We start from the raw sequence: 72,089 nt of genomic DNA on the forward strand, positions 1-72,089 counted from the left end.
TCCATGTTTCACTTCCATACATAGCTACACTCCATACAAATCCTTTCAGAAACGACTTCCTGACACTTAAATCTATACTCGATGTTAACAAATTTCTCTTCTTCAGAAACGATTTCCTTGCCATTGCCAGTCTACATTTTATATCCTCTCTACTTCGACCATCATCAGTTATTTTACTCCATAAATAGCAAAACTACTTTACTACTTTAAGTGTCTCATTACCTGATCTAATCCCCTCAGCATCACCCGATTTAATTTGACTACATTCCATTATCCTCGTTTTGCTTTTGTTGATGTTCATCTTATATCCTACTTTCAAGACACTGTCCATTCCGTTCAACTGCTCTTCCAAGTCCTTTGCTGTCTCTGACAGAATTACAATGTCATCGGCGAACCTCAAAGTTTTTACTTCTTCTCCATGAATTTTAATACCTACTCCGAATTTTTCTTTTGTTTCCTTTACTGCTTGCTCAACATACAGATTGAATAACATCAAGGAGAGGCTACAACCCTGTCTCACTCCTTTCCCAACCACTGCTTCCCTTTCATGCCCCTCGACTCTTATAACTGCCATCTGGTTTCTGTACAAATTGTAAATAGCCTTTCGCTCCTTGTATTTTACCCCTGCCACCTTCAGAATTTGAAAGAGAGTATTCCAGTTAACATTGTCAAAAGCTTTCTCTAAGTCTACCAATGCTAGAAACGTAGGTTTGCCTTTTCTTAATCTTTCTTCTAAGATAAGTCGTAAGGTTAGTATTTCCTCACGTGTTCCAACATTTCTACGGAATCCAAACTGATCTTCCCCGAGGTCCGCTTCTACCAGTTTTTTCATTCGTCTGTAAAGAATTCGCGTTAGTATTTTGCAGCTGTGACTTATTAAACTGATAGTTCGGTAATTTTCACATCTGTCAACACCTGCTTTCTTTGGGATTGGAATTATTATATTCTTCTTGAAGTCTATGGGTATTTCGCCTGTCTCATACATCTTGCTCACCAGATGGTAGAGTTTTGTCATGACTGGTTCTCCCAAGGCCATCAGTAGTTCTAATGAAATGTTGTCTACTCCCGGGGCCTTGTTTCGACTCAGGTCTTTCAGTGCTCTGTCAAACTCATCACGCAGTATCTTATCTCTCATTTCATCTTCATCTACATCCTCTTCCATTTCCATAATATTGTCCTCAAGTACATCGCCCTTGTATAAACCCTCTCTATACTCCTTCCACCTTTCTGCCTTCCCTTCTTTGCTAAGAACTGGGTTGCCATCTGTGCTCTTGATACTCATACAAGTGGTTCTCTTTTCTCCAAAGGTCTCTTTAATTTTCCTGTAGGCAGTATCTATCTTACCCCTAGTGAGACAAGCCTCTACATCCTTACATTGGTCCTCTAGCCATCCCTGCTTAACCATTTTGCACTTCCTGTCGATCTCATTTTTGAGATGTTTGTATTCCTTTTTGCCTGCTTTATTTACTGCATTTTTATATTTTCTCCTTTCATCAATTAAATTCAATATTTGTTCTGTTACCCAAGGATTTCTATTAGCCCTCGTCTTTTTACCTACTTGATCCTCTGCTGCTTTCACTACATCATCCCTCAGAGCTACCCATTCTTCTTCTACTGCATTTCTTTCCCCCATTCCTGTCAATTGTTCCCTTATGCTCTCCCTGAAACTCTCTACAACCTCTGGTTCTGTCAGTTTATCCAGGTCTCATCTCCTTAAATTCCCACCTTTTTGCAGTTTCTTCAGTTTCAATCTGCAGTTCATAACCAATAGATTGTGGTCAGAATCCACATCTGCCCCTGGAAATGTCTTACAGTTTAAAACCTGGTTCCTAAATCTCTGTCTTACCATTATATAATCTATCTGATACCTTTTAGTATCTCCAGGATTCTTCCAGGTATACAACCTACTTTTATGATTCTTGAATCAAGTGTTAGCTATGATTAAGTTATGCTCTGTGCAAAATTCTACAAGGCTTCTTCCTCTTTCATTTCTTCCCCCCAATCCATATTCACCTACTATGTTTCCTTCTCTCCCTTTTCCTACTGACGAATTCCAGTCACCCATGACTATTAAATTTTCGTCTCCCTTCACTACCTGAATAATTTCTTTTATGTCGTCATACATTTAATCAATTTCTTCATCATCTGCAGAGTTAGTTGGCATATAAACTTGTACTACTGTAGTAGGCATGGGCTTTGTGTCTATCTTGGCCACAATAATGCGTTCACTATGCTGTTTGTAGTAGCTAACCCGAACTCCTATTTTTTTATTCATTATTAAACCTACTCCTGCATTACCCCTATTTGATTTTGTATTTATAAACCTGTAATCACCTGACCAGAAGTCTTGTTCCTCCTTCCAGCAAACTTCACTAATTCCCACTATATCTAACTTTAACCTATCCGTTTCCCTTTTTAAATTTTCTAACCTACCAGCCCGATTAAGGGATCTGACATTCCACGCTCCGATCCGTAGAACGCCAGTTTTCTTTCTCCTGATAACGACGTCCTCCTGAGTAGTCCCCGCCCGGAGATCCGAATGGGGGACTATTTTACCTCCGGAATATTTTACCCAAGAGGACGCCATCATCATTTAATCATACAGTAAAACTGCATGTCCTCGGGAAAAATTACAGCTGTAATTTCCCCTTGCTTTCAGCCATTCGCAGTACCAGCACAGCAAGGCCGTTTTGGTTAATGTTACAAGGCCAGATCAGTCAATCATCCAGACTGTTGCCCCTGCAACTACTGAAAAGGCTGCTGCCCCTCTTCAGGAACCACATGTTTGTCTGGCCTCTCAACAGATACCCCACCGTTGTGGTTGCACCTACGGTACGGCCATCTGTATCGCTGAGGCACGCAAGCCTCCCCACCAACGGCAAGGTCCATGGTTCATACTATACTCCATGGTTCATACTATACTCCTCAAAAATTCCAAAGACATCAGGGATAAAACACAGATAACGACCGTCTGCAATGTTACTGTATGTGTACATTGAGCAAGCAGTAAAAGAAACCGAAAGGAAGTTTAGAGAGGAAGTTAGAGGAGCAGGGAGAAGAAATTGAAACGTCCCCTTTAAACAATTTCTGAATGACTGTGCTTAAACTGACACACAATATTTTTAGCGCAACGCAATCTATCAAAGATCCCTGCAAAAGAATGGCCCTGAGTAACATTAAACTATACCTTTCACAAATCACTTACCTCACAAAAATCTTCATTACTCGAACTACTGCAATACAGCGAGCGCCACTACTGCCAGCTAAATAAAAGATTCAAACTACGGAAGGCACTAACTACTGATAGGGATAGTTAGCAAATGAAAGATATTAATAGAGAACAAACAATGTATTTACCTTAATAGTCATAATATATATAGCAGTTCATGACAAATTACCAACGCTACGCGCTGTTCACATCCAGCTGCCTCTGCCCAACACTACAATGGCAGACAACAATGCAAACTAGACACAGACTGCACACAGCACAGCCAGTGATTTTTATACAGAGGTGGCGTTACCAATAAAAAAACTAAACAGCCTACTTACATAGCCCCCATGCTCCCCACAAAAAATTTTACAAATTGTTTTGGGCAGTGGCCAATAATGATTTGATAAAATTTTTTATAATTACAATAACAAAGATATCAAATGCACACACTTATTGATATATTGTTGGTCAAAAGCTAAACTTTCTCACAGTCCATAAAGACAGTCCTAATCGTTCATCACAGTAAAATAGCAGTGTTTTTCTCAAAGTCTCGGCAGTAAAAGAAAATGCACACGGAAGTAGTGGATTTCCATGCAGTCTTGAAGAAGTAGTGTTGTCCTTCCAACGAAAAGACAGTGCTGACTCTTGACATGCAGACAGGTAATGGTCCACAACAGAGCAAACCCACAGCAGAGTCAGTCGAAATTTTGAACAGTATTGGTAGGTAGGTCAGCACAGAGCAGACCCACTGTAGTCTTGGTAGAGAGTATGGTATTGGTGAGTCATCAAATGTGCAGACCCACTGTAGTCCTTTTAGAAATAATGGTATCGGTGAGTCATCAAAGGTGTAGACCCACTGTAGTCCTTGTAGAAATAATGGTATTGGTGGGTCATCAAAGATGCAGACCCACTGTAGTCCTTGTAGAGATTACGGTATTGGTGGGCCACCAGAGGTGCAGACCCACTGCAGTCCTTGTAGAAATGGCCAGCAGCCATCTGTTGTGACTGTGCAGGTGCACAATCACCATTGAAGAGTCTTGCGGATAATATAGCAAGTCCATAACCACCACTTGTGCACTCACAAAGTTTTTGGAATTGTCCTTAGAACCAGCAATGCTGTTATCCAGTCCCTTGCTGAATTATTAACACACGTGCAAACACTGTCAGTCCCTACTTCTCACATATTGTCCAAATACTATGACCAACAGAAACGTGTGCAGTGAAATGTAACTTACAAGTTACTTAATTTGATGAACTGGTGTCAATTACAATATTATAACATAAGAATACAATTACAAAGGTACAAAATACATCATTAAAGAACATAACGATACAGATAACATTTGTGGTACAGGCTTTACAAAAGAATCGAACTAACATATACATCAGTGTTACAGGAATTATGACATAAGTACATACATAAAAGATCAGAATAACTTTCGAAACATCAACTTCACACATGAGCATTAAAACAAAACAGAATAAATAATGTCTAAACATCTATACGAAGTAAATAACATTATTAATGCAAATTATATTTGAGGATAACAGTATTCCTCATCATAGTGAATGTAGCTTAGTACTAGAAAAATTCTGCAACATAAATCTTATTAACTAAACACATAAAGACAGGAAGAACACAAATACACAAGGGTACACAAACACATAGGGGGATAACACAAAAGGAAAGGACAGGGTTTGTTGTACTGCAGTATTTTGCAAACAAAACTTTCTTTACTTCTCGGAGATCTCCCTTCGTTCTTCATTATTTCCAAAAGGTCATATCTATACCTGCTTTCTGTACTTTTCTCGTATAACCTCTCAGTGCATTTCTTCAAATTCATCGCAACTCATTCTCTTACAGGCTACCCCCTCTTAAGCTAACTTAAATCTACTGAGCTCAGATGCTAAACTAAAGGACGAGGCAATGCAGCAGCACAAAACAATTAACACAAGCAGCAATGATCAAAAATACAAATGGCGAAGCAAGCAGCATAAATTACAACTAATATAAGGCAATGAGCAGCAAACAAGAAAAATAAATCAGTAGTAAACTGGCTTAGCAGAGTAACACAAAATCAAATTCAGTAACACTATGCCTGGCAAACAGCAGCAGCAATGCAAAAACTTATATCTAAACATGACATAGCTCAAGGAGAAAAAATATTACACTAAAAATGGCCATGTCTAATACCTATGTCACATCTTAACACTAGAGTGATGCATCACAAGAACTTACACTAGCAGATAAGTTACCAAATCGTAAAGAAATTATTTATGCAATTCCTGTGAAGGGAAATGTCTATTTATGTGCCCTCGTTTTCTTGGAAGTAGATCATAAATTTCTTATTGACTGGATCTGTAGGCATAAAATAACTATATTAGTACATATATTAAATTTTATTTTAACGAATGCTGCAGTGCAGCTAGAAACTAGATATTAAAGAAAATGAGCAAATATGTACCAAGGACGGCATGAAACATCATTCATTAGCCATATGGCATTTCATAAGGTAGTACAGAAAATCTCTCAACTAGAAAGACAGTAGTCATAATCAGGTGTACAGACAAAATATTTCTCGTCATTTCATTAGACTTTTCAGTAAATATAATAAATTAAGAGCGCCACAGTGTTATCATATGTTTTCAGGTTTGAGCATGTCGTATTTGCGATGCTTTCGACAAAGAAATGTCAATAGCGAGGATAATGGCCTCTTTTTTTTTTTTTTGCCCCTAATGGCTTTCTTTTGTCAGACGACTACCTCTCAGCTGGGCATCCAAAACACATTACGTCAAGGTCACTTACCTTTCTTACTGAAATATTTACGACAGCAGTTTGCACTACAGTGACAGTCTCATATAAAAATTCCACAGTTCGAGAATTTGCGTTGCAAATCTGTAGAAACAAAATCCTATAAATATAAGTGTCCAAAGAAATATTCGTCAGCATTGTGATACAGTCACGCATTTACACACATTTCATAACTCTTAAAGTACGATTCTTGGTTTCCAACATACTTCTTCACAAGTCAGAGTCCCTAACCACTACTCATTATTCCTTACCTTATTACACATATACATATTCGTCGACACTTCTTCAATCTTTCATCATAATAAATACGTAGCATAATCAAATTCCTCATATACAGTAGCATCATCATATTGATCATAAACATACCTCAACAGCATAATACACATCGTCGTCGTAAAAATAATATCATAACACCTCAGTCAAATCTCAAAAACGTCGTAGCTTCCTCCAACAATTTCAAACCGTAAAAAATATTCTCTGCTCATTTCAATAGTGTCATCTACCTCAAACGTACTTTAAAAATCATGATCCCATACCAAATACATCATTCAAAGCTCTCATAGTATCACAATGGTTCCGCAAAAATATGAACGGTTTACAAAGTACAGACAAAATACAATTTCGTAAGTGTGAAGTAATACAACGGTGTAATTACGTAAACATCTGTCACTGATGTAGTAAAAAAAATGTTTCGTCTCTTAGTGAAATGATCAGATAGCTGTGTAATTTATGTATTAGGGAAATATGGTACCGATGTGTAAAGTTGTATAAGCAAATACCATATTAGCTAGGGCTCCTTGTGCTTGCCAAACACATGATACACAAAGTAGGCGTGTACCCCCCTGAGGATTAATGTAATTATACCCTCAGTTGTTACAGATTATTGCAATGGAATAAAATGTATCACGGAAAACTTTCTTTGTAATTCAAAAACCTTTAAAAATAAATGTTTTAAGTATAAAATTAATCACTCAAATACATGTACTGTAGCGCTAAACTGTGCGTCTTGTTGTAAGATAATCTCTGTGGAAGTGTCATAGTTGTCGTCCTCCGAAAGCTAAGTTCTGCAGAAGTCAATGTAATTACCTCATGATAAACAAAAGTGAAATGCTTTGCGTATAGATATCGTAGTTATTACGCTTATTGCCATGATGAAGAAAGTACTGTGCTGTAACGTATTGTTGTGCTACGGAAAAGGCAGTCTCATTGTAGCTATACCACAAAAGTTACTACTAAAACATGTTTTACTTTCCAGAAGACTTCAGAAAAACTGTGCAGATATAAAGCAGATACAGCACAAAAGCAACAATGTAAATTGTGTCACACATTAGTAGCGTCGTGATATAATTGTGTAGCTGTCAAAGAAACCAAGTGCTAAGTCATCTTTAATCCCACAGAAAGTACTTCAAATAAAGAATGTCTTTTCAAGTAAACCAAAATGTTGCATGAAAATCTCATTAGCAGTGCCAGTATATGTTCTAAGTATGTGAGCCTGATAGTTGTTACGTAATCGTGCAACTAATAAGCAAGAATGTACAAATACAACAATGTGTCGTCTGTTCACTATAACAATGCAATCGTAATTTCTGTTTCAAAATGTTCCCTAGGTTCTAGACTGGATATTTAACTTCAAACATTGTTGCATGTTAACAGTTTCTTAAGTCTGACAAAGCATACTAGAAATGTGAAGTGAAAAGTTTTATGGCAAAGACAAAGTTAAAAAGCAGATTATCTCTCAATAAATGGTTTTACATGTGAAGTGTGGTGCAATCCTTTACTCTTCATAGTACTCAGAGTTTGAACTTGAATGCAATTACCATGCGGTATACGTCGGTAAAGAATACTGGAATTTTTCTCCAGGTTAGCGTCTATGTTATTTTTCTCTGAGCCAGCGGGCGCAAGCGGCTGCCTGCGGTGCGAGTCATTGTCTGTCTCTTTGTTGGCGTGCGTCGTTATTGGGATTAGGAGACCTAACTTCTACAAATTCGCCTTGCCGAGAGGGCCCAGCTCTGTCTGAATCCCGCCAGATCTGATGAAATTCAGGTCTGTCATTATGTCGGTAGTTTACATAGTTTCTTTTCTGTCTGTCATGTGGTGGAGAATTTCTCCTGGAATCGTAACTGCGCGGTGGACCGTTGCGTCTGAAGTTATTCTGTCTCCCTTGATAATAATTGTTTTGGTACCCATATTGTCTGTTTCTATGGTTATCTCTGTCATATTCATTACTACGGAAATGCGAGCTTTCTCTGTAACTGTTATTACTCTGCCAGTGGTTGTCATATGGGTTGTGTCTGTTTTGGTCACGATTTGCGTTGTAAGAATAGCCTTGTCGTGTCCAGTTATTATTTCTTTCATCGCGGAATTGTGACAGATGTGACCTGTAATTGTTGTGTTCCTGTTTTCGCGTTCCGCGATTGTCAGTGTCAATTTCTAATTCTTGTAAGAGTCCCTGAAAAGCTTCAATGTCGTCTGTGGAACGTCCTGCCAAAATAATATGTCGTAAATGTTCAGGTAATTTGATTAAGCAAATGCGGATGAGTTCTGAGGGGCTGTATGGGTTTGACAGGTACTGATTCTTGTGCAACATGTCTTCAAAATATTTCACAAGACTGGAGAATTCAGATTGTTCGAAATGTTTCGTCATTATGATGCTATGTTTTACTCGGTCTTGTGTAGCTTGAGACCAATACGCTGAGAGGAAGGCATGATAAAATTCTCCTTCACTGTGACAATCGTGAATGACCGATCGCATTCTTACAGCTGGTTCATTCTCTAAGTAGCCACACATAAATTCTAATCTGTGTTCTAACGACCAGTTGGGAGGAAAACAATGAGAGAATTGATGGAGCCACGCTTGTGGATGAATTTCGTTGCCAGAATTCTTAAATGTTTTGAATTTACGTGTAGTAATGAACAGCTTATAGTCAAAATCATCGTGTCGGCGAGTAGCATATCGGTCATTGTTACGTCGTGTCGGCGGTTCCATTTCAAAATTCGGTGCACCTTGCCAATTTCTTTCATAATTTCCGAAATGCGCTGTGTTATTATTTTGTGGCTGTTCCGTATTTCTATGTCCCTCTTCCCGTATTGGAGCGCGAGTGTCCTCTGAAATACGTAATTCTTGTATTACCTGTGTCAGCTGATCTTGTACTTCCCGGATTTCTCTTTGGTGTTGCGTATTAATTTGATTCAGATTTTGTTTCAGTTTCCTAATTTGTTCGCACTATTCTGTGTCATTAAAGACTACCGGTTTTGTGTCATTCAGATTATCATCTACCTTCGTAGATAAATTAGTGAACTGATCCGAAAGTTCGGCTACTTTCTCCGATAGTGTACTTATTTCCACAGTGTGTTTTTCTGAACCAAGTTTCAGAGTATCTACTGTGTCCTTTAAGTTTTCCTGAGTTTTTGCAAGTTGCGTAACCGAATCGGTAGGTGCAACTGAGTCAAATTTAGCTTGCAAGGTCTCATGATTTTCATAAACAATAATTTGCAGTTCTTTTATGGCTGCTTCGTGATTCTGTAATGCATTTTCATGCCTCGAAAAAATAGGTTGAAAATGCTCACAAATTTGTGTTTTTACGTCATTACAGACTTTTTGACATTTCGATTCAATGTTATGTAACTCAGTAGTTAAATCTTCACGTGTTTGTTCAAGCGTATGTTCCACTGAGTCTAACTTTTGAAGCTTTTCTTCCATTGCGTCTAACTGTTGCTGTGTTTGTCTCTGGTGTTGTTCCATTGCGTCTAACTTTTGAAGCTTTTGTCCCATTTGTCTCTGATTTTGTTCCATTTGTTGCATTAATTGCAATAATAATGTATTAGTGTCTGGAATCTGTTTCTCTATGCTTTTTGGCAGTGCATTTTCACCGGCAACATTCACATTTTGACAAGCTGAAAATGTGTCTTGACTCATTTGAGAAAACGGTGAGGACCCAAAACCTAAGTCTACAGTATTTGCAATATTGTGTTCTGTCATTTCGGATTCCTGAGGCGAGCTGTTGCCGACCGATCGATCGATAATGCTTCCCTGTTCACTAATTGTTTCACTGTCTACACCATTGTTTGCAGCCCGCTCCATTTCCCTATGCACAATTACCAAATTACTACTTTGAACATCAGTTAATTCATTACTCGGTGGCGCTAACACACTGCTTTCGTTTTCACTGTCATTTCTCAGTTTACTTTGGAGCCTAGTATTACGTTTTTCACACGCCATTATTGTCACAATATTTCACACGATAACACAGAAAAGCACAATTTGAAGAGCAAAATAAGAGAACACATTAACATAAGATTGAAAATAATATCTAGTTAATTGCAGCTGCGAAATACTTGGTGCAAATCTACATGCAAGCCACAACTGTTTTACTGTACAACAATGAAAGACTGCAACTACAAAGGAGATTTTCTCTACAATTACGCGCTAGCAATAAACAAAAGCTATACTACTTACACAAACTACAAGAAAAAATCAGATGATTCCAGTGAGGTATCCTAGGCTAAGGGTCGACATATGAAACGTCCCCTTTAAACAATTTCTGAATGACTGTGCTTAAACTGACACACAATATTTTTAGCGCAACGCAATCTGACTATCAAAGATCCCTGCAAAAGAATGGCCCTGAGTAACATTAAACTATACCTTTCACAAATCACTTACCTCACAAAAATCTTCATTACTCGAACTACTGCAATACAGCGAGCGCCACTACTGCCAGCTAAATAAAAGATTCAAACTACGGAAGGCACTAACTACTGATAGGGATAGTTAGCAAATGAAAGATATTAATAGAGAACAAACAATGTATTTACCTTAATAGTCATAATATATATAGCAGTTCATGACAAATTACAAAACTCCGCCATCTCTCTCCCCACATCCACCACTGCTGGCGGCTCACCTCCAACTGCCCAACACTACGCGCTGTTCACATCCAGCTGCCGCTGCCCAACACTTCAATGGCAGACAACAATGCAAACTAGACACAGACTGCACACAGCACAGCCAGTGATTTTTATACAGAGGTGGCGTTACCAATAAAAAAACCTAAACAGCCTACTTACAAAATATACAGTTCGAATTTTGACGATAGCACTGTAACTGTGTTAGAGACCGGACTTGGAACACCAGCTGAACAGGGTGGATAGCGTCTTGCAAAAGATATGATAAGGTAATGTTACGGCGTAAAGTCAAGCGCCGGCATGACAGTCGCGACCGATAGAGCTGATAAGGCTGTGAGAAGACGTCAGCCAATCACACGCTGACTGACCCCTCTCCAGGACGACAACGCGAAAGCAGCGGTCCCTACGCGAAGAGGACACAGGCGCCGCACCCGACTGGTCGCGGCCCAGTTCAAGGATAGCAACCTCGACAGAAGCGTTAGCTCTAAACACTTGCTTGCACTTTCTGTCTAACACGAACATGGAAACTGTATGTACTGAAGAGATTTCTTATTTTGTGTGTCGCCCTTTGCTTGCGACACATCTGTGTAAATCACAAAGTTAGATATTGTAATCTTTTACTTTCGTAATAAAACTCATTAACACGATTTGTTTGAATGTTGTCTAGCCGTCCGACAAAGCATGTTTCATAGACACCGCACATTCGACGACTAGGTTGGATTTAGCAAAGAAAAGTAAAACAAGAGTAAAGCAATTAGTTGAATTAACTGAGGCGATGCTTAGAGATTTATTAGGTTGCTGCATAAGTTCGTAGCGTTTTTGTTGTACGTGTTGGTATTCCGGTTGCTATGGGTTCATTTATCAATTTACGTTCTTTATTTGCAGTTCACTGTTGTTATTTAAGTTTATATATTGTCGTTTTGTCATTTTGAAGTAGTCAGTGGAGCTATGTAGGCTACCGGTAGCTGAATGGTACGATGAACTTCGACCAGTGTCATAGGACGTCCACCACGAACAAATACAACGATCAGTTGCGTACAATAATGAAAAAAAAGTGGTCAGCGTGATAGAATGTCAGTCCTAAGAGCCCGGGTTCGATTCGCGGCTGGGTCGGAGATTTTCTCCGCTCATGGACTGGGTGTTGTGTTGTCCTAATCATCATGATTTCATCCCCAACGACGCGCAGGTTGCCGAAGTGACATGAAATAGAAAGACTTGCACCCGGCGAACAGTCTACCCGACGGGAGGCCCTAGTCACACGACATTTACATTTCTTAGTGCAGCTATGGACGCTAGAAATTGGAGAGCCATGTGGAGAAATCGGTATGTGTCCGACCTATTCTTCTTTTTGAGTTAAAGTGATGAGTGGCAACAGGGAAAGCAGCCAGGAACATTTGCACCTTGTTCAAATGGCTCTAAGCGCTATGGGACTCAACATCTGAGGTCATCAGTCCCCTATACTTAGAAACTACTTAAACCTAACTAACCAAAGGACATCACACACATCCATGTCCGAGGCAGGATTCGAACCTGCGACCGTAGTAGACGCGCGGTTCCGGACTGAACCGCATAGAACCACTCGGCCATATCAGCCGGCTTGCACCGTGTATAGGGATAATCCCACTGGGCAGAGCATGGCAAGAGAATGGCTTTCTCACTTTAAAGAGGGTCGTTTTGATATAAGTGACTCTCCACGTTCAGGAAAGCCTCTGGGGTTTGATGAAGAGCTTTTAATTGCCTTGCATAGTCGCGAGTGCAGGAGAGGCCACCCAGGAAATGTCGTGCAAAGCCACTCGTACCAGTAGTCTGCTGTCATAGCCCACGAATGCCAAATTTCGCCGCACTTTCCTCACTGATGTGTTCGTCGTAGGTCCCATATTGATTTCTGGAGTTATTTCACGCATTGTTGCTTGTCTCTAAACAATGCGAACTCTACTCAAACGGCGACCGGGGTGGCCGAGCGGTTCTAGGCACTACAGTCTGGAACCGCGCGACCGCTACGGTCGCAGGTTCGAATCGTGGCTCGGGCATGGATGTGTGTGATGTCCTTAGCTTGGTAAGGTTTAAGTAGTTCAAAGTTCGAGGGGACTGATGACCTTAGAATTTAAGTCTCATAGTGCTCAGGGCGATTTGAAGCATTTTCTACTCAAATACCGCTGCTTTCGGTCGCTAAGTGAAAGCCATCGGCCTCTGCGATGTCCATGGTGAGAGCTGATGCCTTAAATTTGTTCTCAGTACATTCTTGACTTTGTAGATCTCGGAATATTGATTTCCCTGATCATTTCCGAAATGGAACGTCCCACGCGTCTAGCTGCAACTATTATTCTGTGTTCGAAGAGTATTAATTCCCGTGGTGTGGCCAGAATCGTGTCGGAACCCATTTCACATGAATTACCTGAACACAAATGACACATCCGTTAATGTACTGCCCTTTTACACCTTGTATACACGATACTAGCGACACCATCCTTTGGGTATATCACTACCCCATGCCTTTTGTTGCCTCAATGTTAATTTAAGGGCTGAGATGTCCTTTTTCGAAAGCTTTTGGGTGGGGAGTAGCCTTCTACGGATATGAAATACACTGCTAACTAGGAAGGAGGTACTGTATCGAATAGGGCAGAAAAGACGTTTACGGCGCAACTTGAGAAGAAAATGGGATCGGATGCTAGGACATGTAAGGAATTAAGTAACAGCGAGTTTCGTTATAGAAGGTTGGGTGGGGGATAAAAATTGTAGAAGGCTACGTAAGCGTGAAGCAGTAAGCAGGTTGAAATGGATGTAAGTTTCAGTACGTACGAGGAGACAAAGAAGCTTGGAAAAGCTAGGACCAGCGTGGTATGTCGGTCCACCACAACAATTACAGTAGCATGTAAAAGTGTTTGACTACCTGCCAGGGAAGCCGAACGCGCTAACGCGATTTACACTAGACGCAGACAGTTTGGGTACATTGATTCCGTCCTGGGGCGGGGGGTATGAGGTGGCGGCAGGAAGGGTATCCGGCCATCTCTAACACTAACACTGCCAAATCCGTTGTAACCACGCCGACCCTGCCATCGCTGCGGCACTATGGCGTAAGCGAAAGAAACAAAGGAGGTAAAATTGTTTGGCTCTCCCTCGTACATGCAGCCTCAGATGGTGACGTGGTGTCTTGACCACGGTGCTACACTGAGTTTCAGTGTAGGCGCCGGGTGACCAGATTCTGGAGTTGGTCTGGCGCGCACTGTCTGAGGAGGGGCGGCCTCCATTAGCCGGGCAGCTGGCTGTTGTTCTCCCACATGCATAATGCAGGGCCTGCAGCAGGTCGGGGCCGGCGGTTTTGGCGCAGCGCGCAGGTGGGCCGCCGCCGAGGCCCGGCGCAGCCGCGGCCGCCTGCGAGGCGAGGCACGGAGCGGGCAGGTGAGTTCCCACGCCGCGGAGCAGTCGCGGGCAGCTGCGAGCGCCGCGCTGTGGGAACAGAGGCAGGCGTGCTGCCAGGTTACACGCGAGTCCGTTCGACGGTCTCCGATCTGCAACAAAGCAAAGTGGAGGCGTCCTGTTTTTCAAATATTATTGTATCCATGCTGGATCTTGTGAACTCCGCGGCCGTTGATGGAAGTTGATGAATGACGCAACCATCCACAAATACTTACTGAATGTTTTATTTTACTGCCTTAACCGGTTTCGGGCTACCATACCCATCATCACAGTTACATAGAAGTTTCGCTTAACAGTATGTCGCCTGTTTCACACTGCACAAGAATATCTAAGTATTTAGTGCCACTTTATCAGTTGTCACCTTACAGATATTACATACCACTAACAAGGGCGAGAAAATGGACCTTCTAGAGCGACTATAAATACATAATCACACCTTCCGCCCACTCCAGTACATTCTAAATAAACAGCCGGAGCTAGACAATAAGCATTTTGTAAATAATTTCCTTGGTCTGTTTGTAACCTCCCCCTCACTTATCGACCTTAATGTGTGAAAAATCAAACCGCGTGTACCTAATGGAAATTTGGGAAAAGCAGTCGTCACCGAAGTTGATCTGTCGGTAAAGAGGAAGGAAAGGGTTACATCTAAACGAAAGGAAAAATGCAAATGAAACTGGTGGAAATTAATTTTGGAAAAGGGTAAAGTTAATGAAGAAAGTAAATGTGTGGTCGTTACGTTAAGAATTAACTGTCGTTTATTAGATATTTGAGAGTTGGGGAAAATTACGGTCTCCAGTCCTATGGACAAATACTACAATAACTGAAAAAGAAAGGTTATTACACATATAATTAGCACTAAAAGCGTGGCAACTGAAGGTTGAGACATGTTGTGTGAAAACTGAAAGTTTGTCAGAAGTAATAAATATCGCTACACTCTGACTTAATTTAGCAAAAGAATTAATATAACCGGAAAATTGAAAGTTAATTTAGTGTTTCAAATTAATAGTGAACTTTGCTTCTGAAGCACTACGAAATAAAATAAAATAAGGTTAGTCTTGGGCTACCTCAACAATCATCTCAAAAGCAACTTCAATCTACACAATTTAGAAATAAGAGATTTAAGTTTGAACTTGAATTAAATGATTTTGAACAATTAACAATAGTAAAATTTAGTACATACCAAGCATATATATATATATATATATATATATATATATATATATATATATATATATATATTGTAAAACAATTACAATATATAAAGACACAGAAATGTCGTATCTTCAGGTAACAAAATAACGAAAAAATTTGTAGTGCAATAGATGGAAATAGGAGGATATGCATTTCCGGCGTTACATGTTCACAGAAATCAAATACAAATTGCATCCCTAACAATCACACCACTGTTATCTGAGATACCAGTATGTTATGGTATAAAACTACCATGATGTAGAAATGTGTCCCTCTCATCCCACTCTCCAACATTTTAATTTTGTTTTCTTGCAATTAACTTATGAACTGTAGTGATATCCAAATATCTGCATTTGCAATTTTATGTACTATATGTGTGCTCTATGATAAGCAGTCGGTTGGCTTTGAAGTATTTCTTTAATAATTACCACTGACAGTACAAAAAATCTAGTGAAAACAATTCATCTCACTGTCTTTCAGTAATAAATTTATGCTTAAGGTACAAATATTTTTCTGTAATTAACGTGTTACTTTTGACAACCCCACACATCATCTTTGGTATGTTAACATCCTTGGTCGATATTTAATGAATGACAACTTTGTATCTTTGCATTGTAAAGAAAAACATCAAGTGTATAACATATCTGCGATGCTCAAGATGCATTTTAAGAATATTGTGAAGTGTGCGATAGTAACTTATTTACAATATGTGTGTCGCAGTGGAATTCAACAACATATACATCGAGCTACAAAACCACATAGACCACAATGAAACGAACCACCATCTGTTGGTACATACGTAATTGAACACTATTTTACATCTCACACACACGTACACACACACACACACACACACACACACACACACACTTTAGGGTATATTTATTAATGAAACAACTGCCGAAGTTGTGGTACTCGAAACCGGTTATGGCTGTAAAATAAAACATTCAAAAAGTATTTGTGGCTGGTTGCGTCATTCACCAAACATTATTTCTTTTCTTTTCTCTGGTCTCTGTATACTTTGTGAGTATTAATGAAACTGGCAAGTAGCAATGTCTCACATTAATAAAACTGACAAGTAGCAATGTCTCACAAAAAGGAGCAGATAACAGCAGGTATTAGAATATCATCCCAAACCCAAAAGAAAGCTAAAACCATGAAAAAGAGTTGCAATGAGCCAGAGTTCTTAAATTTCTCTAATAAGTACAAATGGATTTACAGAAGGGTTCTGATTTCTGCAAAAGTAATTTCATGACATAATAATATACAATACAGAGACTAAAAGCAAAGCAATCTGGGTATCATAAGTTAGGAAAAAGGGTGAGACATACAAAGGTATAACAACATTCTAAGATCAGAGAAGGATAACTTAATAAATGATCCATACCACCTAGAAAACTTTGTGAATGGGCGTTTTTCAAATACTGCAGAGAAACAGCAACAATAATTCCCCCAAACAAATAAAACACCTGTAAATAATTATGTATTAAACACAATGGTAGTTCCTAACCATGTTACTAAAACAATACAAAGCCTGAAAAATAAAAAGTCCATATACTTAGATGAAGTACCAACATGTATGCTGCAGCAATGCACACAGACAGTAAATGCTCTGTTGTAAACATAACAAAAGAATCACTCGCATGAGGGAAATTTCAAGAGACTTCAAAACGATCAAGAGTTGCACCTCTGCTAAAGGAAGGTAACACAGAGGACATGGAAAACTTATGGTCGACTTCACGTAGAAGCTCCTATTTACTCAAGTAATTCATTAATCTGTCTTTCAGAACTGATTCCATTGTTATTGAGAAACACATGTTAGTAAATTACTTGAATAAGTAAAGCCTTCTAAGTGAATCACAGTTTCATATGCGAGGTGGTAGAAGTACAGGATAAGGCGTAGTGGAATTCAGAAATGTGGTACTTGAAGTTCTTGACAAAGATGATTGTATCACAGGTATATTTTTAGATCTCTCTAACTCCTTTGGGCATAAGAGTCTACTAAACAAGCTAGAAGCATTAGGAGTAAGAAGAGTGGTTCCGAACACAGCAGATAGAGTAAAAAGAGTAGTGAGAGCACATACTTCAATAAGTCTCAAATTTCAGAAAAACTTTAGCAGAATATGTTAACGTAGGTGTTCTGTAGGGTAGCATATTAGGACTAATATCGTTCCTGATACATATCAAAGATTTCTCACTGGTGTTAGTCATGGTGAAAAAATTCTCTTTGGTGGTGGCAGAAATGTTACAGTCGCTGAAAAAGGAAATAAAATCCTCAAGGAAGTGCGCAACTGATCAATATTCAATAAAGTTCAGAAAGGGCTTCGGTTTCAAAGGATGCAGGACGGACACAGGTAGGGAGAAGTCATAGCAATAATCAATGTTGTAGTTGTAAACCGTCGTAGCTGTGTTGGAAAAGAGCCATAGTTCCAAGCACTGATAGAAAGCACTGGAACTCAAATCGTTAGAGGCACAGAAAGCGGATTAAAGCAGGGGATAAACTTTTCAGAAATTTTTCCAAAGGGTCTAACAGTGTTTAGAGAGGACAGATTGAATGCAGTGGGGTGACGTCTATATTGCTGTTAGAAGTAATTTATCTTGTAGTGAAATTGAAGCAGATAGTTTCTGTGAGTCAGTATAGGTTGAGGCTGTACCTGACAACCGGTTGGTTGGTTGATTAGTGGGAGGGGACTAAACAGCTTCATCGCAGGTCCCATCGGATTAGGGAGAGATGGGGAAGGAAGTCGGCCGAGCCCTTTCAAAGGGACTATCCCGGCATTTGCCTGAAGCGATTTAGGGGAACTACGGAAAACCTAAATCAGGATGGCCGGAAGCGAGATTGAACCGTCGTCCTCCCGAATGCGAATCCTGTGCGCTAACCTAACCACTGCACTACCTCGTTCGGTGCCGACAACCGAAATAAATTAATGACAGGTTCCTTTTACCGACCTCAGATGATGCAGTTGCTGAACAGTCCAAAGAAAACTTGAGTCTCATAACGATTATAGTTGGTGGTGACTTCACTCTAACCTCGATTTGTTGACCAAAGTACGTATTCAAAGCTGGTGGTAGGCATAAAGCATAGTTACAAATTGTAGTACATGGCTTCTCCGAAAATTATTATGAGCAATTAGCTGAGGAGCCCACTCGAATTGTAAGTGGTTACCAAAATATACCTGACCTCTTAGCAACAAATAATCCGGAGCAAACTGGGAGCATCATGGCGAACACAGGGTTTAGTGACCACAAGATCGTTGTAGCGAGACTGATTCCTGCAACATTCAAATTCACCAAAAGTAAATGCAAGGTCTATATATTTAAAAAAGCAAATGAAAACCCGCTCGACGCCTTCCCAAAAAACAGTCTCCACTCCTTCCCAACGAACTATGTAAGTGTAGACAATATGTGGCTTGGATTCAAAGAATCCCAGGCCCGGGTTCGATTCCCGGCGGAGTCAGGGATTTTCTCTGCCTCGTGATGACTGGGTGTTAGGTTTAAGTAGTTCTAAGTTCTAGGGGACTGATGACCATAGCTGTTAAGTCCCATAGTGCTCAGAGCCATTTGATTCAAAGAAATAGTATCGGACGCAGTTGAGAGATTTGTAGCAAATACATTAACAAAATATTTTTCCGATCCCCCATGGTACACAAAATAGGCGAGAACGCTGTTGTAGAAGCTACGAAAAAAGTCTGCCAAAATTAAAGGAACACAAAAGCTCCAAGAGTGTCGATGTTTTACTACAGCTCGAATCTTTGCGCATACTTCTATACGAGACCCTTTTAACAGCTTTGACTATGAAACTCTGTCTCGAAATCTGCAGAAAATCCAAAGAGGTTTGATCGTATGTAAACTACACCAGCGGCAAGACACAATCGCCTTCACTGAACGATACCACTGGTAGTTCTAACGATGACAGCGCCACTAAAGCGGAGCCACTAAACACAGTTTTCAGAAACTCCTCCTCCAAAGAAGATAAACTAAATGTTCCGGCGTATCGACAAGCGTCGGCACGAAGGTGAAGAACACAAGAGCAGAGAAGGCTATGAGTCGACATCCGCCGTTGGTCTGTCCTCATCGCTTGCGACACGTTCTTGTCATACGAGTACAAAGTTAAGTATTGTCTACCTTCTTTATTGTAATAAAAACTATTAACGTGATTTGCTTGAATTGTTGTATAGCACTCAGAGAACGCAGCATCCTCTAGGTACCCTATACGAAACAGGTGGGCAGGACACCTCACTAAATATTCCGGAATTCGAATCGAGAACAACTACCAACACGAGTAATTTAGAAGTAGATATCCTCGTTCTATTGAACCAGAATAAAACACTTAATAAAGACAAGTTTTCTGGTCCAGGTAGCTCTCCAGTAAGGTTCCTTACAGAGTATGCTGATGCAATAGTCCCATACTTAGGAATCAGGCACAGCCACAGGTCACACCAACACTCAAGAAAGGCAATAGGAGTAATCTGCTTAATTACATTCCCATATTGCTAACGTCGATTTGCAGTAGGATTTTCGAACATTTACTGTGTTCCAACACTTCCAGTTACCTAGAAGGTAGCAGTCCATTGACACACTCACCACAGATTCAGAAAATATCTCTCTTCCGAAACACAACTAGCTCTTTATTCGCACGAAGTAATGTGTGATATCGACAGGGGATCTCAAATTGATTCTACGTTTCTAGATACCTGGGAAGATTTCGACCCTTTGCTCACAGGAGACTTGTAATCAAACCACGTGCCTATGGAGTACTGCTTCAGTTGCGCTACTGAATCTATAATTTCCTCTCAGAAAGGTTACAGTACATAGTATCGACTGAGAATCATCGAGTAAAATAGAAGTGATATCCGGCGTTCCTCGAGGAAGTGTTACAGGCCCTCTGCTGTAACGAAGTTGTGACATGTACTAACCTATGGGTCATGTCTGCTAGCTGTAGATACTATTCTTCTCAGTCCTTTATTCATGAGAGACAGAGTTGAAACTGAAGCCTTTATTGGTCTGATGTAACTCTGCGGAAATACAATGCTCACTAGGATAAATTTAGAAGAACTCTGGGACGGAGATGGTACAAGATTAAAAATATTCTGCTTTACAATGACTCTACAGAGGTTCAAGTTTCTGGTATAGTGTCTAAAATCTGATGATAAATCAACTAGTTGCGACGGATGAATACTGGATAAATTCGCTCCTGTAAAAATATATTTATTTGTTTACAAAAAAAACTGCATAGGGCACTGTTTTGGAGAGTATGTGACTGTAGATGGAAAGTTTGTAATATTTGTAGGACGCTGTAGTTTCCATATGTACATTCCTTCCAAAACTGGAAAATATGGAAAAAGCCGGTTCAGTCTGGATTTTGCAAGAACAGCTTACATCTCAATTTTGGAAGTTCATTGAGGGGAGCAAACAAATTGACGTTAAAAGCAGAGTGACCGTGCAACTGACGTTGTGCAACATTTGTATAGTCATATTTCCAAAACATCAACAAACATAACCATAATAATAATGAGCGTATGGCATTGGTGGCCGGGAGACCCCTCGCGGGGCTGTTCGGCCGCCGCTCCACAAGATCTTTAACGCCACTACGGCGACGTGCGAGTGAATAAGGATCAAATGATGATGAAAGACACACAACACCCAGTCATCTCGAGGCAGAGAAAATCCCTGACAGCGCCGCGAATCGATCCCGGGACCCCGCGCGCGGGAAGCGAGAACGCTACCGCAACACCACGCACCGCGGATAACAGAATTATAGATAGCTTGTTTATGAGCTACGAACTGGCACTGTAACTGCTGAAAGACCACGAACCAAGTAGCGAAACAAACAAAAATGTATTCACATCCAATGCAAAAGATGTTTGCTTCCTTTATATACACAACTCAATCAGTGTATTTTGTATTAAAAAATGGAAATGAAGTCCCATGCTTCTTTACAGAGCGTAGGGGAACGATGCGGAAAACCCGCACCGCTTTACCAGGCAAGGTCCTAGTGGAGGTGGTTTGCCATTGCCTTCCTCCGACCGTAATGGGGATGAATGATGACGATGAAGACGACACAACAACACCCAGTCGTCTCGAGGCAGGAAAAAATCCCCAACCCCGACGGGAATCGAACCCGGGACCCCGTGCTCTAGAAGCGAGAACGCTACAGCGAGACCACAAGTATTACCAATCATTAAACATACAGGGCGTTTCAAAAATGACCGGTATATTTGAAACGGCAATAAAAACTAAACGAGCAGCGATAGAAATACACCGTTTGTTGCAATATGCTTGGGACAACAGTACATTTTCAGGCGGACAAACTTTCGAAATTACAGTAGTTACAATTTTCAACAACAGATGGCGCTGCAAGTGATGTGAAAGATATAGAAGACAACGCAGTCTGTGGGTGCGCCATTCTGTACGTCGTCTTTCTGCTGTAAGCGTGTGCTGTTCACAACGTGCAAGTGTGCTGTAGACAACATGGTTTAGTCCTTAGAACAGAGGATTTTTCTGCTGTTGGAATTCCACCGCCTAGAACACAGTGTTGTTGCAACAAGACGAAGTTTTCAACGGGGGTTTAATGTAACCAAAGGACCGAAAAGCGATACAATAAAGGATCTGTTTGAAAAATTTCAACGGACTGGCAACGTGACGGATGAACGTGCTGGAAAGATAGGGCGACCGCGTACGGCAACCACAGAGGGCAACGCGCAGCTAGTGCAGCAGGTGATCCAACAGCGGCCTCGGGTTTCCGTTCGCCGTGTTGCAGCTGCGGTCCAAATGACGCCAACGTCCACGTATCGTCTCATGCGCCAGAGTTTACACCTCTATCCATACAAAATTCAAATGCGGCAACCCCTCAGCGCCGCTACCATTGCTGCACGAGAGACATTCGCTAACGATATAGTGCACATGATTGATGAGGGCGATATTCATGTGGGCAGCATTTGGTTTACTGACGAAGCTTATTTTTACCTGGACGGCTTCGTCAATAAACAGAACTGGCGCATATGGGGAACCGAAAAGCCCCATGTTGCAGTCCCATCGTCCCTGCATCCTCAAAAAGTACTGGTCTGGGCCGCCATTTCTTCCAAAGGAATTTTCAGATCCGAAACGATTACTGCATCACGCTATCTGGACATTCTTCGTGAATTTGTGGCGGTACAAACTGCCTTAGACGACACTGCGAACACCTCGTGGTTTATGCAAGATGGTGCCCGGCCACATCGCACGGCCGATGTCTTTAATTTCCTGAATGAATATTTCGATGATCGTGTGATTGCTTTGGGCTATCCGAAACATACAGGAGGCGGCGTGGATTGGCGTCCCTATTCGCCAGACATGAACCCCTGTGACTTCTTTCTGTGGGCACACTTGAAAGACCAGGTGTACCGCCAGAATCCAGAAACAATTGAACAGCTGAAGCAGTACATCTCATTTGCATGTGAAGCCATTCCGCCAGACACGTTGTCAAAGGTTTCGGGTAATTTCATTCAGAGACTACGCCATATTATTGCTACGCATGGTGGATATGTGGAAAATATCGTACTATAGAGTTTCCCAGACCGCAGCGCCATCTGTTGTTGAAAATTGTAACTACTGTAATTTCGCAAGTTTGTCTGCCTGAAAATGTACTGTTGTCCCAAGCATATTGCAACAAACGGTGTATTTCTATCGCTGCTCGTTTAGTTTTTATTGCCGTTTGAAATATACCGGTCATTTTTGAAACACCCTGTAGGAGAGTAAAGAGAATTGGGTCTAAGAGACCAATCGTAGCAAAGGTGATACAAAGGAACGCAGTAGTAGTGCAAGGTTAAATAGCCTCTTGGCAGAACACGAATAAACGAAGATTAGAACAGGCAACATTCTGATGAGAAGGCACGTTTTCACTTACTAGGCAGTTTGTCTACAACAGGAGACCAATGGCTACTGACCGAGCGGATGTGTGGCGCTGACGGGTGTCTGGCGCTCCAGTCCAGAAGACTCGCAGATTGGCGAACCGGCCGATCGTGGCGGGGCCCGGCATGCCCGCATAATGCATGTGGGAACTGCGTGTGCGTGCGGACGCCAGATACGGCGGGCGGCGCGCAGCACGCAGCACGCAGCGGCGGCCCGGGATTTAATATTCAGCAGCCCAGATGCTTGCCAGGTGATAGCGCTCTTTGCGCCGGCGCCTACACCTCCCGTTTCCCACGCGCCGTGCCTGCAGCTGCCAACAGCTCGGTACGTTGCCAATTGGGGTTCGTCAATACTATTCCCTCCAGAAGGTGAACTTACATACGGCCAGCCGCACAGTACGAAGTGAGAATTCAACCTATGGGATACGGATTTGGATTCCAGTGACTCCAATCCGGAAGCATGCATAGAGCTTCAGGAGGAACAGCAAACACAGGGTTACTTACAATGATCTAGGCACTTTCAAGTTACTTTACAAATACACTCCTGGAAATGGAAAAAAGAACACATTGACACCGGTGTGTCAGACCCACCATACTTGCTCCGGGCACTGCGAGAGGGCTGTACAAGCAATGATCACACGCACGGCACAGCGGACACACCAGGAACCGCGGTGTTGGCCGACGAATGGCGCTAGCTGCGCAGCATTTGTGCACCGCCGCCGTCAGTGTCAGCCAGTTTGCCGTGGCATACGGAGCTCCATCGCAGTCTTTAACACTGGTAGCATGCCGCGACAGCGTGGACGTGAACCGTATGTGCAGTTGACGGACTTTGAGCGAGGGCGTATAGTGGGCATGCGGGAGGCCGGGTGGACGTACCGCCGAATTGCTCAACACGTGGGGCGTGAGGTCTCCACAGTACATCGATGTTGTCGCCAGTGGTCGGCGGAAGGTGCACGTGCCCGTCGACCTGGGACCGGACCGCAGCGACGCACGGATGCACGCCAAGACCGTAGGATCCTACGCAGTGCCGTAGGGGACCGCACCGCCACTTCCCAGCAAATTAGGGACACTGTTGCTCCTGGGGTATCGGCGAGGACCATTCGCAACCGTCTCCGTGAAGCTGGGCTACGGTCCCGCACACCGTTAGGCCGTCTTCCGCTCACGCCCCAACATCGTGCAGCCCGCCTCCAGTGGTGTCGCGACAGGCGTGAATGGAGGGACGAATGGAGACGTGTCGTCTTTAGCGATGAGAGTCGCTTCTGCGTTGGTGCCAATGATGGTCGTATGCGTGTTTGGCGCCGTGCAGGTGAGCGCCACAATCAGGACAGCATACAACCAAGGCACACAGGGCCAACACCCGGCATCATGGTGTGGGGAGCGATCTCCTACACTGGCCGTACACCACTGGTGATCGTCGAGGGGATACTGAATAGTGCACGGTACATCCAAACCGTCATCGAACCCATCGTTCTACCATTCCTAGACCGGCAAGGGAACTTGCTGTTCCAACAGGACAATGCACGTCCGCATGTATCCCGTGCCACCCAACGTGCTCTAGAAGGTGTAAGTCAACTACCCTGGCCAGCAAGATCTCCGGATCTGTCCCCCATTGAGCATGTTTGGGACTGGATGAAGCGTCGTCTCACGCGGTCTGCACGTCCAGCACGAACGCTGGTCCAACTGAGGCGCCAGGTGGAAATGGCATGGCAAGTCGTTCCACAGGACTACATCCAGCATCTCTACGATCGTCTCCATGGGAGAATAGCAGCCTGCATTGCTGCGAAAGGTGGATATACACTGTACTAGTGCCGACATTGTGCATGCTCTGTTGCCTGTGTCTATGTGCCTGTGGTTCTGTCAGTGTGATCATGTGATGTATCTGACCCCAGGAATGTGTCAATAAAGTTTCCCCTTCCTGGGACAAAGAATTCACGGTGTTCTTATTCAATTTCCAGGAGTGTATTTGTATTGAGGTAACATGTTATTATATGTATAGCAACAGGAATTCAGGAAGATACTTGTATCATGATCACTTATGTTCTTTGTATTCACCGATAATCACGCAGCACATTTCCAATCTATAGTTCAGTTCGAAATGTATCCCTGATCTGTTCAACTTTTCCTCAGATGATGAAGGCCGCCCACTGTTGTTGCCTTTAAGGTTCCTTCACGCTGAAAACCAACTCCAACAAACTCGGCTTACAGCTACCTTCAACTCGAAGTCTGTCTTAGTTTCCATCTGTTGTCAACAGTTGTTTGAAATCGCGAGTCTGGAAAAGGAGTTCACGGTTTTTTTGTCTACAGTTTGTAGTTTATGATCAATGAACGAACGCACGGCACAGGTCGCTGACTGCCGCATGGGCATTCCCGTGTTGTCTGCTTTGTTTCTTTCTTGTATTTAAACAGTGACGACTCCCGAGTGGTCCACAGAAGTAAATATTCAGTTTTGTAAAATCCTTGAGTACATTCTCAAAACCCAGCACTTTTTAGGCATAGTTTCACTAATATTGGCCAATGGTATTCGATGAGAGTACATTCTCTTTTCTTTTCTTTTCTTTGGGCCTTGTCCCACGTCAACGCGGAGTCAGCCTTAGTATTACGGATTTGGTTGTGATAGTTGCTGAGGATGGCCAGATGCCTTTCCTGCCGCCACCCCAGTCCCCTCAGGACGTAAGTAGCGTACCCCAGCTGTCTGCATCTGGTGTAAGCCATGAAATAGTTCGAATGTGATCAGATGCCTGAGGGCACCAGCCCAGTATTCACCCAATGTGATGTGGAAAGCCGCCCAAAATCCACATCCAGGCCGGCCGGTATATCGGCCCTCGTCGTTAATCCACTGGGCTGATTCGCACCGAGGCCCGCGCGCCTACCCGAGTCCAGGAAGCAGCGTATTAGACCTGTTCATTGAGAGTACATTAAACTTATATAATTGTCAGCTGTTGCCAAATCTCGAAGGGTTGCAAGAAACTGTTCTGCTGGTGATACTGCCATTAGCCTCAACCGTTATTCTGGTTGCCCACATGTCATTCTGACATCATTCTCGAAACCTTGCCTGTCTTCAGTACAGAGTTTTTCCAACACAGAATTATAAGCTCCATGGGTTTCTCTACGTAAGAAAAGTCTCTTTGTTTGAGTTGATTTTCGTTACAAACAATTACACCAAGAATTATAGCACAAAGTGCTAATGCGTCTTCACAATTAGAATCCATTTTATTTTCTGAAAAAAAAAGGAAATGCCGAATGTGTGTGTTTACAAGGCACTGAAACTGTTGACAACAGTTGTAAATTTGCATAACTCAAAACAGTTTTGTGTTTCTGTGTGTTGCAGTTGGTTTTTAGTGTGAAAGTACCCTTACAAATGCATCCTGTTGCTTTAATGTTCTTTACCCTTTTGTAAAAGGACTCGCTTGTAGATGGAACCTTTTTAAATGTCATCCTGAATTTCCGTTGCACTGTAGCTGGGGACTCCGACTTCCAGAACTCCATTACGCAAAATGCCTTCCCCATTGCACTGGCAACCATATAGCTAGAGATCACTGTAGGAAAAACAATTTCCTGATTAGCAGTATTTCTACACCTAATCATATGCTGTAACTTTACATCTATTCGTGTAATGTCTTACCTTAACACAAACATTTCTTACAATCGTTACAATGTGTCTACATCATTTCGATTAACCTTGTAGATTATTGAGCAAAACCCAAGGAGGAAAGTAGCCGTTACACTGCAGGAAGTACTGCAACCTGGCACAGGTTTTCTTGAAACGATTTTACTGTTCTGTTACTAGTTTCAGACGTGAGCCCATTACCAGTTTGTATTTCCTACAGTGTAAGTTACGAAAACAGCTGCAGTATTCCCCAACCAAAATGTATTAAGTACTAAAGCAACTATTGCGTGATGTGTCACTTTCAAGATACGTAGTTCGATGAAATTTGGACCATACGGAGAAAGAACCGCTATCGTATTGTAGACAAGGTATATTAAACAAAGACGCAATGAAACGAACAGAAATGACATTTATATTCAAAGACAACTATTTTACAGAAGTCACAGCTATTTGCGATAGTGTCCTGTACGTAACAAACAAAGAGACACGGCTCTTAATAGGGTGTATGATCACCACTGATGGCAGGGCATGCTCTGCGAAGTTCTCCCATGCTAGCCATAAACTCGGTAAGAAGTTCCTGCCTTAGAGCGTCCCATTCCTCCACCAGGTTACTGACAACTGCTGATACCTGCAGTACGTCTTCCCAACGCATCCCATCCGTTTTCGAACGGATTTCAGTCGGGGAACGAGCAGGCCAGTCCATTCACCGGAAATCGTGTCGTTCCATGAGTTCTACCACGTGCGCTGTTCGATGTGATAACCCATTGTCATCCATAAAAATCAAGCCTGAGCCGAATGTAGCCCTGAAGAGATGAGCGTGCCCTCCCCAGCGTCACAGCAATGTTTACTGTTGGGTGAGCCGCGTTCACAGATCTGGAGATCAGTACGCGAACGCAACGTTATGCCTCTCCTCTCCATAAAACCTGGACCACTAAAGTTGTCATGTTCGACAATGCTGGATGTACCATCATATGATGGCAACACGTAATGCTCTCAGAAACACGTACTAGAAGACAACTGTGCCATAATTTTGCTTTCACCATCGCGTATCTCGCTCCGGGATTCTGCGAATAAGGTCAGTCGCGCACAGAGGCATATACAGGGCTATTACAAATGATTGAAGCGATTTCATAAATTCACTGTAGCTCCATTCATTGACATATGGTCACGACACACTACAGATACGTAGAAAAACTCATAAAGTTTTGTTCGGCTGAAGCCGCACTTCAGGTTTCTGCCGCCAGAGCGCTCGAGAGCGCAAGTGAGACAAAATGGCGACAGGAGCCGAGAAAGCGTATGTCGTGCTTGAAATGCACTCACATCAGTCAGTCATAACAGTGCAACGACACTTCAGGACGAAGTTCAACAGAGATCCACCAACTGCCAACTCCATTCGGCGATGGTATGCGCAGTTTAAAGCTTCTGGATGCCTCACGGTTTAAAGTTTACGGCCCCTTTTTCTTCTGCGAAAAAAACGTTACAGGACACGTGTATCTGGACATGCTGGAAAATTGGCTCATGCCACAACTGGAGACCGACAGCGCCGACTTCATCTTTCAACAGGATGGTGCTCCACCGCACTTCCATCACGATGTTCGGCATTTCTTAAACAGGAGATTGGAAAACCGATGGATCGGTCATGGCGGAGATCATGATCAGCAATTCATGTCATGGCCTCCACGCTCTCCCGACTTAACCCCATGCGATTTCTTTCTGTGGGGTTGTGTGAAAGATTCAGTGTTTAAACCTCCTCTACCAAGAAACGTGTCAGAACTGCGAGCTCGCATCAACGATGCTTTCGAACTCATTGATGGGGACATGCTGCACTGAGTGTGGGAGGAACTTGATTATCGGCTTGATGTCTGCCGAATCACTAAAGGGGCACATATCGAACATTTGTGAATGCCTAAAAAAACTTTTTGAGTTTTTGTATGTGTGTGCAAAGCATTGTGAAAATATCTCAAATAATAAAGTTATTGTAGAGCTGTGAAATCGCTTCAATCATTTTTAATAACCCTGTAGATAATAATACCTCCATTGCTCAGTACTCGAATGGAAACTGCAACTATTCGTACGCGGTACTATATATAATAACAAAAATAGTCTAGTGCTCAATCAGCTATCAGGTCACCGCAGTTTATGTCCGCTCTGTGGATAGTTTGAAACGTAAATACGGTGAAAATGGTTTTATTAGCAACCGCTATACTGAGCAAAATCAGATGTAAAATGCGACAGCGCTTCTACGATTGCGTTCACTCGCTATGACCACTACCAGCGTAAGAAGATCGAATAACATCTGTTGTTATCATCTGCCTTCGTTCGCCAATGCAAATGAGTTGGCACCAGAGGTATAGCTGCTCAAGTGAGCGCCAAATCGACATGAAAGGAAACGTGAACGAAAAACTGATGCGCCTCCCTTGATAGAGCGACGATTACGGTACTTACGACATTCGATTCGTCAAGCACACCTTAACAGGTACCTAACATAAACCAACATTGTACTGAAATCGACGGTACATGCGTTAGATAAACATCAAAATAAAATATAAACTACAGGTGTAAGATGCACTACTGTCCATTAAAATTGCTACACCAAGTAGAAATGCAGATGATAAACGGGTGCCATTGGACAAATATATTATATTAGAATTGACATGTGATAACATTTTCACGAAATTTCCATGCATAGATCCTGCGAAATCAGTACCCAGAACAATCACCTCTGGCCGTAACAACGGCCTTGATACGCCTGGGCATTGAGTCAAACAGAGCTTCGATAGCTTGTACAGGTACAGCTGCTCATGCAGCTTCAACACGATACCACAGTTCATCAAGAGTAGTGACTGGCGTATTGTGAGGAGCCAGTTGCCTGGCCACCATTGACCAGACATTTTCAGTTGGCGAGAGATCTGGAGCATGTGCTGGCCAGGGCAGCAGTCGAACATTTTCTGTATCCAGAAAGGCCCAAACAGGACGTGCAACATGCGTTCGTGCATTATCCTGCTGAAATGTGGGGCTTCGCAAGGATCGAATGAAGGGTAGAGCCACGGGTCGTAACACATCTGAAATGTAACGTCCTATGTTCAAAGTGCCGTCAGTGCGAACAAGAGGTGACCGAGACGTGTAACCAATGGCACATGGCACCCCATACCATCACGCCGAGTGATACGCCAGTATGGCGATGACAAATACACGCTTCCAATGTGCGTTCACCGCGATGTCGCCAAACACGGATGCGACCATCATGATGCTGGAAACAGAACTTGGATTCATCAGAAAAAATGACATTTTACCATTCGTGCACCCAGGTTCGTCGATGAGTACACCATCGCAGGGCACTGTAATGCAGCGTCAAGGGTAACCGCAGCCATGGTCTCCGATCTGATAGCCGGCCGAAGTGGCCGTGCGGTTAAAGGCGCTGCAGTCTGGAACCGCAAGACCGCTACGGTCGCAGGTTCGAATCCTGCCTCGGGCGTGGATGTTTGTGATGTCCTTAGGTTAGTTAGGTTTAACTAGTTCTAAGTTCTAGGGGACTAATGACCTCAGAAGTTGAGTCCCATAGTGCTCAGAGCCATTTGAACCATTTGAACCGATCTGATAGTCCATGTCGCTGCAAACGTAGTCGAACTGTTCGTGTAGATGGTTGTTGTCTTGCAGACGTCCCCATCTGTTGACTCAGGGATCGAGACGCGAGTGCAGGATCCGTTACAGCCATGCGGAAAAGATGCCTGTCATCTCGACTGCTAGTGATACGAGGCCGTTGGGATCCAGAAGGCGATCCGTATTACCCTCCTCAACCCACCGATTCCATATTCTACTAACATTGTATCTCGACCAACGCGAGCAGCAATGTCGCGATACGATGAACCACAATCGCGATAGGCTACAGTCCAACCTTTATCAAAGTCGGTAACGTGATGGTACGCATTTCTCCTCCTTACACGAGGCATCACAACAACGTTTCACCAGGCAACGCCGGTCGCCTGCTGTTTGTGTATGAGAAATCGGTTGGAAACTTTCCTCACGTCAGCACGTTCTAGGTGTCGCCACCGGCGCCAACCTTGTGTGAATGCTCTGAAAAGCTAATGATTTGCATATCACAGCATCTTCTCCCTGTCGGTTAAATTTCGCGTCTGCAGCACGTCATCTTCGTGGTGTAGCAATTTTAATGGCCAGTAGTGTAATTGACTTTGATTGGAATAAACTTTCTAAGTAGACTCTCACGAAAAATTGTTGTCCGTCTTCAACGGTCTGCCAGTTGAGGTTTTTTCCACATCGCGTGAGATGTCTGATGGCTGCGGACTTAAACCAACGAATGCAACTGAGCGTGATACTCCTTTATTGTACGTAACACAGTACCACACTACTGACGATTCTGAAATAAAATCACGTTGATGACATGATGAAGATAAAGGTAACGATGAGCACTGTATTGAAAGAGAAAATTCTCATTCTGGAAAGAGAGAGAGGAAAAATGGCTCGGGTCGCGTGAAAGTTGTAAAATTTGGTTCAGCATTGGGCGTTGTGGAATGGGAGTTTTATGGAGGAAGTTATCTCAAGAATTTTCTCGCAGGAAGAATGTGTCGATTTTGAAGGAGTGTCACAAGACGGAAGCTGGGCCATGGTTATGAAGGGGAGGGGAGTAGCCTCTGGTAAGAGGAAGGGCTGAAGGAAGGGAGGAGGAAGTTGGCTGGATCCGCTAGGCAATATGCGACTAGATACGACTCACTGTGTCATCTGTGTTTGGAAGAACATTCAGATTCTATTGGGAACGAATATGGAGAGGCGCCGGTGCGATTCACCAGTTCATTACGTTCCAAAACGGGTTCTTGGCACACATACGGTGCAGATGTAGCGACACCTCGGCGCAAGTAACCCGGTGCTATATCGGATGACGAGTCAGCTCCATTGGAGAGCGGCAACGAGTACGTCGGGTGGCCGCCAAGCTGATGGCAGGCGTTGCTATGTTACAACGAAAGCCGCAAGCTCTAAGCTTGGAGACTTGTCGCAAGCGAAATCTAGGAAACATCGAAACGATGGCCGTCGTTTCGCATAGTTGAGCTGCATGCTGGGAATATTTCCACATGTTTTTTATTTGTTACACAGCACACCTCGATTCATCCTCAGAAGACAACAGCAACCAGCCAGTGTTAATAATGCTATTTATTTACACAAACAGCAACGGCGCTACTTGTGTAAATAGGTAGCATTATTAACACTGGCCGACTTCTGTTTTCTTATGTACAAGAATCAGTTCGTGTTTGTGCAGAGTCACGGTCTCAAATAACCAGTTTTCGAAAAAATTGCATTATCATGCCAGCCTACGATGAAAAAAAAAACATTCTTAATGGAAGTGGTGTATTTTTGTAGCTTTTAGTATGCTGAATACCAATACGATGGCCGAATACCAATACGATGGCCGAATACCAACATAATCTTTTTACGAAAAACATGATATTTCTAAAAATTCATTTTCAGCTGTTAACGTGTATGTAAAGTAGACTCTCGAGTATCCAGCCTAATGTGGCGAAAGGTCAACTGGATAACTAAAAAGCCGCACCGAAACCAACCGCAACATTCAAAACATTCTTTTTTATTGCAAACCCAGTTTTTATTAAAATTTTCTAACTATTTACGTAATACTTGCTGGTTATAAGGGTCGGTTATGTACAAAGTGCACCTTTCGAAAATTATTACGGGAAGCATAAAACAATCTACACTGTAAAGAATGAATGTATGATTACATACATGAGAAAAGGCAAGCGCAGCAAAAAAGACAAAATTAACAGGTTTGAAGTTTTAAAGGTCTGTGATAGATGACTCTTTGCCTCTTAGCCCTCTTCAGTGCTGCAATACCCTTCCACTTACGTAAACTGATGCTATCAGCTGGTGTTGTGGAGCGAGATTTCTCGCTTCATCTAGGTTTGCGTCCTCTTCTTGTGCTTCCTCCCCCTGCGTCACCATTTCCACAACATCGTTGTTAGTTAGTTCATATACTTCATCATTTTCATCCATGCTGTAACGTCCGCTGCATCGACATCCTCACAACACGGTACATTTTTCAGCAACGAAACGATATAATCGTTTCCATCTTTGACTTCGGTTTCACACATTGATTTAAAGTTAAAATGTCCACTTTCATGGTTCGAAAGAATTTTCCATTATCTTACAGGCTGTCTGTTCGGAATCTCTTCCCACGCTTTGACAAACCACCCTATGGCATCTGAAGTCAATCATCTGTAATGAGAAGCAGTAAAAATCCCGCGTTCTTGAACCTCATTCCGTTCTATAGCAGTAGTTGTCATGGGTAGACGTCAGAGATCATTGAAACACATGTACATCCTATGTGATCATGTCCCAATGTCCAGATGCAGCGACTCAGGCCACAGAGTCATGCAGCGCGAGTTGCCACAGTGTACACATGTCTCAGCAATCATGTCATGTCTACAGCCACATTTGGCCGGCCGGAGAACACCGTCCAGCCATGGATAGTGCACGGGGATGTATGGCATGTTAGACTGAGGTCGTAAGAAATGTACAAATACCTATGCCCAATACACTGGTTGGTTCAAATGGCTCTGAGCACTATGGGACTCAACTGCTGTGGTCATAAGTCCCCTAGAACTTAGAACTACTGAAACCTAACTAACCTAAGGACAGCACACAACACCCAGCCATCACGAGGCAGAGAAAATCTCTGATCCCGCCGGGAATCGAACCCGGGAACCCGGGCGTGGGCCAATACACTGGTTTTTCATGTCTATAGTCTTAGGCTATCTGGTGGAAATGCTGTCTATGATTCGCAATCATGTCTGTCCATTCAACCAAATACTTGCATTGGATCCTATTTGATGTCTTTTAATGACTACAGCCACTTGTGAAGCATATTTGTGGTACTCTCATACCTCGAAGTAAGTCACCTTTACGAACGTATCAGCTAAGGACCTCATACAGTAATCCTTCAATGTGGTTAGTAACTGTTCTCCAGTCTTTGCCGCACCCTAGCCGCAGCTTCTTCCATGTGATCGTCACAATTTAAGTCAGAACTAGTGGAAGACAGAGAGTGCTATATCTACCACCTTATGTAGCCCATGGAGAAAATGGGTGACCTGAGGTAATGCGACAGGACAGAGTTTTGACACCTCGGGGGAAATGGAAAAATGTTGTCATAGCTCCAGTAAACCGTGTTCAGTGTGTAAGGCCATTCCCAAACGAAGCTTTCTCCTACAGCATGAGGTAGTAGAAAAAGTACAAACAGTTATGGTGGTGTGTTTTATTGGGAAAGTTTGGAAGTCTCCATATGATATGGGAACTGGAAGAAGGAAAACGATTTTGCTACTGCATTGCAATGTGTTACCAGACTACGTACAGGTACTGTTGTCTGAAGGAGGTGCATTCATGTCTGTTACTGAAACATTATCTCTGTCCTCGTTATTTTGTACCTTCCAACAGAGAGGAACTATAAATTATCAACACTCTGCTAACCTCACACAGTAGGGAACTCAATATGATACTAATGCGTCAGTCTCTTCTGATATATCGAAAAGAAATTGCATCCATCTGCAGACATCGAGCGTATGTGGCGCTACTATTAAATATTCATGTACTGGACCACTGGAGCATGTCGCCAATGATCGAAGTTTCTCGCACACATCAGTGTAAAGTTTCATTTTTGGTACTGTTGGAGGACCATATCCCACAGTCTATCAATCACAAGAGACTGTCCCTGTGTTGTTCTTTCATAAGCATTTTGATACATTATTTTTCTCCTGTAATACATAGAAGAAGAGTATGACAACAGCTTTCTAAACTGCCATATATTTTGTTTTCTCTTCATGAAATTGAGGTTTGCATCAGGTGCTGAACTGACTTTAACACGTTTCAATCCATTGGTTCTCACAGAACCTGTGGTGCTCCCGCAACACACGGGATGGTTGAAACAAAAGACAGATGTGGTGTTTCTTATTGACAAAAATGTGGAAGACATCACAGCATATGGAAACTGGAAGAGTTTGCAGTTTTGTGGAGCATTTCCAAACAGTTGCCCAAAAGTGATGACCACTGTATTTAATCTCAGCTTTCACAGGGATGGGGTAGGAGATGTCGAAGTGCTTCATTTCAAAGAGACCAAGAGCATTGATTCCTTATATTACATCCATGTATGTGATCACTGTCTCTTTGCTGGCCACCCCCAGAAGGATTTGTTCTCACCAAGACTCTCTCCATCTCAAACAGGGGTATCAGTCATCCATTATATGATAATCAACAGTGCACCAGTGGATGGATGGAGTTGAGAAGACACCATTTATATGGGTCAGTGTACTGTAATAAGCAACACATTTGATACTGTGATCAATATTTGCAATTTTACCAGTTTTTCAATAGATTCAATGTCGACCAATGACACAGCGGCATGCATCTCAATCTCTGTATCGTTGCTAATCCACCCCTCCACTTCTTTGCATCTACCACATACCAGATTGACAATGTAGATAAATGACTGTGTAGTACATACATTAATAGTTAATTCTCGAGCATATACACAAAAGGATATCAGACAACAGCCTATACCAATGTAGATATATTGTCTACATATTTCTAGTACTACAATCATAGCACATAGTTTATGATCACAATCGCCCATCTTTCCATTTGTGGAAGGGAATCACAGAGCATTCTCACATTATAAGGATAAAGCTGGATCTGAAAGATCTCCCCACATTGTCTTTGACCAACCCTCCCTACAACAGTGTCACCAACTTAATTTTCAGCTGACCAGAGGTAGGGAGGGTACTACACCAGTCACATTCCATTTCTCATAAAGGAACAGACCAACATGACTCTGTAATTGCTGTTCAGCGAAGAATGTTCTGCACTAATCTTACTCACTGCACCCCCTGTCAGTGTATGGTAGATGTGAGAGTGTTGTGATGATATGAAATATGGTAAAGAAGAAATGTACAGTTTATGCATGATGGAGCTCCAGACTGAGGGAGTTTCAAGCATTTTATGTAAATCAACTGTGCTTTAATTATAAAGTACTGTTCTAGTGTCCATGGTGAGTAACAAGAAGGTATTGGCAAGAGAGAAATAATCATGCACTTCTAAGATTACATGGTTCTGCACTTAAACCCACCGTAATGTTAAAGCTATACAGTTTTCAAAATGTTAGTCATGTGGGGTGCAACATTCTTCATAGTCTAATTCAGAACATATATGTCAAACATGGACAGAAAGTTTCATATATGTCCAAAATTTGACATACATCCCATTCGTTATGGTGACACACTTTAAAATAAGAAAACTACTTCCTTCTTCACCAAAGAAAAACCAAGAGTCTATCTGATACGTACACAATATAGGTTTTTGTAGGTGTATGGTGTCCACTGTTTGCATCCAGTCATAGTTCAGAAATTATACCATGCATGCATCATACCTGTAATAGATCATCAGCAATGGAGAATGCCTCTTACAGGAAACAGACAAGTGTATAGCAGCAGTGTTTGACATGTGATATTACAAGCCATGCTGCACTAACTCTGTAAACAGAACAATTATCCAGAAAGTGAATACGTAAGGTTTTCAGTACCTCAGAAACACATGTCACTAAATTAGAACTGCTGCAGTTATGAAACTAAAGACTCGATTTATGTCCAAGATGAGGCAGAAAGATGGAGTAGATTGCATAAATCTTCATTCGTCTAGAGGAGGGTGCTGAAACAAGTTTTTCATCGACGGACACGTTTCATCACACACAAGTTGGAAGACCTTTTATGATGGTGTTATGGTGAGGTTTGCTGTTGACGATCACAGGTGGATAGTGTTCTAAGTCACACACAGAACACACAGTTGTATATGAGTTAAACATAGATTATACTACACAAATGATGCATTCCAAAAGAACAATGGAAAAAAGCGGCAAAATCCACAATAAATGATGTGCAGCAACATCTCCCTCTCTCTAGAATGCATCACCAGCCTACAATTAAATCATACCTCATTACAGCCTCATCTCAACCAATCACTTTATCCACTTTCTATCATCCTTTAGCCCAGATGCAAGTAAATTTATAGGCAGATTGTTCTCTTTTGCAGGAAAGCATCAAATACAGCAACCACTTGCATGCATCACTATTACCTCAATAGACATACAATAGAATGGTGTTAAAAATCTTATAGCAACTGTATGTAAGGTATTTTTTAGCTGACACCACATGTTTGTGATTGGTGGAGAGTAGCTGTGTCATTGGTTGGTGTTGAAATTACAAAACTATGGTAAAATTCCTAAAACTGATCACATCAACTGTAATACTTATTGCCATACAGTGCCCAATATCAACAGTGCCATTTCCATACCATCTGTCCACTGGTAGCGATTGATTACCACATAACGAAGCATGATTTAATGGTAAAGTGAAGATGCATTCTGGAGGGAGAGATAAATGATACAGCAGGTCATTTATCACACACTTAACCATTTTATCTGTTATTCCCTCAGGGTGCATAAGCTGTGTGGTATAACTGGCATTAGACTTGCATACAACTGCATTTTCAGTATGTGACATAGTGTGCTATCAACCTGCAGTCATCAACAGCAAACGTTTCCATACCACTGTCAGCAGAGGGCTTTCAATGCTTCAGACTATCCTCTAGAGGTCTGAGAGGTACTCCATTTATATGCCTCATCTTGGACATAAATCGAGTCTTCAGTTTCATAACTGCAGTGATTCTAAGTTAGTGACAGATGTTTGTGAGTTACTGCAAACCCTATGTATATATTTCGTTAACAGTTGTCCCGCTTACGGAATTAGTGCAGCGTGGCTTGTAATTTCACATGTCAAACACTGCTGCTATGCGTTTGTCTGTTCCCTTGTAAGAGGCTTTCTTCATTGTTGATGATCATTTTATAGGACTGATGTAAGCATAGTGTAATTTCTGAACCATAACCAGATACGAACGGTGGATGCTACACACCTCTGGAAAAATGTATTGTGCATGTACTGTAAAAACTCTATATTTTTCTCTGGTGTAGAAAAACGTAATTTTATCATCTTGAAGTTTGTCGCCATAATAACTGGAACAGAAAACGTAAGACACTGCCAACTCCATCTGTCTGGAGCTCCATCATGCATGAATCATATGTTTCTTCTTAACTCTCTGTGATATCATCACAACACTCTCCTATCTACTATACACCAATAAGAGAGTTAACCTGCTCGACATCCATGCATTTGGCTTCACCTTGTGTGCCTCGATGGGTACTATGAGTAAGATTGGTACAGAAGTCTTTGCTGAACAGAAATTATGGACTCAGCTTCCTCTGTTCCTTCACAACATGTGGGATGTAGTGGGTGGAGTACCCCATACTTCTGGTCAGCTGCAAATTAAATCGGTGGCAGTGTTGTAGGCAGGGTTGGTCAAAGACAGTGCTGGGAGATCTTTCAATCTCTATCTTTGTCCCAAGAATTTGAGAATGTTCCATGACTCCCATCCATATACAGAAGGATGGACAATCGTAATCATAAATTACGCACTATGATCGATGTGCTAGAAATTCGTAGATAACCTAACTGCATCGATGTAGGACACTGTCTGGTGTACTTCAGTGTATATGTTCGAGAATTAATGACGAATGGACGTACTGCATCTATCTACATTTGAAATTTATTTTATGGCAAAGACAAAGGAGTATAGGGGTGGTTTTCCATCTTATCCATCCAGTGATACACTGTTGAATACCACATAATGACTGATTGAAAGGACTTGTTTCAGCTGGAGAGAATCTTGGTGGGAGAAACGCCTTCTGGGGATGGCCAGCACTGCAACAGTGATTCAATACATGGCTGTAATACAAGGAGTCAATGCTCTTCGTCTCTTCAGAACAAAACACCTAGACATCTAGTATCATGTCACTCTGATAGATGAGATTAAATATGGAGGATATCACCTCTGGGCAGCTGTTTCGAAATGCTCCACATGTCACAAACTCATCTAGTTTCCATACGTTGTCATGTCTTAACATTTTTGCTAACAAGAAGCACTACATCTGTCTTTTGTTTAGATCATCCTGTGTGTTGTGGGAGCAGTATAGTGTATATCATGTGATGCAGAGCTTTCTGTGAGAGGTGACAGAGTGAAACAAGTTAATGTCACTTAAGCACCTGACAGACTTCGAAGTGGTGGTGGGAAAACAAACGTGTGGCAGTATACAAAGCTGCAGTCATACACTCCTTGGATAAATTACAGCAGTAAACAAAGTATCAAACTTCTTATGAAAGAACAGCACATTGACATTCTCTTGTGACTGATAGTCTGTGGGTATGATCCTCCCACAGTGTGGGCCATGAAACTTTACACTAGTGTGTGCAAGCAACTTCGATCATTGACCACCTTCTCCAATAGACCAATACCGGTATATTTAATAGGATCGACATATATTTTCAATGTCAGCATCTAGATGGTATTTGTTCTCGATATATCGGAAGAGGCTGATGTGGTAATATCTTATCGTATTCTCCACTGGGTGACATTAGCAGAACTTTTATAGTTCGTAGTTTTTCCCTGTGAGATGGTAGAGAATAAAAAGGATAGAGGGAATGTTTGGGTAACAGACATAAATGCACCCTGATGGACACAGATATGTTTCAGACTGCACTATCTGTACATAGTTTGGAAATGCACTGCAATGCAATACCAACATCCTCATTCTTCTTCCAGTTTCCATATGCTGTGGACTCTTCCAAACTTTACCATTAAGAATCAGTACTGTAACTGCTCAGTCTTTTCTACTACCTCATGTTGCAGGAAAAAGCATTGTTTGACACTGGCGTTACGCACCATGCACAGCTGGCAGAGTTATGACAATATGTTTCCATTTCCATTAATGGGTCAAGACTCTGTCCTGTCACATTGACTCAACTCACCCTGTTTCTCCATGGGATCCAGAACGTGGCAGGTATAGTACTCTGTAGCTTCCACTCATTTCTGACTTAAATTGGGGCGACCAATTGGCCAAAGCAGTAGAGAGAGCAGGGATGTAATACATATTCCATGACGCACTGATACCACTCGCAAGAAAAACAAATGACGCTTGTCCATCCACTGCGGAATTTTGCTCAGTATTGTTTGGTGCCACCAGCAATCAATTATTGGTGAAGTATTATACTTAATACGGGATGTGTGATACATTCGCTGTGATTGGCAGGGTTATAACGTTTGTGTAGTTAAGTCTCTGTGGTCAGTGTTCTGACATGTGCAAAGAAAATTACTAGATCTTGTCATAAGGGAAGTACGAATCTGATCAGGGAGAAAGATTTCAGGGGTGATGAAGAATTTTACATGGAAAATTGTGTCCAGATATAAAAATATATGTATTGTAATATCTTTAGCTACAGCAGTCAGTATTTGCAATACTTTGCTCATTGTGAAATGTCATCAGACTTTGGCTGCAATTCTTAATATTTAATTATAATTACAGTGATACACATGTGCCTGGTTCCCTAGGATGACCCTGTTTGGCATGCGAGGAACACGGCAGAGGTAGCTTGTGGACAGTAATAAAAGAGATTTGCGGCTTAAGGCTCTTGTGAGCGGCAGGTAGAATGAAAAGTTGCAGCAGTCTGGCTCCTTGGTTCTTGCCCACAGCTATAGGGGCAAATCCCAGCGGCGGCGCCCTCTTCATAGCTGCACTGCGATCTAATACTCAGTATGTGTTGCACAACCTTTGCAACTGCGTGTTTCAAATGTTCTCTGATTTTTACGTGGATATTTGAGAAGATGCTGTATTGATCACTGACAAGTGTTGGTGCTGGACATATTGATAACATCCAAATTCTTCACACTCCAATCATCCCAGATGCACTCTATCGCTGTGCAGTCCTCAATAGTGGGTCAAGTCTGGCTTCTGGCCTGGTGGGATTGAAGAGGTGTGCATACACTGTGGCAACTAGTGCTGCATGAGGCTCTGGTCTGGAGCACTGATGTGGCCATCGAGACATATGAGCATGTGGGATGTATAAATGTTTTAGCAACTTCTGACATATAGTCATGTCAACTGATACTATGCGTTGGAAGGAAGTTTAAGTGTGTGTTGTTTACTGCTTCTCAATACAGTCCAATGAACATTGGCTTGCATCGTAGAGGTGACAGTGGTATTCATTGTTGTTACTATCCCATCACATGGCAGACCCTTTCTCCTCCTAATCCTCCTGCTTATTATTTGTCCTGGTATAGCTGAGAGAACCATGTTAGGGCTATATAGTGGTTTAAAAATCCAGTCACAATATAAAATACTTGATTGATCAATTTATTATTTTCGATGTTCTGTTACAAGCACACAAACCAGTCCAGCTGCTCCCACAAATTGTTTAAGAACATAACATGCAACTGAGCTGAAATTTGACATTTTTAGCTGCCTCCATCGTTATGGACGTATTACCTAGTGAGCTAACTCCGCTAACATCCACTAACAGGATGCAAGGGGGAAAAATTCCAATAGGGTTTGGAAACTGGGTGATTGCACAGTCAAATCCCACCAAATATTCCAATCATAGTACCCAAAAATAGGAAGCAAGGATAAGATGTCCCACACAAATGACATCGATTTAATTAGTTATTCAGTGAATCTGACAAAGTGAGGAATATTTCCAAGATATGCACAGCAGGAACTTCACCAGGTAAATGCTGCTTTGTTTACCATTTGGTCCAACGGTGATAGATGGCACGTGCAGGCCAGGCAGTGGTGCATGACAGGACATGAAAACTTAGAGAGAGAGAGAGAGAGAGAGAGAGAGCATGTGTTTCGACAGCAATTTGTCAGATATCAATTATCAAAGGGGTGCCACCACCTGACCATTTGTTCGGGGATTATTGCAACATCTGGTGTGTGAGCTGCACGAGGTAGCTGGCACGTGGTGCAGCCGACAGTGGTTGCAGGGACTGTGCATGTAGATATACGCGATGCGGCCAGCCTGACAGATGGTGGATGGCACATGCTTCGTGACTGAAAGACTTTTTACACAGTAATTATGTGCAGTGATTTATGTTGACGGTATTCATTGTGTGTTCAAAAATGGCTCTGAGCACTATGGGACTTAACATCTATGGTCATCAGTCCCCTAGAACTTAGAACTACGTAAACCTAACTAACCTAAGGACATCACGCAACACCCAGTCATCACGAGGCAGAGAAAATCCCTGACCCCGCCGGGAATCGAACCCGGAAACATTCATTGTGTGATCGGAATAAAAATGCACTGCAATGATTTAAATATTCCATACTGCCTTGTCACCCTCAAAATGTTTAAACAAACAGTATTCCACACACTGCAATCATTTTCCCAACGAATTGTTTTACTAAATAAATAAACTATATTCCAAACACAGCCTTGTATCCAATAAATTGTTTAAATAAACAATATTCCTCACATTTCCTTGTCTATCAGAAATTGTTTAAACAATATTCGATCCACTGCATTCGATTCCCTGTCAAATAGCCAATCAACTGAGTCTTTTCCCGCCAATTTCCTGGTGAGGGAGGATAGGGGTTCACCAGAGTGAGAGGAGTTAATTAAATTATCGATTTAATTAATTAGTCAATCATACTGATAGAGTGGATGGGGGCTGTTCGAGTACTCAGTGCTTAAAGTGTGCTTGTATTGGAGTAGGGGGAGAGGAGGAGGAAGGAAAGGGGAAGGGGGTGCTTAGGTTGCCTTGAAAGACTGTATTATCCCCAGGGGGTTGCAAATCACTTAGCAGAACAATAGGTTAAGTTGGAAGGGTCATTAATCAATCAAGTTTGCCCTTGAATGTATGCAACGTGTGCTAGAAAAGTGGGTCTATACCGGCTTTGCCCTACTACTTATGTGAAACCAGATTTTAACACAGTTTTTCGTATATACCTGTAAGTAGCAAAAGATTCGCCATCTATTGCGGCAGAAAATCGACACTACAAAAGGATATGTAGCATACATTGACAGAAGTGTGCCACCAAACAGTATACACTAAACATCCAACTGAGAGCTGGAGAGAGCCGGCCGGAGTGGCCGTGCGGTTCTAGGCGCTACAGTCTGGAACCGAGCGACCGCTACGGTCGCAGGCTCGAATCCTGCCTTGGGCATGGATGTGTGATGTCCTTAGGTTAGTTAGGTTTAATTGGTTCTAAGTTCTAGGCGACTGATGACCTCAGAAGTTAAGTCGCATAGTGCTCAGAGCCATTTGCATGAGCTGGAGAGAGCTATAAGGCTTTTGGTGTATGAGTGGTGTAAGTAACGATGGCTATCAAAGTGTACCCGGTTTACGGTAAGTGACATTCTGTAATTTGCCATTATTCCCAGTACTGGAACTTCAGTGGCCAGCCATGAGTGTATGTGTGTGTGTGTGAGATTGTTCGTGAAGTCTCACACGCCACATCGTGGTGTTATCTGCTGTCGGTCAGTGTGCTCTGCCGCTGACGTCACCGACTGTGACGTCCGTCGCCGCTGCGCCTGCGCAGTCGGCTCAATGGACGTCGGCGTCACGTGCGCCGGCCTGCCTGGGCGTCAGGCGCCGGCGGCAGCGACTGCGGCCGCGGGTCGCCGCGGGTCACCGCCACTCATTAGCTGCCACCCGCGGCCGACAACTGGCAGCTGCAAGCTGCGCACCGTTTCCCGGAAAACTGCGAAGACACGCGCCAGCGGCTGACGTACCACGCCGTCTCGTCCGCAACTAGAAGAAACGCGCGATTCTGTGACCTGCTGAAATTAATCTTCGTATGCCTGAACATTTTGAAATGTCTCGGTCCAGCCTTGGAGCGCCCAAATTCTAAGTTTACTATTCCCTTTAAACAAAATGCTCATGTCTCTCTCTCCTATGGAGATCCTATGGCTGTAGCCTCATCTGATTCGAGGGTCACTCCAAAAGAAATGCACATTATTTTTGTAAAAATACAGTTTTCATTCTGCATGTGTGAAAGTTTTACAGTGTGTAGATACATCCTTCCCGCTTGTTTTGAAACTTAGTTCGACCTGTTCCCGTGAGTGGCGCCGTCACAGCACGTCTTCAATATGGCTCCTACACTTGTTTGTCAGAAGCAACGTGCTGTCATAGAATTCCTGTGCTGTGAAAACGAGACAGTGGGAAACATCCACAAGAGGTTGAAAAAGGTGTATGGAGATGCTGCTGTCGATCGCAGTACAGTTAGTCGGTGGCCAAGCAGGTTACGTGATGAAAGCAGGCACGGCAATATTGAGGATTGTCCTCGCAGCAGCGGGCCTCGTACTACACACACTCCAGACAACGTACAGAGAGTTAACGAATTGGTGACTGCTGACAAACGCATCACAGTGAACGAATTGTCACGCTACGTTGGGATTGGGGAAGGAAGTGTTTGCAGAATACTGAAAGTGTTAGCGTGAAAAAAGGTTTGTGCCAGGTAGGTTCCCAGGATGTTGACAGTGACTCACAAAGAAACAAGAAAAACGGTATGTAGCGAACTTTTGGTACAGTTCGAGAATGGTCGAAATGAATTTCTTGGAAGAACTGTGACAGGTGATGAAACATGGCTCCATGATTTTTCACCATAGACGAAGAGGCTATGAATGGAGTGGCATCTTGCAAATCCACCCAAGAAAAAAAAAGTCAAAACCACACCTTCTGCTGGAAAAGGTATGGCTACGGTGTTTTTCGATTCCGAAGGGCTCTTGCTTGTGGACATCATGCCAAGTGGAACCACTATAAATTCTGATGCATATGTGACGACTCTGTAGAAACTTCATGCTCGACTGAGACGTGTTCGACCATATCGGCAAAAGCAGAATGTTTTGCTCTTGCACGACAATGCATGGCGACATGTCAGACAAAAAACCATGGAAACGATCACAAAACTCGGATGGACAACACTGAATCACCTGCCTTACAGTCCTGACCTCGCTCCATGTGACTATCATCTCTTTCGGAAACTGAAAGACTCTCTTCGTGGAACAGAGTTTGAAGATGGTGACTCCCTTGTGCACGCTGCCAAACAGTGGCTCCAACAGGTTGGCCCAGAATTTTACTGTGCGGGTGTACAGGCACTGGTTCCAAGATGACGTAAGGAAGTTGAGAAGGATAGAAATTATGTGGAGAAATGAAAATATTGTTTCTAAAGGATGTATCTACACACTGTAAAACTTTCAGACATGTAGAATAAAAGTTGGTTTTTTAAAAAAAATAGTGTGCATTTCTTTTGGAGTGACCATCGTTTATCTGTCGCCATCAGTTTCTGTCTTCCCATACTTCCTCCTCTTCTTCTATTTTTCTTGGGCTCCTTTTCCCCTTCCAACCCCAGTCTTCCTCTTCTTCTTCTTCCCTTAGATTGGTACGTCATCTGCCAACTGTCATTTTTACTGTATGTTTATACCAGGCTAGCTGTCATTATTCTTCAGTATTTGTGATGCTTTCTTGAGTCTGGGTCATTTCCCTTATCTTTCTATTTATTATATGATCTCGCCGAGATATTGTACACAGTCGTTAGTCTTTTGGCTAGTTTGATGCGGACCGCCACGAATCCAAGTCCTGAACCAATCTCTACATCTCAGAGTAGACTTATGGGACTTAAATGCTAAGGTCATCAGCCCCTAAGCTTACACACTACTTAACCTAAATTATCCTACGGTCAAACACACACACCCATGCCCGAGGGAGGACTCGGGCCTCCGCCGGGATCAACTGCATAGTCCATGACTGCCGCGCCTGAGACCCCTCGGCTAATCCCGCGCGGCCTCTGAACATTTACCAGAGAAATTTTTCGCTCTGCAGCTGCATTATATGCGGGTATGGCAAAATTGTACTGTACCATTTTCAGCAGTTCAGTGTAATCAACACTACTACTCCTGTGTTCGTACCATTTCTCAGCAAGTCTCTTCCCTACCAAAGTTGCAGAGTTTATCATCCAGTATGTTCTTAAGGTACTTCTTTCATGAAAGAGTACTGGGTCATCAACAACAGTATCAACACCTGTTGAAAATAACTCATTTTTTTCCACTGCTTGCCACTGCGATCCTTTTTTCCAGAGTCAGCTCTGAAATACAGACATATCACTGTATTCTGTCATCCACTTATTGATATAATTGTAGCTAACAGTGTAATTAGTGTATGGTTCACATTTGATGACTTCAGCTAAATTTGCGTCATAACATTTACTAATAATTTCCTTTATTTATTTATTTTTATAATTTATTTGTTGCTTATTTTGTCTAATTAGATTAGGGCCTTTAGGTCATCTCTAACATATGAACAGGAACAGCACACAGACAAAAATACTACATAACAATCACAATAATAATAATTTAGATTACTAATAAAAATAATAATTGGCAGTAATGATAATAGAATTAACACTAATAATGATGATAAAGAATGGTAGTACTGAGAATAACATCAATTATTTATTATATAACAAACTCAGTAACAATAATTTGCGTTATTAACAACAGTGGAAATTTCAATAACAATAATAATAATAATAGTAAAATAATCGAGGCATTAAGAATGATATTTATTAGGTTGCTGCTTTTGAAGTCTCCTTTGGTATTAGAAGAAGTGGACAGGATGATGAAAGAGGAGAGAATTCAAATGAAAGTGATTACGGTTGCTAAGAAAGAAGAGAGTTTCAACTGAGTTCTCTGTAGGCAAGTGGTCGGAATGATGGGGGAGGGAGGGTTGACGACAGAGTGCTGCAAGAAGAGATAGCGGTTGTGATAGAAAGTGGGCCATTAGCTGTCTTTTGAAGTTTGAAGGGATTTTAATTTCTCTAACTTTTTAAGGAAGATTCTTACGAAATCGGGTTCTTGATACAGAAAATGACTTATAGAGCATGTTAGTGTTGTCTAATGATACAGAGAATAGTTTACTTTGTTAGGCTCGAGTATTTCTGCTGTGTTGTTCTGACGGTAGTGTAAGAATGGAAGGTAAACAGGAATCAGTGCAATGATTGAAAAGACGATACAGCAAACACATAGCATGACAATCTCTACGCATATCGGCACGTAGCCATGATAAATTTACTGTTTTCTGCCCTTATATGTAAACCAGAGACATTGCTTTGTAAAACAGAGCACACTTTTACAACAACTTTGTTCCCACCTTCAATGTACAGAATTTGTTTCCGCTAAAAATTCATCATACAATGTACAAATCATAAGTAGCCTTTTAGCAAACGGTTTTGTAAAAAGATCCGAATAGTTACAAGACAGTTACGTTAGATAACAAATACCTTTTTAGAGTATCGCGTATCTCCAATATCCTGTCAACTGCAGGTGCAAGTGGCAGCCATTTTGTTTTACAGTGAGATAAAGCTGTCTTGTATTTTGTGACTATAAAGTCATAGAATTCCATCAGCTTCTGAACCATTACCATGTAGAACGAAAAATGTGAAAACGCATTATGCATGTATGAATTCCTACACTTCAGAATGTCCAGGCAGCCTTCCCAATGTCATGAAGCACCTAAAATATGATCACCCAACTCATTTTAGGGCTCCTTACCTCAGTCGGACAATCCTTTATAGGATATCTTTGTTGTACGTCCGTCTGTCTGTGTGTCCGACTGTTAAAAACTCTTTTTCCTCAGGAGCGGGTTGAAGTATGAAGTTGAAATTCATGTCACGTATTAGTCTCTGTGGTTCCTTGGCGGTGTAACAAAAATTCAATTATAAGTCAACGTAATCAAAAGATACTGCAGATTTTGTACTTTCATACTCGCAAACTCACTTGTAGAAGCCTACATGGTATTTCTCGTTCATCTAGAATCATTAAATTTGGCAAGAAGCAGGGAATCGCGATAAAAGTAAAATAAGAACTCAAAAAATTGTTAGTTTGTAATTATATCACATGACAACTACATGTTTTATCATTTATTATCCGCATTGTCTGTTTGTCCTTCCGTTAACACTTCTTTGTCTAGAAAGGGATTCACGTATTAAGTTGAAATTTATATCACATACTAAGGTCCGTTGGCGGTGCAAAAAATGGAAGCTTCTAAGTTTTTTATTTATTCTCGATTCAGAAACGTACAAATTTACAGTAGCCTTCACGGTATAAACAAAGGAAAAAAATGTTAAAACCGTTATTTTTAATTACATTACATGGAAAAAAGAATTTTTTTGTTATTTCTTATTAGACAGTCGGTCTGTTGGGATTCATTGTTCTCAGAAATGTGTAGACGTATATCTTGCCTGTGCCGATATCTGTAACTGGTAAAAGTCGTCGAGATTCTAGATTTCCGGGGATAGATGGACTATCTGTAAACATAATTAAGTTTGTACGGAAACTTCGGTGCGCGGGTCCTACACGCACCTATCCTGTTTTTTTTTCAGTCTTCTTCGCACATTTCTCTGTCCAGTCTGATGAGGCCCATCAAAATTTGCATTACCTCTGTCTCTCCCAAAACCAACTACCTTTCGTAAGAGATTGTAGTTATTAAGTAGTCTGTTACTGTGTCGGATGTTTCATCAGGGAGAGGCTGCAAATCGATAAGTTCAGCTTATCAACTTAGTTTATTAAAATACGAGTGATTTTGCAAGAAATTCCAAAACTGTGTGAGGGATTGGGGAAGCGTCTCAAAACGGGTGACTTCCGGTAAAAACGAGTAATATGATAACCCTTTCCGAGTGGTAGTCACAATCCACTGATTATCCCCTAGAAAATATCCAGCTGCAACCATCAAACTTGGTGACTGCGATACTATTTTTCTACATACTCACCCCGCAATGCGACACATGTTTCCTAACGACAGATCATTTCACTGGGACGTTGGTTGTACCAGTGTGCACTATAGCACATCAAGGAAAGGTCCACCTCGAAAATCAACCCGACATCATTCTGGAAATGCCTGCTACTCCGTGGTACCTTCATCCGGACAGAGGGGACGAAGCTGCTGAGTGCCATGTCGGAAGATTACCAATTGGTGACACAAACTTTTGATATCCCAAATAAGCAGCAACCGTGACTCTGTCCTGTGCGGAATGAGTTAATGGCTCGTCGAGGTGCAAAAACATCCCGAAAGCCTCCCATAAACTCGCCGGGAGATGTTTGTAGTATCCTTCTGCGACCACAATCTGTTAAAGCAAGAGTAAGGCCGTCGCAAAAAACAACATCCCCTTATTACATAATGACGGAGCATTCGGCATTTGCAGCTGTTTTTCCTCATCTCGTTTTGCACCTGCGTCATCAGACCACAGTGATACACCCGGCTCCTGTTAATGGTGTTCAGGTGTCTAAAGAAGTCATGCGTCAGAGTCTGCCTGTCACAACTATAGCACTTCCACTGACACCTCGCTTCTGTGGTCTTTCTGAACAAGTGTGAGCAGCTGTGGCATCCAGCGGGCGGCGAACTTTGCCCAATTCAAAATATCATGCAATATCTCTGCGGGCATTTTTGTTCTGTTGTTGCAACTACAAAAATGCGTGTTTTCTTTCTTTGTCAGACGCTTTTCGCTTTCTTGAGGTAAAGCATCATCAGTGGTCTGTAATTGAGTTATTTACATTTTGATTTGCTTTAGCATCGAAAACAGTTCGTTAACAATATGTTGGTTTGTACCTACGGTGATTTTTCGCTCTATTTGTCGCTTACATCGAGAAATGCCGTCTGCTAGCACACCGTTAGTTTTTCTGCTTTAGACACTAACAGTTGAGGTCTAATTTTTAGTTATTCTGCAGCACTGTGCATTTCTTGTGTTTTTCACAGCACATATTTTTGCACACCACTGTTTTCTGTTCGTTTTTATACATATCTGAAGAAACTTTATGAGGTCTGTTAGAGGTCTGTTAGAATACGCAACTATCACAAATTTTCAGAGCATATATCCAAAGCGGGAAACAAAATTTCGTCACAGCCTTCCAGAATTAATAAAAGATTAAAATAAGTAAGCTGTTTATTTCCTACGTTGTTTAAAATACACATCCAGAAATGCTTCGAACTATTGAGTAGGAAATCTACAACAACTGGCATTCACATAACGAAGGGTCTATGTTTGTACACCTTATTCTTCGTAGATGATACGGCAGTGGTGGCGAGTGAAGAAGATGATACCTGCTTTATGCCAAGAAAATTATTAGAAGAAGATGATAGATAGAGACTGAAAACAACTTTTCAATGTGCTGAATTCTTATGCAGTGTAGGAAATTGTAGGAAACGTAACAGTAGAGGCCAGGATACCAAGGCATGTAGAAAACTTACCTATTTGGGTAGCATTCTATTGGAAGACGGAACAAGTAATTAAGAAGTGCGACAAACAGTAGCCCATCTGAAAGCAGTAATCTGAAAGCTACACCCCCTGTTATGTTCTTCTAGGATAAGAAAGGAAACAAAGAAGATGCTCTCTGGAAGCCCATAACGACCTGTAGATGGGAATTCTGGGAGGTTACTGCACGAAATGAAGAGAACTTGGGAGTTGTAGATGCGATTAAATTTGCTGATGACCTTTTTGTCTTCTGTAAAAGTGAAGAAGTATTGCAGGATCCGGTGAATGAACTGAACAGTCTAATTTGTTCAGAATATGGATTGAGAGGAAATTTAAGAAATACTAAAGTAATGAGAAGTAGCAAAAATGTGAGCAGCGAAAAATTTAAAGTTAGAATTGGGGAACAGGAAGTAGACGAAGTTAAGGAATTCTGCCACCTCTGCAGCAAAACACCCCATGATGGACGGAGCAAAGCAGACTCACACTGGCAAAGAAGCATTCTTGGCCGAGGGAGGACTACTCGAATCAAAAATAGGCCTTAATTTGAGGGATAAATTTCTGAGAATGTAAATTTAGAGCAGAGCGTGGTACGGTAGTGAAACATGGTCTATGAGAAAAACAGAAAAGAAGAGAATCGAATTGTTCACGATGCAGTGCTAAAGAAGAATTTGAAAAACAGGTGGACTAATGAAGTAGGAAATGAAGTTTTCCACAGATTCTGCGAGGAAAGAAATGTATGAAAGAGACTGACAAGGAGGAGGGACAGGATGACAGGACATTTGTAAAGACATTCTTCGCAGATGATATGGTAGCGATAGGGGGAGTGGAGGAGAAAGGGGTGGGAAAGGGGGTGCTTAGGCTTTCTCGCAACAATGGATTATCCCCAGGGGGCAGCAAACTACTTAGCAGAACAATACGTTAAGTGGGAGTAGTCATAAATCAATCAAGTTTACCCATGAATGTATGCAACGTATGCGAGGAAAATGGGGCTATACTGGTTTTGTCCCACTTTTTACATGCAACTATATTTCAACACAGTTTTTCGTACATACCTGTAAGTAGCAACAGATTCGCCATCTATTGCGGCAGAAAATCGGCACTGCACAGGGATGTTGTTGTTGTGGTCTTCAGTCCTGAGACTGGTTTGATGCAGCTCTCCATGCTACTCTATCCTGTGCAAGCTTCTTCATCTCCCAGTACCTACTGCAACCTACATCCTTCTGAATCTGCTTAGTGTATTCATCTCTTGGTCTCCCCCTACGATTTTTACCCTCCACGATGCCCTCCAATACTAAATTGGTGATCCCTTGATGCCTCAGAACATGTCCTTCCAAACGATCCCTTCTTCTGGTCAAGTTGTGCCACAAACTCCTCTTCTCCTCAATCCTATTCAGTACCTCCTCATTAGTTATGTGATCTACCCATCTAATCTTCAGCATTCTTCTGTAGCACCACATTTCGAAATCTTCTATTCTCTTCTTGTCCAGACTGGTTATCGTCCATGTTTCACTTCCATACATGGCTACACTCCATACAAATACTTTCAGAAATGACTTCCAGACACTTAAATCGATGTTAACAAATTTCTCTTCTTCAGAAACGCTTTCCTTGCCATTGCCAGTCTACATTTTATATCCTCTCTACTTCGACCATCATCGGTTATTTTGCTCCCCAAATAGCAAATCTCCTTTACTCCTTTAAGTGTCTCATTTCCTAATCTAATACCTCAACATCACCCGATTTAATTCGACTACATTCCATTATCCTCGTTTTGCTTTTGTTGATGTTTATCTTATATCCTCCCTTCAAGACACCATCCATTCCGTTCAACTGCTCTTCCAAGTCCTTTGCTGTCTCTGACAGAATTACAATGTCATCGGCGAACCTCAAAGTTTTTATTTCTTCTCCATGGATTTTAATACCTACTCCGAATTTTTCTTTTGTTTCCTTTACTGCTTGCTCAATATACAGGTTGAATAACATCGGGGAGAGGCTACAACCCTGTCTTACTCCCTTCCCAACCGCTGCTTCCCTTTCATGTCCCTCGACTCTTATAACTGCCATCTGGTTTCTGTACAAATTGTAAATAGCCTTTCGCTCCCTGTATTTTACCCCTGCCACCTTTAGAATTTGAAAGAGAGTATTCCAGTCAACATTGTCAAAAGCTTTCTCTATCTAGCATATATTGACAGAACTTTGCCCCCAAACAGTACACATTAAGAACCCAGCTGAAGAGAGCTATATGGCTTTTGGTGTATGAGTGGTGTAAGTAACAATGGCTATCAAAGTGTACCCAGTTTATGGTACTTGCATGGTACTAGAATGAGCAGCAGATAGTAAAAAGTGCAGGATAAGACAGATATTAGAATAGATGCAACAAATAATTGAGGACTTATGGGCAACTTGTTCGACACTTTCCTTGTCAACTCCTGTTAACTCAGACACTGCTCTGATTGTTAAACGGCGATCTTGTCGAACAAGTTTACCGATTTTTTCAATGTTTGCATCAGTTTTTGCTGACAATGGTCTGCCAGTGCGAGTGTCATCACTGGTGTCTTCGCGGCCATCTTTAAATCGTTTAAACCACTCAAACACTTGTGTTCGCGATAAACAATCATCGCCGTGCACTTGTTGTAACTTTACAAACGTTTCACTTGCAGATTTTCCTAGTTTGAAACAAAATTTGATGTTAACACGCTGTTCTTTCTGTACACTCAACATTTTCCGACGCACAGACAAAACGTCAACTACTTAAAACAGACGCCAGGGCAGACTGAGTGCAGGAGGCAGATGAAACTCGAGCAGTAGGCGGAGCGAGAGTCACGTGACAGGCCACGCGACTTTCAGCCTTATTGCATTCGTTTTATTGTTTCACCAGTACTACGGTTTTTTTCTAGCCACACCTCGTACAGTGTTGCTTGTATGTGAACACTGACAACGCTACGCTAGCGCCGCTGCTCTTTGTTGTTAAGCGAATGCCGTCGGCTACTCCGTGGTGAGTCGTAATGCCTGAAATTTGACACTGCGGGTCTGGGAATAATTAATGTTTAAGAGAATCTTCATTCAACCAATAATATCATACATAATAACCCACCACCTCATACATTAGCGGGTCTTAAGATCTACAATACATTCAATGATATTTAGCAGCATTTACTAATTCTAGTTTTAACCTTCTTACATGCTACAGAATGTGAGATGTTAGTTATTCAATTGGTAAGAACTAGTCTCTTTAATATAACTATTCTAAGAAGCTACCTCCTGCAGCGTTACAGGCGTGCCAGTGAATCTATAAATCTACTTTTTTTTCCATGCCCACCGAACTAATCCCAGTGGGCCTGCCCCTGGCACACGGCTGGCCTTTACAGAAAATCGCTGCAGGTACTGTTTAAGGGTATCCTAATCTACTTTCTACTTAAAAGTTGCCTACCTACTTAGTCGTTATCTGTGTCCGGTTGTGAAGTCCTTGATATTTGCTCACCTTCCCCCTGTTCCAAGACGTGGCGGATTCCTACCATTACGGCGATTGGTCAGTCCACACCCTGGTGGAATGGGATAGGTCGCAGTATGTCACACAGTGATCAACATCATCATCATTATCATCAATTAAGACTGATTATACCTTTCAGCGTTCAGTCTGGAGCATAGTCCCCCTCATAAAATTCCTCCATGATCCGCTATTCAGTGCTAACATTGGTACCTTTTCTGATGTTAAGCCTATTACTTCAAAATCATTGTTAACCGAATCCAGGTACCTTCTCCTTGGTCTACCCCGACTCCTCCTACCCTCTACTGCTGAACCCATGGGTCTCTTGGGTAGCCTTGCTTCTCCCATGCGTGTAACATGACCCCACCATCTAAGCCTGTTCGCCCTGACTGCTACATCTTTGATTTCCTCATTGTGGGCACCTGCCATTGTTCCCATCTACTAGTACCTGCAACCATCCAAGCTACTTTCATATCCGTAACCTCAACCTTATTGATAAGGTAACCTGAATCCACCCAGCTTTCGCTCCCATACAACAAAGTTGGTCGAAAGATTGAACGGTGCACAGATAACTTAGTCTTGGTGCTGACTTCCTTCTTGCAGAAGAGAGTAGATCGTAGCTGAGCGCTCACTGCATTAGCTTTGCTACGCCTCGATTCCAGTTCTTTCACTATGTTGCCATCCTGTGAGAATATGCATCCTAAGTACTTGAAACCGTCCACCTGTTCTAACTTTGTTCCTCCTATTTGGCACTCAATCCGTTTGTATCTCTTTCCCACTACCTTCATATATTTTCCCTAATGAATTCCCTAATGAGTTCCGAAATGGGATGCTCCATGCATCTAACTCCAACTACCGTTCCGCGTTCACACATGAATCACCTGCACACAAATGACTGCTCCGCCATTGCACTGCACTTTTATGCCTTGTGTACACGATTCTACCGCTATCTGAATATGAGAATATGGCTATCCGATGACTTTTGCCACCGCAGTTTACGGTAACTCTACACTTTTATGACACGCAGATAGACTCACCTCTACATCAATCTCATTTCTGTCAAAGGAGGCCGGCCGGTGTGGCCGAGCGGTTCTAGGCGCTTCAGTTTGGAACCGCGCGACTGCTACGGTCGCAGGTTCGAATCCTGCCTCGGGCATGGATGTGTGTGATGTCCTTAGGTTAGTTAGGTTTAAGTAGTTCTAAGTTCTAGGGGACTGATGACCTCAGATGTTAAGTCCCATAGTGCTCAGAGCCATTTGAACCACTTTTGTGAAGGGAGCACAGAAATACTGCAAACAGGAAGTGACGCTGCAAGGTGGGAAGAACGGAGCAGAGCCGGTGGCGGATTAGAGAACAGCAAGGTCTGGTGAATTGCGGCTGTAGCGGCTCGTGTGTAGGAAGCGGTGCGGCACAAAAGGCGCGGCGGGCCCTACAAGGGCAGAGCAGGGCGCCGCGCCTGAAACAGGGCACCCACCGGCGCAGGCGGCGGCCGCGGTGGCTTGGCTTACCTCGTGTCCACAGCGCGGCACCGATTTAGCAATCGGCGCTATCCGGTGTCGCTGGAGCCGGCGGCTCCAGCTGGAAGAGACAGGAGGACGGGAGAGCTGGAAGAGCGGGCCGTGACCCGGAGGCTTCGGTTTCACCGCCTCATCGGCACAGGTGCGGCGTCTCCTCTTTCTCGGGCCGCGGCGACCGCCTAATTCTTGGCGCTGCAGCATTTCCTACTTCACTCAGGGACAAGAGACCCGACATTATTATATCAGCTAGCCATGCGTGGTAGTTGTACGTGCAGTAGAAGCACACGTTTGTGTATTCGCCCTGAGGTTACGCAAAACAACAAACTTTTCTCTTCCGGAGACCTGGAGCAGACATCAAAGAAGTCACTTGCACCATGAACCGTATCACCTTCATCTTTGCCTAGGTGTGGTGTGTCGTCTTCCGGAACCTTGGCTTTGCTCTGCCGCGATTGGTCCGTTTGCTTTTAAATTTCGGAGGGCGCCGCGTTCTGTGGAGAGACCTGCTGACGACGAGAGTATCGAGTGCTGCTGCCGGAGTGAGACGGGGAGTTTAGTTTCCGGTTGTGTGGCAGCGCAATGTTGCGGGAAAGGTGGTAGAACTTCATGTGAACGCACGTGATTGCTACGAGCGTGTGTACTCGGGACGGCGGCAGTCGTTCTGGACGGGCTGTGTGACAAGGAAGGTCGGCGTGGCAACTGTTGACGCGGCGTGTCCGCGTTGCTATGGCGGAACTGGGGCGATTGACATAACCCGAGATGGTGCTGGTTGCAACCTGTCGCCGAATGCTTGCCTGCCTTCTGGACTAACGGTGACAATTTCTTGACTCGATCTGTCTCACTCAATTTCTGCGCGTGTCGTCGGGTGTGTTTTGCTCTAAGGTCGTGTGCCATGGCGTTTCCCAACTTTAGCAGGCTCAGGCGTGCCCGAAATCCCGATTCAATGATCTGCTGTTTCATTGTCAAGTGTAACTATCACTAGAAAAGTGTGTTAACTCTCTGTGCCTTAATAACTGAACCTAAAATATTATCTGTGGTTGAAATTTTATTCTGACCCATGTGCAATAACGATCTTGTATTTTACAATTTGTTGAGTGGTATTATTATTATTTAGTACTGACCGTCCCATTTACTAAGTCGAAGATTTACGAAGGCCAGTGGGCGTCATCAACAGTTCCTGCCTAGACAGGCGTTATATTTTGAACCATGTGTTTCAATGTTTAGTAATTTTTATTTTATGTGTAATAGAGAGTTGCTGTCATGCCCTATGTGGACGATTCGGCACGTTGGTGAAGTTTCTAGTTGTTCTGCTGGTCTGTGCCATATTGCGAAAGCAGGCAGTCCTAGCGCAGCTGACTGTAAATTTTTCCTAGCGGTGAGGAGCACGGGCTGGTTTTAACTGCTAACTCACTAACTTCAACCATTCTCAAATATTTATTACTACTGATATTCAGGCCCTTCAGGCCGAGGCCTACGTCACTACCCCTTTTTGATTATTAATTTTATCTTGTTATCTTGTTTCATTAAAAAAGCCTTTGGTATATGAATTTGTCTTTTGGTCTTTACTGCTCCTTTGGACGAAGTAAATTAACTGTTGGTTTTACATTCTTGTGGCATTATCAAAACAGCATTTGTGGTTATATTTGATTGGCCCTTCTGGCCGAATGATTAAAGTCATTCCTTTCAGTAACTTATTGTATTGGCCAATAATTAATCAAAAGTGTTAGATCCTTCAGACCGTGATTATCTCTTATGTTGAATCTTAAGGTTGTCATTCTGACATTTTAGTTGTAAATGTTCAGCGGCCCTTCAGGCATGGAGTTTAAAATTTTTTATTGTATATATATATATATATATATATATATATATATATATATATATATATATATATATACAATCTCTTACGAAAGGTAGTTGGTTTTGGGAGAGACAGAGGTAATGCAAATTTTGATGGGCCTTATCAGATTGGACAGAGAAATGTGCGAAGAAGACTGAAAAAAAAAAAAAAACAGGATAGGTGCGTGTATATACATATACAATAAAAAATTTTAAACTCCATGCCTGAAGGGCATATATATATGTGTGTGTGTGTGTGTGTGTGTGTGTGTGTGTGTGTGTGTGTGTACCAGTGAACAAGTGTTTTTTAATGTTTAATAAAATTAAATTGTGTTTGAAACTGTAACCTCATTTGGGTCTACGCTTTCACTCCCTGCATCCCTGCAGCCTTTGAGCTCTGCTTACCTTAGGTTTTGGTTAAGTTTTCCCATACCACGACGTATCACACCATATTACATGCTGACGCAAGATTAACACAGACCAATGAAAAGTATTTTTGACTACTTTTTTGTTACGCGATTGGTTTATCACCATCGTCAGTAGCCAGTTTACTCACTGGTATGTGTCGTGACCTAATTTTTTCATTATCTTCGACTAGTCGTCTACATCCACTGCGATCTTCGGCTCTTCTTAACGTCGTGTGAAGAGGTAGGCCGGCAGTCTTCGCAAGTTCATCCAACCACCTACTTGCTAGTCTTGCTCCAGGTCTTATGACATCGGTTTTACCTTGCAATATGGTCTTTTCTAAACTATCCTCATATCTTCTCAAATTTGTGCCCAAGAAACTGGCAGTGGCAGATAAATATGTGCGAACTTGGGTTCTTCTATAATGGAGGCATTGGTTTTTCTTTCTGTCCATGCTATGCGTAACGGCTTCCGGCATCACCACATCTCTCACAGCCATACATGAGCGCACGTTGGTGAAGTTTCTAGTTGTTCTGCTGGTCTGTGCGATATTGCGAAAGCAGGCAGTCCTAGCGCAGCTGACTGTAAATTTTTCCTAGCGGTGAGGAGCATGTTCGTTGATTTGGATATTGCCCGGTTGTGCCATGACTTACTGACTTGAAGCATTGTATCTGGACCAAGGGCAGTCCTTCGTTTACTCTGCTTATCACACTTTCCTGTGTCATTCATCAGGAATTCTACACACACAGAAAATCATTCATTACCTACAGATCCTTTAAGCAAGCTGTAAGTTGGATCCGATCTAAAGGTAGTCGATTAATAAGCATTGGTTTCGCCTTCTTCATATTTATCTCTAGACGGTAACTTAAACTACAGAGTGCTCCAAAAAGTATGACCTGATTTCAAACCTTCATGTTTACTGATAAAAACATACTACAAACGTGGACTGAATTACAAAATATTCACAAAAATCTTAAAATTTTAGTTATACTGTTGCAAATACCAGCAGCGCACGAACAGCGTCAATACGCTTCGTCATAAACTTTTTACAATTTATCTGCTTTTACAGAAATTATGCCGGCCGTTCTACTGTTCTTCACTTCTTCTACGTCACGAGGTAAAGGAGAGATGAAGACAGTTTCCTTCACATATCCTCATAAGCAAAAATCGCGTGGGATCGTGTCTGGCGGCCTTGAAGGCCAGGGGATTGTCTCAGGGTCCCGTGCTACCCTTCCAGCGTTGAGGCTGTCATCGGGAAAACGACGTACGTTGTTGTGCCAGTGTGGTGGCACAATCTCAAGAGGACTCCGATGACTTCGTTTGCCAACAGGTTTGTTTTCTCTGTGACACTCTGCCTCAACCCTGAACAGGGCGCACGGGTTCCCGAGACGATGTCCTGCTTTCGTGGCCTCCAAGATCGCCAGACTTGACCGCATGAGATTTTGTCTTGTGGGGATATCTGAAGGAAAATGTCTGCATCTCCCCTTTACCTCGTGAAATAGGTGAAGAACATAACAGCCGCCATAACTTCTGAAAAAGCTGATACATTGAGTAGGGTTTATGAAGAATTTAGCTATCATCCAAATGTTGTTCGTGCTGCTGCTGGTGGACACATAGAGCATTTGTAATAGCAGAACTAAAACTTCAGTATTTCGCAATTCATCCCATACTTGTAGTACGTTTTTATCAATGAATATGAAATTTTAAAATCAGGTCATACTGTTTGAGACACTGTGTAAAAGTCTTCACTCTGGAGAACAGATCACTAAGTTCATCCTGACTTCTTCCATGATTAGCAAAGTGTACATTGTTTAGTTTACATCCGCTTATTGAAGTTCCACCATCGCAGCCATCCAGTGCGCCTCTGATGGCATACTCGCCATAGATGTTACAGAGCTGACGGGTCAGTGTACAACCTTGGCTGACACTGTGAGGTAACAGGCGAGTTGTAACGCCCTGAAAATATTCTAAGTTCGGAGTTGGCCGCCGAGGCTCGTGAGCAACCGCGTGGTGCCAAACATTAGCCGGAGCAAGAGGGGTAGCCCCAGCGCGTGGTCCAGGCCGACCGTGTGTTTGGGAATTCCATGTTGACGCTGTGTCGAGGTCTGTGCTTTGTGTCGATGAAGGAGATTTGTATGTCAGGAGTGCCAAAATGGCGGACTTTGTGAAACCACAATGGCAGACATTTCACAGTTCATGTAGAAATTAATAGCAGCCAGAGGAATCATGATACCTCAAAAAGAAACTTATATATTACCATTATTTGCACGAAAATTCTGATGGTGTAATCAGATTTTCAAAATCTTTATTAAAGTTTAGTGTCTGACTGTAAATTATACAAGTAACACCCAGCAACGAATTTCCAAAACCTAAACGGTTCATCCGATTTTGTCGATCGACGTGTCTTTAGAAAGCTATTAGTGTAAACCTAAACTGGTATGAATTACAAGCATGAAGAAATTGGTCAAATACTTACTGTGTTTTAGAAAGCACAGAGACATTAAGCTACTAGCCTACTTTTGCTTCTATTCCTTTGATATATGTTTATTTAATTTGTTTATATATTTAATAATGTGAGTTAGAGCGTGTTTATGGTTCAGCTGTAGGAATATTTACTTAATTTCATTTAAATATAAATCCAGTATTGCGTATGTGTTTCACAATGTTTGTGAGTGTGCGTTGGCTTGGAGACATGGCGGGAGCGCTCTAGCCAATCACAGCGCTCGTTACTATGGTAGGCGACTACTGAAGTCAATGGAGAGACTGTATGGAAGTGGGGGAGGAGCATCGGGTCCAACAGGACGTGGGGGAGTGCAGGACGGAGTGGCGCGACGGACGGTCGCAGGAAATCTCGGAGGGTGTTGAGCGGTTTGAGCGTGGTCCAGGGAGATAGAAATATTTCGTAGTGCCGACTTGTGAGAATTCCGTGGCTTCTGCAGTGAAGACGTAGTATGCATTTAAAAGTGAATATATCGCGAGCTATGTTGTTGTTCATAACTAATTACGTGAAGTAGGAATCTATTGTTTCCCCGTTATTCAACTCACATTTTATCTAACTGCTGGAGCATCGACACCAATAAGTGTTTCACAGTAATAAATGGCATTCTTAAAGCTACTTCTGCTATCGTACTCATCATTTAAAGTCGTTAAAATAGCATCTGCAGATTTTACTTAATTGCAATCTTTCATTTATAAATTTCTATGTTACATTCAAAATTAACAATTGCCGAGTGATAGGAAACTTCGACCATTCGATTCATGTGTGTATTCATATTGTATACTGTGGACCCAGCAGTGTTTGGCATGTAATGCGGCAACTAGGCATCCCAGCCCCTAGACAACGAAACCGGGCAAAACTTTTAATATTTCAACTCTGAGTCTGAGGGTACAGATCTATGGTTGCAGTACGACTGTTATAAAGGCATTTTAGTAATGATACTAGGCGCTTTGGAATCCTAGACGCATTACACACGTGTCACAGGTTGTCCCGTAAGACACTAGCAAAGGTGTTTTCGTAATCTAGGAAAGGAATGAGGGTAGGTGATAGCTTAATATTTCTTTTGTTGGTTGATGGAGCACTGTAATCGATATCTCATATCAGTTCCCTCTATAACGTACAGTTTTGTCACAGCTATCCAGAAAATTAGCAAAAGATATATTAAAGGAAAGTAAATAAATTTTAATTTTTTAATATGCAGAAAGCTTTTATTGAAATATGTGCATACTGATCGTTATCATTCAGAAATTATTTCTCCATTGGGTTATAATTTATTACTCCCTTACTCTCTTCTCCTTGAACCATCTGACACAGATTTTCCTCTGATGAACAACTTATTGTACGTCTTTCTGTAGCCTCACATCATTTTGGTATTCCAGCAGCCCTGGTACCTTGTTCCTATCACTTTGATGTAGGCTGGAATCCTTATTAATCAAGATTTCCGATTCATACGAATTTATTTTTTGTACAGTATTTGATCTCTGGAAGTAATAGTGGCAACAACCGACGATGGAAACCATTAAAATTAAGTTCATCCAACCCACATTCACGGATCGTGGAAAGTTGTCAGTTTGAAAGTTGACAGTGAGTTGTACAGTAATGTCCCATTTTGTTGTGAGGTTATTGTTACAGTTATTGTTCAGTCGTTGCTCAGATCGAAAGTTGAAATTATTAGACGTCCTTGTTTTGATTTTCAATTATGTGTCATCAACATAATGTTCCAAAAAGAAAGCACATCATTCAGTTTGATTTCATTACCAAAACTGCACGGCTGGTAAATTGTAACGATCGATAAGGAATGAATATCACAATTGTATCTTACATGAGAGAAGAAGAAGTACGAGTTCTAGATTCGTAAACAGTTCACGTAAAAGAAACAATGCAAATATTATGTCGTGGTCGTTAATGAAGCGGTGGACGCAGGCTGCTGTGAGGTTGGAAGACAATTTCGTCACCCACGGAATGTGCTTAGTTGGCGAATGGCGAAGATTATGCTAATGAAAGCCAGTACCGTAGACAAAACTAAGAAGGCGCCCACAAGGAGGCGTGTAAACAGACAGAAACCCATTGAGAGTGCTGGAGATGAACAGGAATGTGCCAACTGCAAGCTTCAAAGCTAGTACGGTCTCGTGAGTGAGAATCGCAAAGAGAGCGAAGTTTGCATTACACCCAACCGACTTCTCGCGAAGATTGATGGCAAATGAGACCAGACTCTTATTTAATTAGATATAACGCCACACAATCCAACTGACGTGGAAGATTGTAAGGCGTCGACTCAGTTCTTCTATTCGTTTCATAATCTCAAACATCTTTAGAGTATGTGTGTTCTGATGCTTCATGGGTTTCTTTCTCACCAACGTATTTGACAAGAATTTAGTAGGTACCTGAGGGGTACTAACTTCCTTCACAACAGGGTTGTGTTGGTAGTATCCTTGGTCTGTGGCCGTGTGGTTCTAGGCGCTTCAGTTTGGAACCACGCGACGGCTACGGTCGCCGGTTCGAGTGCTGCCTCGGGCGTGGATGTGTGTTATGGCTCTGAGCACTATGGGACTCAACTGCTGTGGTCATCAGTCCCCTAGAACTTAGAACTACTTAAACCTAACTAACCTAAGGACATCACACACAGCCATGCCCGAGGCAGGATTCGAACCTGCGACCGTAGCAGTCGCACGGTTCCGGACTGAAGCGCCTAGAGGATGTGTGTTATGTCCTTAGGTTAGTTAGGTTTAAGTAGTTCTAAGTTCTAGGGGACTGATGACCATTTTATCTTTGGTCTGGTTTTTCGGCCGCGTCTGAATAGGATGAACTATGTGCTTCATTACTCGTCTCCTGGGAGCTGCTGGAGTTTGCATCACCCGAAATTTGCTCAGTGGAATGCAGCTGAGAGCACCGCGTGGAAAAAGTGGTTTAATGTGAAATTTAAAATTTTCCCGGCGAATTAAATGTTCGAAGAGATTTCGGGACTGCAGCCGGTCTTCGTAAACTTCAATCAACGTTATTTCAACTGGATAACAGCCTTGACTGGCAAGTGTCCAGTTGAAATGTTGTGGTTTAATTTGTTTACTTTGTGGTTTCCCATTATCTATGAGGAACATCAGTATCTATTCAGCGACATTATTTAGTAAAATTCGTTAAATAGAACGATGAAGTGTTACATCCATGTTAATTTGGGAATGTTCAAAGCTACATACAACAAAGGGAGAGATCCATTTGCATTACGGCTAAGGTTAAAGGTCACGCTTACCTTAGTTGCATGATTCATAACGAACGAATATAAGTGCTTCACAACATAAAAAAGCTGTATATTTGGCGTTCTTTTGTGTTTTTTTCCGACTTGTTCTTGAGGATGTAAAAGGAAATAAGCTGAAACCAGACATTTGTGTAGCTTTGGGCAGCATACGTACACCGAAAAGCCAAAGAAACTGGTACACCTACTTAATATAGTTTAGGGCCCCCGCGAGCACGCGGAAGTGTCGCAACACGACGTGGCATGGAGTCGGCTAAAGTCGAATTAGTGCTGGATGGAACTGACACCAGGAATCCTGCAGGGCTGTCCATAAATCCGTAAGAGTATGAGGGAGTGCAGATCTCTTCTGAACAGCACAATGCAAGGCGTCCCAAGTAAGCTCAATAATGTTCATGTCTGGGGAGTTTGGTGGCCATGGAAAGTATTTAAACTCGGAAGAGTGTACTCTGTACCAGTTCTGGACGGGTGATGTTTCGCTGAATGGTTCGCACGCTGACATTTGTTGATGGCCCAGCACTGAAATCCTCAGAAATTTGCGGATGGGTTGCACTTGAGTCACGCTGTACGATTCTCTTCAGTGGTCGCCGGATCTTTTTCCAGCCGCAACGATGTCGGAGATTTGATGTTTTAGAGGATTCCAGATATTCACGGCATACTCGTCAAGTAGTCATACGGGAAAATCCCCACTTCATCCCTGCCTCGGAGATGCTGTGTCCCATCGCTCATGCACCGACTATAACACCAAGTTCAAACTCACTTAAGTCTCGATAAGCTGCCATTGTAGCAGCAGTAACCGAAATAACAACTGCGCCAGACACTTGTTGTCTTACATAGGCGTTTCCGATCGGAGCGGTGTATTCTGTCTGTTTACATATCTTTGTATCTGAATACGCATGCCTATATCAGTTTCTTTCGCGCTTCAGAGTATATTTTTCGTTATAATTCTTATCGGTACGTCTTTAATGGTCCGTGACAGGTTATTTGTACTTAGTTTCCATGTTTCCATGATTGTACCTTTTTTTTTGTGTGTTGTACGTCGCGCGGGGTAGCCTGGCGGTCTACGGGACCTTGCCGGGTTCGCGCGGCTCCCCCGGTCAGTGGTTCGAGTCCTCCCTCGGGCATGTGTGTGTTTGTGTGTGTGTTGTCCTTAGCGTTAGTTAGTTTAAGTTAGATCAAGTAGGGTGCAAGCCTACGGACCGATGACCTCAGCAGTTTGGTCCCATGAAAACTTGCCATCACCATCATCTAGGTGTACCACAAGTTTAATTTTCAGATGCCAAATATACTACTAGAACATAGGTTGATATGATTTTTCCGTCACTTAACCTATCCCTCACATAACCTGAGGATAACCGTTGTTTACGTGTTTAACAATTTAAGTATTTTGTTGTTCGAACGTGATTTTGTTAAAATTTATAAACAGGTTTTTCCAGAGACAGCGTATTCACTTCCAAACATGTCAGTGGTAGTTTCGATTTAGTTCTCCTTTAACAAACTTGTGAAGAACCCTTTGCAATACGTTGTATCTTACTATATTACAATGAACGCCACTGTGCGGTAGAAACAAGATGGCGCTCAAAACAGTGCTTGGTTCGACGTAACAATCGATGTATAGACCCTGTTGTTATTTTGTAATACATCCTACACACTTGAGCGAACCATGTTTTACATTAGTAGACGAAATATGTTACGATAAGAGAGAATATAAACTATATAAAATTACTCTGAAAAGTTAAACACACTACTGATCGTTAAGGATTTTGTGATTTAACGGTACTAACATAATTATATCAGCTTAATTGGTTTTTCAGAGAGAAACCATGGTAGTATTTTCACCTTTGCCTACTGAAATGGTGGATTCTCACTGGGTCCACCATGACATCATTGAGCCACGCAACCATCTTACGGCAGAACAGGAACTACGTACTATAGGCAGATGCAGCTCTCCTTGGAATAAGTAGAAGTGAAGGAGAAGTTTCTGGCTCTTTATCTTTTTTTTTTTAATAATTGCTAAGTTTTGTTCACAGTTTTTAAATACTAGATAACGTTAAGTATATTTACAGTTTTACGTAAGGAATGCTTACGTTTATACTAGTGGTGTCAATGGTAACCATTGTGCTGCGAATCATGTTCAATTTTGATTTTATGCCCGCTTATGTTATGAAGCTTCGACAACAGGACACATTACTGAATAGCTTTATAATTCAGTGAGCTTACTGTGAAATACTCTTACACATAATTTACTTTCTTTTAAAATTATTCTGACGTTTACTTTATGTACTCAGTTAATAAAAATGGCAGCGAACAAAAAAGAAAAAGATGGAATCAACTGTTCAAACATTTTCAAGAGCTATAATAAAAGCATTAGATTGAAAAAGCAGAAAATGGTGGCCCAGAATATTCTTGCACCTCATTGATGTCAGTGTTGTAAAGGGGTACATTTCATATAAACTTTCCAACATGTCACTCAAATTGTAATTGAAGTCACATAGCCGAAGGAATCATTTCAAGGCGTGCGTGTGAAAAGCAGTACGTACTGAAAAATGCGCATACATGCATCTGAAGAGCACTTCTCAACCTTGTGCCTATTCCAGCAGCAAGCAAAATACCAGACTGACAAGATGGATCTATTCCATGTGCAAATTGGATTAGATATGACGATGGGAAGAGAGTGCATTCAGCTGTAATGTAAATAGGGCTTTCGCTTGTGAGAATTAAATGTGAAGAACTAAAAGGACATTTTAAATGTGTGAAATGAAGGACCATCATAGAATTGTTTTTTATGAATCTGCTTTTGTTATTATATTCTCTGTTGTGTTTATTTTGCAATAATATTTCGCTTTAACACATCTGTGATATAATTAAAATTTGTGATAAGGAAAAAGTGGCAGTTTTTATACACAGGTCAACCGAAGATGGTATAGCTACAGTGGTTTCACCGGTTTAGCTCTAATGACACATTAAAATTAAAAACAAACGTCGTGTTCTAGTTTACCGTACTTAGCTCTACACTTAGATTTATTGTATGAAGTAACTGTTTGATAATTATAGAAGCCGAAGAAGTGAATTGAACTGCTAACGAAACAGGTGTACTAGCCATTACAACACCGCAGCAGAATGGTTAACACAGCTGCGCGGACTGATCTAGTCTAATGCCCTCCCTACCACAAATTTCAATTTATGCTGTTAGCCTGTTTCCCACTTCTCAACGGGGAACGACAGGGCGAGGGGCGAAAACATTGCTCAAGTTTGGGATTTTTTTTTCCTCTTTAGTGGAACATAGTAGACAGATTGGGTTTGTTGCAATAAATAAAGCATACCTTTAAGTTCTTATTGGTATTTTGTTATTGAAAAATACTGATGTCTTCACTGTGTAACTGGTATTTTCCCCGAGGCAGCTCTGAAAGGACGTAGAACGACGGATGTCTCTGTAACTGCGGTTGTTATTATCTGAAACATGAAACTGAAATATCACACGCATTCTTACACATGTAACTTTAGTTCATCTTAGGGATTTGCAACGAAAATGGCGAAATTATAAATAATTGAACAATGACCATTTTGAACCCTTCTTTTTCGGCTAAATATCAACATAAAAAGAATCGGCTACGAAGAACTCATCAGAATTCGATTTGCTTAAAGGGAGACCAAAAATCATTAAAATCGGATGAAAATTGTAGCGTGGGCGACGGCAATCGTGCCGAAATACATGGTTTTGAGAAAAACGCATACAAAAAAAGGGACAAAGCTTGAAAATTACGGGATATGATCAGTGCCTGGTCCATAGTAACTATCGCACCTGCTAGTGGATGGCCGCTTTCTGCTACTTTAACCTGATAAGCCCACATTTTCGTCCTAAAAGCCCTTTTCGTCGCCGAGAGCATCGCCGCTGGCGCCTCTGTCTCCACAGAATCGGCCATTTCATCGCCGTTTTTGACCTGAAGGGCGTTTTCCACGTGCACTAATTCCGTATGGCCTACATTGAATATATACATACGCCCAAATTTGAAGCAATGTTGGCAATTTCGCTTCGGCTAAATGGTATTTTTGGAGCGTATCTTCAAATGAGACTATTGACACTTCCGTTCATATTTCGAGTAAAACTGCTCAAACAACGCTCCAGCATATCTGGTTTACTCAAACCGTTAGTAATAGGGAGCGTAATAGGGAACGTGAGCGGGGAACCGGTTCTGTAACGCCGAGGCGTGCCGTGCACGCTCGGCTTCAAACGCTAACACAGTCGTTACTTTTTGTAGTTTACGCATGATATTTTGGGGAATAATTATTCAATGTACACGGTTATTCTAAATGATTCACGCATTTTCAAAACTTCGTATTTATTCAAGTACTAATCCAAAATGAACAAGATTTATACCAATGAAAAGAGGAAGTTTCAAAGCTTTTTTAAATAATGTTTGATATCAATTTAGTGATTTTAATAATTTGTAATTAATTTGTTTTTAATAATTATTTAATAATTGTTGTTGTTGTTGTGGTCTTCAGTCCTGAGACTGGTTTGATGCAGCTCTTCATGCTACTCTATCCTGTCCAAGCTTCTTCATCTCCCAGTACCTACCGCAGCCTACATCCTTCTGAATCTGCTTAGTGTATTGATCTCTTGGTCTCCCTCTACGATTTTTACCCTCCATGCTGCCCTCCAATACTAAATTGGTGATCCCTTGATGCCTCAGAATATGTCCCACCATCCGATCCCTTCTTCTAGTCAAGTTGTGCCACAAACTCCTCTTCTCCCAATTCTATTCAATACCTTCTCATTACTTATGTTATCTACCCATCTAATCTTTAGCATTCTTCTGTAGCACCACATTTCTAAAGCTTCTATTCTCTTCTTGTCCAAACTATTTATCGTCCATGTTTCACTTCCATACATGGCTACACTCCATACAAATACTTTCAGAAACGACTTCCTGACACTTAAATCTATACTCGATGTTAACAAAGTTCTCTTCTTCAGAAACGCTTTCCTTGCCATTGCCAGTCTACATTTTATATCTTCTCTACTTCGACCATCATCAGTGCTTTTGCTCCCTAAGTAGCAAATCTCCTTTACTACTTTAAGTGTCTCATTTCCTAATCTAATTCCCTCAGCATCACCCGATTTAATTTGACTACATTCCATTATCCTCGTTTTGCTTTTGTTGATGTTCATCTTATATCCTCCTTTCAAGACACTGTCCATTCCGTTCAACTGCTCTTCCAAGTCCTTTGCTGTCTCTGACAGAATTACAATGTCATCAGCGAACCTCAAAGTTTTTACTTCTTCTCCATGGATTTTAATACCTACTCCGAATTTTTCTTTTGTTTCCTTTACTGCTTGCTCAATATACAGATTGAATAACATCGGGGAGAGGCTACAACCCTGTCTCACTCCCTTCCCAACCACTGCTTCCCTTTCATGCCCCTCAACTCTTAAAACTGCCATCTGGTTTCTGTACAAATTGTAAATAGCCTTTCGCTCCCTGTATTCTACCCCTGCCACCTTCAGAATTTGAAAGAGAGTATTCCAGTTAACGTTGTCAAAAGCTTTCTCTAAGTCTACAAATGCTAGAAACGTAGGTTTGCCTTTTCTTAATCTTTCTTCTAAGATAAGTCGTAAGGTTAGTATTGCCTCACGTGTTCCAACATTTCTACGGAATCCAAAGTGATCTTCCCCGAGGTCCGCTTCTACCAGTTTTTCCATTCGTCTGTAAAGAATTCGCGTTAGTATTTTGCAGCTGTGACTTATTAAACTGATAGTTCGGTAATTTTCACATCTGTCAACGCCTGCTTTCTAATTAGAAATGTGATAAATGCTATAAATGTTCAATGTGGCCACCGTTGGCTGCACGGCAAACATCGACGAGGTAGCCAAACTCGTCCCACACACGCGATAGCGTATCTGCAGTTACCGAGCGCACGGCAGCAGTGTTCCGGTTCCGCGCATCATTCACAGTGGTCGGCAGAAGCGGGACTTAAACAGCTTCCTTCACACAACCCCATAGTAAGTATTCGCAGGGTGTGATATCAGGACACCTCTGTGGCCAGAAGTGCAGAGCCAGGTCCTCAAGTCCCCTGCGACCGATCCAGCGCTGAGGAAGGGAGTCATTCAAACAGCCTCGCCTCGTACATCACGGTGCCAATGGGGCGGAGCTCCATCTTGTTGGCAAATGAAGTCCTGGCAATCTTGCATAACTTCAGGGAACAGCCATTGTTCCAACATGTCCAAGTACGTGATTCCCGTTACAGATCTTTCCGCAGAGAAAAATTGTCCGTAAACTTCTGTACGGGTCACGGCACAGAACATGTTGATCTTCGGTGAGTCTCTTTCGTGTTGCAATGCTGAATGCGGATTTTCCAAATGCCATGTGCGAACATCCTGTCTGTTGACTTATCCACTAAGGTGGAGCGCCACTCCATCGCTAAAAATTACACCCTGCAGAAATGCGTCATCCTCCATCTTTGCTAGCACATAAGCACAACAAAATGCGAGACGCTTCTCCTTGTCATTGGGGCTGAGACGCTCCATAGGTTGTAATCGGTAGGGCTTGTGCAGCAAACGACATGCAGTTGGTTGGGGTATTCCAAGTTCCCGACTGGATCTGTTGGCAGACTTACTGCGACTGTGCACAAAACTTTCTCGAATCCGCCGCACTTCATCCTCTGACATACGCGGTCGGCATGTGCTTTTTCCTTTGCACACACTCCCAGTCTGTTTAAATTGCTTAAACCAACGGCTGATGCTATTGCGAACTGACCGCTGAATACCGAATTTGGTACAAAATGCCCGCTACACTGCACTTCGCGACTCATTTTTCGCGAACTCAAAAATGCAGGAAACCTTGTACTCCACAGTCGCTATCTCACTCACAACTGGCACTGAAACGGAAATGACGGCCTTAATTGCCGCGCGAACTCTACCGGCCGCTTCTGAAACCATCACCGCCCGTCCACCGCCGCTCGCCAAAAACTTTGAAACTTTCACTTTTCATTGGTATAAAACTTGTTCATTTTTGATTTGTACTTGAATACATACGAATTTTTGAAAATACGACGGTCACTCCAAAAGAAATGCACACTATTTTTTTTAATCCTTCTTTCATTCTACATGTATGAAAGTTTTACAGTGTGTAGATACATCCTTTAGGAACAATATTTTCATTTCTCCGCATAACTTCCATACCTTTCAACTGCCTTACGCCATCTTGAAACCAGCGCCTGTATACCTGCATGGTAAAATTCTGGACCAACCTGTTGGAGCTACTGTTTGACAGCGTGCACAAGGGAGTCATCATTTTCAAACCTTGTTCCACGAAGAGAGTCTTTCAGTTTCCCAAAGAGATGATAGTCACATGGAGCCAGGGCAGGACTGTAAGGCGGGTGTTTCAGTGTTGTCCATCCGAGTTTCTTTATAAGCCATTGTCAACATCCTGGGAACCCACCTGGCACAAACGCCAACACTTTCAGTATTCTGCAAACAGTTCCTTCCCTTATCCCAACATAGCGTGACAATTCGTTCACTGTGATGCGTCTGTCAGCAGTCACCAATTCGTTATGTCACTGCACATTGTCTGGAGTGTGTGCAGTACGAGGCATGCCGCTGCGAGGACAATCCTCAATATGAATGGTGGCCTCCATGTGGGTCCCAAGGTGCGCAGCGACCGTAAACCATAAAATTACCAAACATGCAGCAACCACTCGCAAACAGTGAATAAATAATGCATGATTTTGCGACTGGTTGCTGCATATTTGGTAATTTTAATCCTCAATATTGCCGTGCCAGCTTTCATCACGTAACCTGCTTGCCCACCGACTAACTGTACTGCGATCGACAGCAGCATCTCCATACACCTTTTTCAACTTCTTGTGAATGTTTCCCACTGTCTCGTTTTCACAGCACAGGAATTCTATGACAGCACGTTGCTTCTGACGAACGTCACGTGTAGCAGCCATCTTGAAGACATGCTGTGACGGTGCCACTCACGGGAAGAAGTTGAAATATGTTTGAAAACAAGCGGGAAGGATGTATCTACACACTGTAAAACTTTCACACATGCAGAATGTATTTTTACAAAAATAATGTGCATTTCTTTTGGAGTGACCCTTGTAGGTCCATCATTTAGAATAATCCTGTATATATATTCGAATTCCGTAATAAAAAGATTTCGCCGGCCGCGATGGCCGTGCGGTTCTAGGCACTGCAGTCTGGAACCGCGGGACTGCTACGGTCGCAGGTTCGAATCCTGCCTCGGGAATGGATGTGTGTGATGTCCTTAGGTTGGTTAGGTTTAAGTAGTTCTAAGTTCTAGGGGACTGATGACCTAAGACGTTAAGTCGCATAGTGCTCAGAGCCATTTGCACCAATAAAAAGATTTCGAATATTTTCGATCGTGACACTGTCGTTTACCCGTAAATTGTCAGCATAAAATAATTCGTGGCTGTAAGGGTTAAAGCCACCGAAGAACTATTATTTTTTAAAATCCGTGATTTCTTCAGGATTTTAGTTTTCCCTTGTCATCCATTGTGAAGTCCATTTTCTCCGAGTTTACCATAGTAATTCGACGATGGCGTCAGCTACAGTCGACGAGTAAGGTCGCGTTCAGATTTGTGGCAAACTGCAGAGACAGCAATCGAGGTTAAATGCTATCACGATACCGAAGACGAGGAAGAACTACCGCGCCACCGCGGAAAACACAAAAATAGTGGAGAGGGCGCGACGGCGTCTACAGAATGACGGCGGGCGGCCGGAATGCGCTCGCGGGGTCGGCATGTGCCCCGGCAGCACAAAGCGCGCCCTGTCCTCGGGCTTTCATTAAGGAGCAGCGGTATCGTTATTTACGACGTCCTCCTGGCTATCTGCGAGGTTCGCCGGCGGAG

Source organism: Schistocerca nitens, chromosome 4, assembly GCF_023898315.1.
Source record: "Schistocerca nitens isolate TAMUIC-IGC-003100 chromosome 4, iqSchNite1.1, whole genome shotgun sequence".
NCBI lineage: Eukaryota > Metazoa > Arthropoda > Insecta > Orthoptera > Acrididae > Schistocerca > Schistocerca nitens.